Consider the following 67,175-nt stretch of genomic DNA (forward strand, 5'->3'; position numbering starts at 1 on the left):
TCACCGAGGGGCTGGGTTTTCCTGGGAGCAGGTCCTTTGAGACTGAGACATGGGGACCATGTGTCCTGGTGCCTGGGGCTGGTCGTGACATGATGAGGGGCCAAGGACCCTGTGCACATGGACAGACACACATGTAGCACTACCACGGGACAGAGAGGAGTGGTAGGGCTGGGTTTCCCAAGGGTTAAGGTCTGTTTGTCTGTCTCCTGTGAGTCTGACAGGAGATTTGCCAGTGTCTGTTACTGTACCAGCACGATGGGGGTTAGACCCATGCCAGATGGGGGTTAAACCCCTCGGGCCACCTTCAACCATCCTGTTCGTGGAGGAGACAGGTTTCCTTCTCAGCATGTAAGTGTTACATTTTCTGCAGCTTTTTTGCTCCAAGCCACAGAGCAGGGGGGATGGTCCTGCCATCACCCGCAGGCCTGGGTGCCAGTGCCAGGATGGGATGGATACGTGGCTGTTCAGCTTTTTGATTGACCTCCTTGGAGGGCTCTGGAGATGTTGGGGAGATAGCGGGTCTTGTCTTTGATGTTGGGAATCCAGGTCAGCTGCAATCCTGCTTCTCTCTAACTGTGCCAAATCGGAGAGCGCAGCTTATGTGCCTCTTGCTCTGGACTCAGACCCCGGGTCTTCCCTCCACTTCTTCATGCTCCTGCAAAAGTCCGTGGGGTGATTTGGTTTGGGGCTGGGAGAGGACAGGAAACCTCCTTTCAGTGGAAACCTGGTGGAAAATCACAGGAAGGTTTGAATCAGTTTTGGTTTGGGGCTGAAGGATTGAGATTTGACTGATTCGGATCTGGAGGCATCAGGCGCTGCAGAAAGAGCATCAGCTCCCACCAGCTTTTTGTTTTTGTGCCAGTCATTCTCTGCCAGGACCCAAGATGTGGAGGCCAGGGAAGCAATGGCATGGGAGCAGTAGTGGTTACAGGGTGTTTTAAACATGTGATTAAGGCTCTTTCCTGGTTATCTTGGAGCTCTCCATATCCTGTGTTTGGTTTGGGCGGGGCAGCTGCCTGGCTGTGGGGCAGCACAGGGACCAGCGTGTCCCCTCACAGTGTGGGCTCACAGTCAGCAGGTCCCGAAGTGATGCTCAGGTTTACGACAGGATCCTGGGAGGTTTTGAAGATGCTCAGCAGGTCCTGAAGGCAGGAGTTGTTCAGGGAATCTGGCTGCAGCATCCCTCACCTGCATGGCTTTGGTCCTGGATGTCAGGAGGTGTGATGGACGGCTCAGCACTGGGGCAGGGCTCATTCCAAAAAGCTCAGTAAACCTCAGGATTTTTCCTTGACAGTTTGATCAAGCTCTGAAGGGCTCAGGAGCTGAGATCGGCCAGAGCCAGGCTGGATGCAGCTGTGGCCAGAGACAGAGCAAAGCTCTTTGGTCACCAGCTGCCTGCTTTACACCCAGCTCATCCCTGACTTGTCTGAGCTGGATCTCCAGCAGAAAAGCCAACAGCATCACTTGTTTGTTGGTGATGGCATTCCTGGTGATGCTGCCCCTGATGCAGCTGCCTCCAGGGATTCCTCCTCCAGCCCTTTATCAGCACTGGGGATCTTGCTTTGCTTCAGTTCCCAGCATGATACCATCAGGTGCCTGCTCCCGTCTGTCCTGGCTGCTCCTAGGAGAGCACCCAGGGAGGGCAGCATGCCCTCCATCCACAGGGACACAGATGGTGGCTGCCCAATGCTGTATTTTTCCAAGACGGCCACCTGCTTCCTTCCCTGCTGCCAGGGGCAATGCCAAGCCATGGGGCAGAAACTCTGCCAGCATTCCCAGTCCATCAACCAGCACTGGGAGCCTCTGGAGGGCAGGTGGGATGGCACAGCTCTTCCACGGTCATGGTGTTACCCAGGGAAAAGCAAGAGGCATCAGGAAAAGGAGTTGAAACCCATCAGTGCTGGGTCTTAGAGGAAATCTCTGGCTCTGTTTGTACCCTGCCACGAGAGCGCCACTGACACCCCAATGTTGGATGCTTTGCCTATCCTGGGGTTGGGCTCCCAATCCAGGATGAGGACAGGGAACAGGAAAGAGCTGGAGGAAGAGGAGTAGCGACAGCAAAGGCTGCTGTGCTCAGCCTCTCCCAGCTTCAAAGGCAGCTCCTCCTCCTCCAGCCTCTCCAGCCTGCAGAACCTCAGACAGCTGATCAGAGAAGGTGATTTCTCTCCCTCTTTTCTTTCTTCTTCTGAAAGGCACAAAACCCCCTCTTTCACCCCCTGTATCTTGTACACGTGCTGGATCTTCCTCCCACCCTCTCCCACTCTTCCTGCCTAGCAGGAAGCCAGGGCAGACTCCAGCCACGTCATTGTTTCCTTCCTGAATGCCTCTGCTTTGGGAAGACATTTTCAGGGAAGATTTCCTCTCTGATTATCAGATTGAGGTAATTTTTTTTTCTTAAGACCCCTTTTAGAGCTGCAAACCTGCTGGGCTCAGCTGGGCTGTCCCCAAGGAGCACTTGGCCAGCCCGGCCTGTGGTTAAATGAAGACTAGTAATAAGGAAAAATTGAAAGTGGTGATTTAATGATTGGAACAGCTCTTCTTCCACAGCTATCTGTCTGCCTATTTAAATATAGATATATATTTTCTAAACACAAAGTGCCAACATCCCTGCTCCAAGATGGGTGAAGCAGCTGGGAGCCAAACACAAGGATTTAAAAGAGCAATATTAAATAACTGATGTCCAATGAAAGCCTTAGGCAGAAGGAAATGCTCTGCCAATAGATACTTGCTTATATGGAGAGGAAAACAGCTGGAAACAGATTTTTTCCTCTCTCTCAAGGTTTCAGCTTCAGCAGTTTGAGGGAGAGGATGTTTGATGTGTAAATCCCTTCCTGCTGTCAGGTTTGGCAGAGGCAGAGCCACGTCAGGAGCAGCCCTGGCTCCGGGAGGTGTTGGCTTAGATAAAATTTTGTTGATTTAAAGGATTTTTTTTTATTTTTTGGGTTTTTAACTTGCCCTTCTTGGCTTGCCCTCCCATGGCACAGTAGGGAGCAAAACTTGTTTGGGGGTGGCCACAGTTCCCAGGAGCTGCCCTCCTGTCCCCACTGAGAAGCAACACATCCATATGGATGTGGCAGGATGACTGGGAGCACTGGAGCAGCAATGTTGCCAGGGATGAAGGAAGGCAGTGCTTGCCTGTAACCACCTTCAAGGTGATGCTCCAACCTAATTCCCAATCCCAGAGTGGATTTTTCCCATCAGCCTGATGGAAAGACCCATCCTCCTCCCTTCTACTAATAATTGCACTCCATTAACAACTAGAGTGTTCTAGGCTAAGTGTTCCCATTTCTCTCATAAATGAGGCCCTTCTTGCCCACCCAACAGAACAACATCCCCTCTTTCCTGAGGCTGTGGGACCAGAGCTGGGGGTGGGTGCCAAAGGGACAATTTCTATTCCTTGCTGTAACCAAGACGTCTTCTGAGCGAAGCAATTTTTCCTCTTGCCTTGTGCTTCTACCTTCTCCGTATCCAAGCACAGCCCTCGGAGGGCCTGGATGACTCACCACGGCAGAGATGTCAGGGCATTAGCACGATTCCTCCCTGGGCTCTGCATCTCCCACCGCCAGGAGTTTTTACATTCCAAACATCTCTTCTGCCACGAGGAAATGTCACATTTACCTGCAAAATGGCTGGGCAGAGGGAGCACGTTGAGGGAACAGCAGGGATGGGTGCTGAACCAGGGAGGGTGGTGTAGGGATCAGAGGGATGCGAGGACACATGGAGTGTCACAGCCTCGCTGATGGCAGCATGACACGCATCTCCCCAGTGCAATTAGTGCCCTCATCCCGAGTTACAGCCAGGAGCTGCAGCAGGTGCCTCCTCCATGGCTGCTCTGTCGCCCCTTTCCCCACAGCCCCAGCACTGTGGCGGGCGCAGTTGGTTCACTAATTACATGCCATGCCCAGGCAGGCTGCTCTGCACAGTGCTATTAATTAGCATTTGCTTCCCTGATGGTTGCTGACCCTACCAGAGTCGGGAATAAATTGGCTGCTGTGGGTAATGGGCTTGCTGCGAGTGGCCGGCGGTGGCACAGCTCCTGGGTAATGGCATCGTTACAGGACGAGCTATTTATATCCCCATTTTGGAAAGACAAGGCGGTTTGTCGGAAGAATGTGGCCCTCGGCTTCCGGGGACCTTGGAGAAAAGGCAAAGAGCTGAGACAGTTGGGATTGTTCAGCCTGGAAAAGAGGCTTTGAGGTCACCTAACTGTGGCCTTCCAGTGCCTGAAGGAGCTGACAAGAAAGGTGGAGAGGGACTATTTACAAGGGTCTGGAGTGATAGGACAAGGGGGAATGGCTTTCCACAGCCAGAGGGCGGGGTTAGATGGGATATTGGGAAGAAATCCTTCCCTGTGAGGGGGGGGAGGCCCTGGCACAGGGTGCCCAGAGAAGCTGTGGCTGCCCCATCCCTGCAAGTGTCCAAGGCCAGCTTGGACAGGGCTTGGAGCAACCTGGTCTAGCAAAAGGTGTCCCTGCCATGGCAGGGGGTGGAACTGGATGAGCTTTTAAGGTCCCCTCACACTCTAACAACTCTGGGATTCTGTGACTGTGGAAGGGGGCACAGATATGGCTGGGGGAAGAGCTTGGGACCTGTCCAACCTGCCCTCCTGGGGCATTTTTCCCCAATAAATAATTGACATGGGGCTGGAAGACTCTGGGATGGTGCAAAGCAGGTGGAAAGATACCTTGGGGACATTACAAGCAAATCAGGGTTAGAAAATGTGCAAAGAACATTTTTCCTCTGCAACACAAGCCCTGCCCAGTCCACGCCTTTGGATGCAGAGGATCATGGAATGGGGATGAGCCTGAATATCCCATTGAGCCCCCCGGGCCCCTCCTCTTCCCATCACCTTGGGTGCTCTACCTGCACTAAACCTGTCCTAAACCATGTTAATCTGTAGAGCAAACCCTCCCTGCTCACCAGCTCTGTCCTCCAGCCACCCGGCACTTCATTAAATCACTCAAGATTAATCTGCGGCTCCTAATTGCCGAGCGCCCGAGAGCTCCTGGCAGGGAGGAAAAAAAGTGTCAGGCAAAAAAGCCAACGTGTTTTTTTTTCTCTGCAATATTTAGGTCAACCTACTGATGTGGGAAGCACAGGGGATGGGAATTTGTGCGGTTTGAGGGAGTTGGGGAGTTTTACAGCATTTATTGGAGTTTTTCCCTGGTGTCTCCTCCATCCTGTCTGTAAGAGGGAAGAGTGTGCATGATTCCAGCTGAAAGTGAGGAAAAACTGTATTTCGTGGAGACATTTTTGCTTTTAATGGGGGATCTTTGCTCAGTTCTCTGCCTATTCAGCTAAAGACAAGCACTGTGATCTTAGGAAGGCTGAGATCAAAGTGCTCTGCAGACTCAGCAAACCTCTCTGGCCAGGAAACAAAAGGGCACAGGGTTTTTCTTTAGGAAAAGTATACTCTGTAATTTTCCATGCAACACATTTCACTTTAGAAATAAAGGCTTGGGTCCAGTTTGGGCTCATTCGATGCTTTTAATCATCACAATGCCTGGGCTGCAGAATCACAGCCATACACCTTGACAAATCATTTCCTTCCAATGGACTGCAAACACTGCAGATGAAAACTGATTTTCCTTTTTTTTTTTTTCAGGAAAAACACACCAAAGCAAATACCCAGTCAGCTCAAATCCATGGCTTTGCTCAGAGCATTTTGGCTTGCTTGAAGATCCAGGCTGGATCATGTGGCTGTCCTGGGCAATCACTAATTTTTTCAGAGCTGCTCCAAAGCAGTTGAATCACTCACATCAAGGCAGAACAATGAAAGAGAAAGGAAATTCCATTTGTATCCCAGCCTGGGCCTGGAACCAGAACTGGGAGGCTCAGCAGTTTTTTCCTCCTATTTCAGTGTTGTTTGTGTGTCATTCAGAGCCTGGAGTGTCCTGCCAGATACCCCTGCCTGGTTCCTCCAGGTGTTTCGAGACCACCACTCCACTGCATCCTTTGACAACCGCCCCTAAGGAATCCAGACCCAAAGTCCTGCATCCCCCATCTTCCCCTGCTCCTGTAGCAGAGGCAGCACCTTGTGCTTAGGAAAACCAATGCTTAGGGGTTTATTAAAACAAAAAGCTGAATAAAAAGCTCAGAGTTTGGAAGGCTTTGGCTGAGCCACAGCTCAAAGTAAGTGCAGCAGCTGAGATTTCCCTAAAAAATTTAGGTTCTCTAAGCTCTTGCCTTCACTTAACATCAAGTCCCAGGCTGGTGCAGGATCTGCTTGGCTTTTGGGGTACTGACCAGCCTTCTGGGATTTGGGGAAGAGCTGTTGGAGTCCAAGTATTGGGAAGCACATCGGGCACCTTTCCCAGGTCACCAAGGGACAGGGAGTTTTCTGGACTACCCCTGACCCCTACAGCACCCTCTGCATCATTTCTGCCTTCCCTAAACCACCCAGTGCTGTGTTTTCCTGCTTTCTAAAGGAAGCAGGGCTGTCTCCTTGCCCTGTGCCCACCATGCTGAGCATCACCCCATGACATCACCCGTGAGAGCAGTCATGATGTGGAGGTGGGAGTGATGGGTAGTTTTCCCAGGAGATCTGAATCCTGTCTACTGACTACAGCAAAGTGAGTCATGTCGAGAGCCTGTGGCTTTCACCAGATAAATATTGCGTGTGGGTTTGAGATCTGGGGAGGCAGCGAGCGCCTGTGCCTAAGGGATCATTACCTGTTGATTGGAAGTAAGCATGGGAATGGGCAGGGGAATCTGCTCAGTTTGTCACAGAGGCTGCCAGTCATGGAATCATGGAATGGTTTGGGTTGGAAGGGACCTTAAAGCTCATCCAGTTCCACCCCTTGCCACGGGCAGGGACACCTTCCACTACCCCAGGTTGCTCCAAGCCCTGTCCAAGCTGGCCTTGGACACTTGCAGGGATGGGGCAGCCACAGCTGCTCAGGGCAACCTGTGCACAGCAGGAGCACTGGGACCCACACAGAGAGGTAAAGACCGGCTCCAAAACTGCTTTAATTCAGTTCAGAGACACGAACCACCACCAGCTACTTCCTTTCCAAGAAGCCCAAGTGCTTGGGAATCCCTGGCTGAGGGTCCCTCCAGGATCAGCCATCCTGGTGATGGACAGGATACGCCACCTTCCGCTCCATCCCTGTGCACAGAGTCCTGCCACTGTGCTTTGGGGGTTGGTGACCGGGGCCAGGGGAGTTATAGATGCATAAAGTGAGAGAATGGGGAAATGGGGTTGCCAAGGAAACCACAGAACAGCAAAGTGCTGATTTTTTTCTCAAGGCTGGAAAAATGCGGGGGAGAAGGGCAGCGGCAAAGCCCTGTGCTGTGGGCGAGCTGGGGGGGCTGGAGTATGGGGGGGGGTGACCCCTGGGCAAGCCAGGATTGCAAAGTAAAACTGGCCATGTGCCAGATTCTGTGGAACAGGGTGTCCCTGAGGTGGCTGAGGGCAGTCCCTGGGGAAGGGATATGGTCTGGTGGCATCTGTAGTGGCTGTCCTCTCACGGGGAAGCCTGGCTGGGGTTGGACACTCTGTGGGGTTATTTAAAGTGTTGCAGGTTGGAGGTTGAGTATAAAAACTCCATCAGATAGAAGACTGAGCATCTCATTGGAGTCACCATCCCTGGAGGGATTTAAAAGATGTGTCGATGTGGCACTGGGGACAGGGGGTTAGTGGCAGGCTTGGCAGTAGTGGGAGTGCAGTTGGACTCAATGATCTTGGGGGTCTTTTCCAACTGAAATGATTCTGTGATTCGTGCAGAGACAGGCAGGGAGAGGCAGGGAGTGGCACCAACCTCTGGTGAAGCTTTGGAGCATCCAAACCTGGAGCTTCAGGGTGGGTAAATCAACCCCTGGCAGGGACCGTAAGGGCCTCTCCATCGTTGCATGGTCACGACCAGCCCCAGGTGGGGCTGGAGCTGTGACAGAGGCCCTGAGGGCTCTTGTCTGAACCTCCTGCCTGCAGAAAGCAGGGGGGAACCAGTATTAGCATTTGCTGGTGCAGCCATGGTTCCACCTCTCCAGCACTGATGAGAAATGAGAACTGAAGTGCCCACTTCCCCAAAGTTCAAGAGAGAGCTGAGTGCTGGCAGGAGGGGCAGCTGCAAGGGATCTTCCCTGCTCCTCTTCCTCGCCAGGCTGGGGGATGTGGAGGGGAGGAGGGGACCATCATTTGGGGAGGAGAGAGGGGAAAGCTCCAGGGACCTCTGGAGCTGAGGGGTGGGGAGGGGATGGCAGGATATCCTGGGGGGCTCAGTCCCCAGTTTGGGACTGAAAGCTTGGGAAGTGGATTTTTTAAATACACACACACACACACACACACGTGTCTGTGCCCTTCCTGTGGAGCAGGTCAGAGGCTCAGCCTGGGGAATGGAGCCTGTAAAGAGCTGCATACCAGAGAGCCCCTCACTGTCCCCTGCCCCAGTGGCACCCACTGTGCTGCAGGGGGACACACACTGCACCCCTCCAGAGGCTGGAGCATTCCTCAGGACCATAAGTTCCTCCAGCCCAGGCAAGTGGAAAAGCTCTCCCTGGGTGTGGGGGGGGGCACCCTTTCATGGATGTCAGTGGAGCCTCTGCTCTCCCAGCTCCCCAGTTGGCCTCTCCCCTTCCTCCTCTGGGATTTCCCAGGGAACCTGGGGAGGGGGCAGAGGGTGACATTTTCTCTGGGGACATCCACAGGGGGACAGAAGGACACAGAGGGATGCTAGGAGATCCATCGTAACATGTTTGGAGTCCGGCTCCCTCTGGTATCACTTAAACACCTTTATTAGACTGAACTGCAAAAAAATATAGATCCAAATCCCCCCGTTTCAACCTTGTCCCAGGCAAATATGCCCTGAGGCACCCTGGGGGCAGCTGGGAGTCCCAGTCCTGCCCTTGCTGTGCTCCCCTCACAGCTCAAGGTCACACTGATGTTTTATTCATCCCCTACAATCCGCTATATTCCTTAATTGCAGCCACACGCACTGTCACAAGCATAAATAATTGCCTTGGAGGCTCATTAATCACTTCAGCATTCTAACGAGCACCACAGCCCAGAGAGCTCTCTCAGGGGGCTCAGGGGTGGTGAGGATCCCCAAACACAGAGGGTTTAGCACCCAAGTCTGGCTGCAAATGGCACTGCCTGTGAAAAAATTCACACCTCAGCCCAAGATTAAAACATTAATGATAGGTTAATTAACAGCTTCACCATCCTTCTCTGCTCTCACACTTTGGCTCACACAAGCATGAGAACAGCACCCTCATCCCCATCCATGGTCACCCATGGTCACCATGACCTTCCGGTGTCCCCATCAGACCTCACTGCCACTGGAAGAGGCTGGTGGTAACGAGGGATGGGCTTGGTGCCACAAGGCTCCATCCCAGAACTCCTGTAGCCAAAGGGATGTCTCCCAGCTGGTCCCTGATGCCTTGTACCTGGAAAATCCTTCCAGCCGTTGGTGGAAGTTCTGCCCTGCCATGGGGCAGCCTGCAGCATCCAGACCAAGCCAGGGAACTGTTCCAGCCTTAAGGTCTTTAATCACCAGTCAGGTGACAGATGAGCATCCAGCCATGATTATATCCCAGGCTGGGGCTGATGGATTTGAGATACGTGTCGGAATTTGGTGAAGGATCTTGGAGGACCTGGAGGCTCGAGCTGGGGAGGTATAAACTTGAGACAGAGGTCCCAGACCCACCTTAGGAAACAGTCTGTGCTGCAGAGATAGTTCACACCTTTATTACTCTGGCTGGAGGGGTTTTTCCTCACTCCTCTCCCTGCCATCCTTCCTATTTTTTCTGGGACACAGTGCCTTGAAGCCAGGATGATGGTCCATTTGTCACAGAGCAGAGGGACACGGCGGCATCCCAACAGCATCTGGAGCAACCATCCTGTCCCCTCCATGTCCTCCCTCTGTGTGCACTTAGGTGAGGAAGAAAGTGTTTGGGTTAAAACCTGGCCCTCTCCCACCCTCAGCTCCCAGGCATAGCCCCATGTCCATGGGGCAGTGTCTCTCCTGCTCCCAAATCATCCAAGTCCAGATTTCTCTCAGGGAAGGACATGCTGCCCAGGTCGTACCAGTCTCCCTTTCCAGGAATGAGTCTGATCCCAGTGGGATCCCAGCACACCCCAATCAAAGGGCAGGTATTTGCAGGGAAGAACCACTGAATTCGCATGGACCTTCTCGAGCCAACTTGACTTCGCAGGAGGCCGGCTCCCCAGGATGTTCGAGGGAGCCCAATGCAAGGGAACAAAGAGCTGGGGTTTAGGGACTGGTGCCACCCTGCCACCCTCCTCCCCACCCCAGCTGCCCAATATGGTGTCACAGCATCTTGTCTTGCACCACGTTCCCTCCAGCCCAATCGCCGGCAGCGTCAGCAGAACTGCAGGAGAAGCAGAGCCCAGGGCAGGTGGTGAGCCCTCACCCATTCCCCAAAGCCCGACTTCAGGGGGCTCTGCCACCTCTGAAGGCTAGGAAAGGGTCGGGTTGCCCAGAGCCTCTCCCCAGATGGTTACAGACCTTCCAGCGGTTCCCACACTCGTTGCACAGCACGAATGTTGTCATGGGCTCGTCGGCGCTGCGCGTCTGTACCTGGGGTGGAGCAGCAGCACACCAGCTCAGCAGAGACCCTTCTGGTGTGCCCCAAACCAGGGTCCCCTGGGGACCAGGCCTGACCTGGTTGTACGTGCAGTTCTTCTTCCTGCATTTGCCGCACTGGAAGAGGTCGGTGACGGTGCCGCCTGTCTTGGCCATCTGGTGCTCCCGGATGGCCTCCTGGGTCATGGCATTCCGCAGCTTCTTCAGCTCATCACTGGCCATCTCCTGCCACCGGCATTGGCCCGGATGGGTCAGTGTGGCCATGGCTCTGCTCACAGCCAAGTACCCCATCCTCTCCCAAACCAGGATTAATCCTGTTCTCTGTTTGCTGGAGGGCTCAGACCCACCCAGGCAAAAAAATCTAAACTAAAAAAAAAAAAGCAAACTAAAACTGCTACCTCCAGGGATCTGTCTCCCTGAAACTCGGCTTCTGAGGACCCTGATTTGTGGACCCTGGTTGAGGAGGACAAATGGGGACTCTCCAGCCTGATTCCTGCCAGTGTGACATCCCACAGCCAGATCTGTGATGCGCTGGGGGTCTGTAGGGCTCTGAGGGGACCCGGCAGTGCTGCCAGCTTTCTCCCAATGCTCTCTGTGCCTCATCCAGCACTGGGGTGGGACGGGGACGTGCTGGGACAACCCCACTGTGGACAGCACCAAGCCAAGACCCAGCACTTGGGCAGCACGGAGGCAGCATGGATGAGATCCATGGGCACCACCACCTCACTTCCCACCTCAGCAGTCATGCGGGCGATGAGGCCAGGCTCAATGGCCCCGCACAGCACGTTCCTCCGCAGACCAGGGTTCTTGGGGTCCTTCAGGTTGCTGATCCTGCTCCGCACCCGGTTGCGATACTTCATGTCTGTGCTCTTCAGCTCCTGGAAGATATGTGGGGTCTGTCAAGGAATCAAGGGGGAAAGGTGAGGAGGTGCCAGCTTGGGTGGTGCTGTCACCAGGGCCAATGGTCATGTGGAGGTGGCTGATCTCAGTGGGGCTTTTCCTCCCTGTGGGAAGCGTCCTCATCCTTGGCTTTAGGAGGATGAAGCACAGCTTGAGATGTGGAGAGGAAAATGACTTTGCATTGCCTTGGAATGTCTAACATCCAGGTGAGGCTGTCACCTCAGGGACTGTCACCAAGCCCTGTGCTGGGACAAAAGTTCACGGTGCAGAGGACTCGGTCTACTCCCTCCTCCCAAAGAACAGGGATATGGACAGGTTGATGTAGCAGCTTTAGGCACAGAGTCTGGGATGCACCAAAAAGTGCACCCAGGAGGGGAACCACCCTGGGGTTGGTTCCAGTCTCAGGGGGCTGCCAGGAGAACCTCAAGCCTTGAGCTGGGGGTAGGCAAAGGTGGCTCCATCCCGGCCAGCATGGCACAGCCTGGATGTTGTGACAGACTGGGTCTGGCAGGAGATACAGGCACCTACAGCAGGCTCAAGGAAAAAGCTTTGGCTGGGTTTGGATTTATTTCCCCGGGAATGAAGGCAGGTCCCCGACCAGAGGGGCCTGGGGGGAACACACAGACCCCCGCGGGTGCTCAGGGGATGCTTTGCTCAGCATCAGCTCCAGCCTCAGCCTCAGCATCCTCTAACTGTGGTCTGGGCTCCCTCTGCAGGCAACGAGCACAGCAGACCCCGTCACCGTCTGTCCTTGTCCCTGTCACCCTGTCCGGTCCCCAGTACCACTCTTGAGCCCACATACGACCACCCCCCGCAGATGGAGCCTGGGGACCCCTAGCCCCCCAAAGGATATGGTCTTCAATCTCCGATGCCATCTTCTCGCAGTTGACACTGAACTCCTTGTAGTCATCTAAAGGGTAGAGAGGTTAAGGGGTGACTTTCAGGTGTGAAACCAGCCAGGTCTCACTGTACCTCCTCCAAAAAATCTCACCTCTCCCACCGTACTCGCCCCAGACACTCCATCCCTAAAATACCTATTTTTATCCATCTGGAACCTTACAAAGATGCATTCTCATGTCCATCCCCCTTATCAGAGACCCTACCAACCTCCTTTTCTTTCCTTTTGGGGCTGAATGCTCCCGCTAGGACTGTCCCATAGGAGAGACAGCCCAGTCTGGGGTCCAGCACCCCCAGAACTGCTCACCATCCATGCGGAGTGCAGCCGTCAGCATCTCGATGCATTTGTCCCGCACCGAGTCCCCTGTGAGATAGCAGGGGGCCAGGAAGCAGGGGCTGGGAGAGAAGGAAGGGCTGGTGGGGGTTCGTGGCATCTCAGGTTTGGCCTTGCTGCTGTTGGCTCTGCAGGGGCACATGGAGAGGGATGGGCAGGTGGCAGGGTCCTGGCACAGCCACAGGGACCTGCCGGGGTCCCTTGGAAATGGAGTGGGTCTCTCCTACCTTTCCTCCTCTCTCCTACCTTTCCTCCTTGCTGTCACCGGAGTTTCTCTGGGAGCCAGTGGGAGCTGGAGAGAGGCTGGTGCCCACAGAGGCTCTCCTGGGAGTGGCACAGAACGGGACAGTGGGGATGACACCAGAGAGGGGGCAGGGAGTGGTGGCAGGACCTCAGGCACCAGCACATCGATGAGAGCGCTTGGGAGCCAACAGGAATCTCCCCAGGGGAGGATTTGCTTCTCCCAGGGAATATCCCAGTGCTGTGGCAGGATCAGGGCTCCCAGCCACTTCTTCTCACCCCCTCCACGGTCAGGGCATCCCCAAGGGGGCCCTAGAAGCATCCCCAGGCTGCCCAGGGACACCCCCTCCTTACCTCTCCCCTGACAGTCTCTTCTGTGGGGAGGAAGAGGAGGAGATGGTTGACGACCTGGAGTCAGCAGAGGCTCTCCTGGCAGGACAAACCCCACGTCACAGGGCAGTGATTGGGACCAGATGGTGGGTCCACACCCCCAACCACAGTCCAGTGAGGGGCTGGGGTCTGGCCTCTCCCATCTTCACCCAGCCCAGCACCCACCTCTCTTTCTTGCCATCCAGAGGTGATTTCTTGGAGGATGCAATGGGGCTCTGGCCATCACTGGACTCTCTTCACCACGGAGGCCCAAAGGAAGGGAGAGAAGCTCTCAGCAACCCCAGCATACTCTGGCAACTTGTGAGCTGGAGTCTGTCCATCTGCATTGCCCTTCCCTAAGCCCACCATCCCCAGGCTGCCAGCAAAGCCTCTCCTGGGCTGGCAGTGCCTGGCACAGCCTGGCGTGAGGGTCAGGGCAGCCTTTGGCAGGTACCTCTCCAGGTTGGAATCAGCAGAGTGGCCCTGGGTGGCAGTGGCATGAGAGTCAGGCTTGCTGGGCTTCCTAGGGACAGAGAGAGCAGGGGTCAGATGAGCACTGTCCAAACGGACCTCATCCAAGGAATAATTAGCTTTAGAGAAGAGAAAATAAAAAACTGCCACTTCTCCCTCCTCCAAAAACTGCCCTGGTGCTGTCCCAGAGGCAGTTTGGTCTCCAGAGGTGCTGCCAGCATCCATGGGTAGGCAGAGATGGATAAATTCTTAAGGACCAAGCAAAGGTTGGTCTCATTGATCTCGTGCCCCCCGACAGCAGGCAGGAGCCCTCACCTCTCCTTGTGCTTCTCCCTGTGCTTCTCAGCCGTATCCTTGCCGTGCTTCAGCCCTTCACTGGGGCAGCTGGAAACATCCAGCCCCTTCTTCTTCTCCCTGTCTCCATCTGTGTCCTTCTCCTTCTTCCCATCTGAGTCCTTCTCCTTCTTTGTGGTGGTAGACTCTGGGGGAAGGATTTGGGTGTCACAGTCACAGCCCAAACCAGGACAGGGTACCTGCAGAGCTGCATCCTGGGGTGGGGAATGATTGTGGAGATGCTCAGCCCTTGGTGGGGCACACACTGATTTACACCACTCTATCCCAGAGTGAAAACAAGCCCTTGGAAAATCCAAACCCATGCATCTGGGTTACAGGTTATGGGAGTCTGCACATCCCAGCTCTGGACTGATCCCACTCCATCCCCCCAGAAAGCATTGGGGCTTGAGGTGCGGGGATGGCCCAGGGAGGATTGAGGCTTTTGGGGGTTCTTGCCTTCCCCCGGCATCACTCACCCAGAAGCCGCTTCCAGTTTTTGATGAGGATTTTGGCTGAGGCCACCACCTCTTCATCTGAGCAGTGTTTCCGCACTGAGTTCACAGCCACTCCGATCCGTGTGGTCTGGGTACACACGTCCTTAGGGATGTGCTGGCTGGCACAGGACACAGGATGAACTACCCCATGGGGTGTCCCCCCACCCAAACCCCCTCACCTGGAGCAGCTGGATGGTCATGGTGTAGCCGGTGAGGGATTTGAGCAGATCCAGTGCCCCTTCCTGCAGCAGGGAGAAGCCACAGGAGCCCTTGAGGAGGCTCCAGGCAACACCAGGAAAGGCATGACAGGAGAACCCAAAGCAGCCCTGGGCTGCTCCCTGGGAATGCCTGACCCTCTGTGTCAACACACGGACAGAAAAGTCCCACACCCAAATCCTGCTGGACCATCCCAGCACCAGGTCACATCTCCAGCTGGGTAGCAGAAGCTTTTCTTAAAACTTGGGAAAACCCCATCCACAAGAAAAACCTGGGCTGGTGGGAGCTAGGGAGAGCTGGGGGACACCCCAGTGTCCTCCACCCAGGGGTGTGAAGGTCCATGGGACACAAGCCCCAGCATTGCATCCTGCGGCGGCAGCTGGGCTAAAGATAGTCCAGCATGGAGCCTTCCTCCTCCTCCCTCTCTTCCTCCTCCTCGTCCTTGGTATATTTAGAGCCCCAGCAGCAGACACCAGCTCCCAGGTATCCCCCGCCACTGGGACCCAGCTCCATGGAGTCCCACCTTGAGGGGCTGGATCAGACCCCCCTGGTTTGATGGGTGCAGGGACATTCCCCTGCTCTAGCTGGATCCTGGCTCTGTCCCATCCCAAAGTGCAGCAGGAAAGCTGTGGAGCACCCCTGTCCCTTGACCCCTGGGTAATTCCTGGCAGCAAGCAGAGCCACGGGATCTGGTTTGATACCAAGCACTGGCATCCCAAAATGCCACCAGATCCAGGGAGACAGCAGTGCTGCCCCCCAGCCAGGAGCCTGCACCTTGTCGGGGCAAAGGCCAGTGGAAACGGTCAAATATTAACTCTGAGGGCTGGGCTTGGCACATGTAACTGGCTCACCAGGATCCCTGGATGGATTCTCACTTGGCACAAGGGCGGCAGGGCTGGATCCCAGCTTCCCCCAGCACACAACTACCAAAACCACCCATGAAACAGCAACTGATGCCCTACCCTCCCTTTGCAACACTTGTGCAACAACAGGCACAGCTGTGCTGGGGGCGTTGGGGGTGTTATGTCCCCCACCCCAGAGCTTTTCCTTGCTTGTATACGAGCCTCTGGCCCTGGCACTGATGGGGTGTTGGTGGACAGGCCGGGGGCCAAACACCTGTTGCGCACAGTCCGGCACTGCCGAGCGGTGTCTAGAGCTGCCACCCATGGGACAAACCCGCCCCCCCACCCCCAAATCCCAATGTCTGGGAGCAACGGGGTGCAGGAGAGCCCCAAATTAGAGGCAAAATTAAATCCCCTGGGTGCTGACTATGATGTCCTGAGGCTGGGCTTGGGGGACATAGGCAGCACCCCTTAAACCCACTCAGCCCCTCCAGGGACAACATGAGGGGTGTGAAGAGCAAACCCCCTCCTTTTCCCAAGCCGCACAACAACACTCAAACATGCATGTAAATAAGCATGTGTGTAAATATGCACATGTGAAAATACATATGTGTGTAAATATGCACACATGCCCCGAGGAGCTCGGCCACCTTACCGTGCTCTTCCTGGCCACCATCTTATCCAATTTCTTGGCAATCCGGACCAGCTCCTCAGCGGGCCCCATGCCGGGGGATCCAGCGGAGCAGGATGGTGGCTGCGGGCACAGCTGGGCACTGCTGGCATGGGGGGCCCTGGGCAGCCGGGTGGGAGGGAGCAGAGAGGAGGGGAGAAGGGGGAAAGGGAAGGGAAGGGAGAGAAAGCAGAAAGGAGGTGGGGCTGTCCCGGCCAGTTATAAACTCCTGCCAGGAAAGCGAAATAGCACGGGGGAGGGCTAAATATAGCCGAGAGCCACGATTGCAGGAGCGGGGGAGGTGCGCGTCGGGGCGCTCCGGGACACGCGGCTGTGGCGGCCACGGGGAGCCCGGCGTGCCGAGGGACGGGGCCCGGGATGGGGCTGTGCCATCGGGATGGCTTAGACAGGGAATCCTGGGGGGCACGGGTCCAGTGCAGTGTGTCGCAAGCTCTGTTCTTCCCAAAGTTGGTGTCCTGCAGCAGCAAGACCCCTGGGGGAATAATTTTTATCCTCCATGTATTGGAATATTCCAATATACGTGGGATTCCAGTATATAGGAATAGCTCTTATACTGGAGTACTCCATACATTGAATACCCCATCCCTGGAAACGTCCAAGGTCAGGTTGGACAGGCTTGGAGCAACCTGGTCTAGTGGAAGGTGTTCCCACTACGGCAGGGGATGGAAGGAATGATCTTTAAGGCCCCTTCCAACATTCCATGATTGTGCGATGACAAATGACATGCCAACATGTCCTGCAGTCTTTGAAGCACAGCAGAGCCTTGCTGGCTGATGGTGTGCCTGCCTGAGGTGGGAGCCAGGAGCCCCTCAGGCCTGGCTGGATGGGCAGCAATGGGGCACAGGCCAGTGGGATGTGTAGGTGACAACAACCTTGCCATTCTTGCTTGTCCCTGCTCCAGCACCCAAAAGGGGTGGCTGTAGGACAAGGATCCTGCTCTGGATCCATCCCAGCACACTGGGAAGATGCCCATGTAGCAGCCCAGCCCCACATGGCTGCCCCAAGGGTGATCACAGATGCCAGTGACTGGGAGCCTCAGGGACACAAAGCAGCGGCATCACCACGCTGCAGACTGCCAGGGGCTGTGGGCTGTGTCCCAGGGCAGGGGCTGTGCCCCCCACACACTCCCAGGTGCTTAAAAAAATGATGGTTTATTATAAATTGGAGACAGAAAACATTAAAAAAAGGACTTTTTTGAGATGAAACATTTGACACAGAAATGAGAGGGGTAAATTGAGGGGGTATAGAGGCACGCGAGTCACAAAGGACACTGGTACAGGCATATGCTGGTCCTAGAAAAAGCTGCAAAAGCCCATCTGAGAGCCCCGCCCAGTGCCGGGGCGGCGATCCAGCACCCATCCCAGATGAAGGACGTGGCAGGGGCCCTGTGGTACCACCTGAAACATCCATCCCCCTCCAAATCAGGGAATGGCATTTTGATACCAGTTTTGGAGAAGCTTTGGAGCATCCCCAAGCCCCACCAGTCCAGGCCGCTCCTGGAAGCCAGGGTGGGGGATGGACACAAACACACCCCACTCCCCCCCCGCCCCCCCCATTTCTTGCCCATCCCAAAGGCTTCACAGTTGGGGTACAGAAGGAGGCTGGGGGTCCATGGCTGCCCCCAGGATGAGGAGGACGCTTCATGACTACCTGGCAGAGGGTAGGGGACACCGAATACAGCTCCCCCATCCCAAATTCCTTGCAGAGAAGGAAGAAGAAAACCCAACGGATGGGCAGAGTCCACAGGAAGGACAGAAGAGCAGTGGGAGCAGGGGCTGGCACAGAAACCTCAGCCCACCAGTGCAGCGAGCATGTCTGTTCTCTGCCCCTCAGCTCCCCACCGCCACCATCCATGGATGGTTTTCCCAATGCAGGGGGTCTCTGGGCCCCCTTGGAGAGCAGTGGTCCCATGCCAGGATCCTGGGCACATGTCCCTTGTGGCCTGGCTCTAGCAAGCCCCCAGCAGGGAGCTGCCTCTAGTCCCAGCCAATGGGACAGTGACAAATGGGCCACCCCCACCCGGTCAGTCTTGCAAGAGGTGGACGAAGCTGGCAGGGAAGACGCCGGTGCGGGAGCCATCGCCCTCGATGAAGCCGACCTGGGGGTGCAGAAAGAGGGTTCAGGAGGGTGGGAGTCTTATCTCGAGATATCAGCCCCAAAACTTCTCCCCTGCCCAATTCCAACAGGGACTTAGAGAGGCAAAGCTGTGGTGACACATCAGTGGAGCCCTCCCAGCCGTCCTCCATGCACACATGGGGCAGGAGTCCCCCATCCATGCCCCCCCAGAAGAACTCAGCCTCCTTCAGAAGAGAACCGGAGTGGGAAAAGGACCAGGATTTGGATCCCAGCACCTGTCCGTGCCATGGTGACTCACCCAGATCTGCTCGTCCTCCTCTCGTGTCACCACGATGACCTCCCCCTTGGAGAAGGTCAGATCTCGCGCCTTGTCCCCCTTGCAGTCAGCCACTGCTTTCACCCGCTTCTGCCTCCCCTTGGCCTGAAATGGGATGAAAAGGGGGTGACAGAACCCCCCGAGGCCACCCAAAGGGCAGCAACAGGGATACAACCCCCGATCATTCCGTCTGCCACTCCATGATAAGAGGAGCTGGGATGCTTGGGGATGCAGAGAGGAGGATTTGCACCTACCGGAGCAAATCTCCTGGGCATGGGCACAGGGGGCACCTTGCTGAGAGAAGGGTCCTCGGGGCCACCAGGGCTCTGGGGGGACCCGGCCAACCCCACTTTGCCCACCATGCCGCTGATGCGCCGGTACGAGCGGGTGCTCTCTGAGCTGTGGGTGACATGGGGAACAGTGTCACCCCCTCTCTGCAGGTGCCTTCCTCCGCCCTGTCCTCCTTCCTGCGAGGTCTCAGGGGGGTCAGGGCTTCCTCCATGGGACCTGGATCCTACCCACAGCCCCCAGATGCTGACGAAAAAGGTCCCCAGCACCCAAACTCCCTCAAATGAGCCCATCCCACCACAGTTTCCCCAAGAAAGAAAAAATATATATGGTAACTTGCAGAGGATCTTGGTGTCCTCCCAAATAATCTGCATCATTATCTCCAAGGACAACCCAGCATCCCCTCAGCTGCCCTTGTCTCCTCCTGCATCCCAGGGTCACCACCAACTTCTCTGGAGACCCCAGAGGGTGGGGACCCCTTTGCTCCACAGGGATTCCCCATGCCCGTGGGGGTGGCAGGGGTTGAAGCCAACCCACCAGCACCATGCAATGGCCCCCCAACACCAAGTGCAACCCCTGTCTGGAGCAGGGTCCCTACCTGAACTTGACAGGGGGGATGTCGGGGGCCATGTTGCCTGGCAGGAGCTGCCCGGGTGGGGGACTCAGCTCTGGCCCCCGCCGACTGCTGCTAGTGTCCGTCTCGGAGCGGGTCTCCCAGTACGCTGCCCGCTGGCTCTCAGTGGGGCTGCAGGTGCTGGGGGTGCCATCCAGGGCACCCGTGCTGCTGGCACAAGGCAGGCTGCGTGGTGCCAGTGCCTCTGTTGCCCCAGAGAAGTGGGGCTCTGACGCCTGCCGGGGCAGTTCAGGGCGCTCTGGGGGAACACATGCAATGGGGACAATAAACTTGGTCTTCAGGGGAAGGCACAGCCCCACCATGATGACCCCCCACTCCGGCTTACCGGTGGGGCTGTGGCTGGGTTTGGGGCGAGAGCTACCCCGCGTAGGGTTTTTGAGGGGCAACGGCGGGGGGATCTCCTCGCTGTGGGCCCGGCGGGGTGCAGGGCGTGAGGGCACCAGGATGCTCTCGTAGGTCTTGTTGGTGATGTCCATCCCCATGCAGCTCCAGCGGGTCTGGGAGCAGGCGGGCAGTGGGTTGGCGGGCAGTGGTGACGTGCCCTTGAAGGAGCGCTGGAGGGGGCTCACCTGGGGGTACACACACAGCTCCAGGGATGTCCCGCTGCCACCAGCCCCCCAAAAGGGTCTGCACTCTCCCAGCCCCCTCACTGGGGATGTGGAGGGCCCCCACCACCATCCCACAGGTACCTTCTCCTCCAGCTCATCCTCGCTGTCATAGGGGAACTCTGGTGGGGGCTCCCAGTCATAATCCACATGGATTTGCAGGGAGAGCTTCCCTGCTTGCACCTGCTCCAGCTGCCAGAGGGATGGGGCAGGTCAGCGGAATCTCAGGATGGGGCAGCCCATAGGGCACTGGAGGGACACATCCCAGAAGCCCCCCACCTTCATGCCAGCCCTCCTCAGGTGCTTTGGTCCCCTCTCCCCATGCTGAGCTTCTCTCCCATTCCTCCATCCCACTTACCAGCTCCTCACACTCACTGTGCTTCAGCCTCCTCGCCACGTCCAGAGCCGTCTCGCCTGCCGTGTTCACTGCCCAAGGGACAAAAGGGGGAAAAATCCAGGTTTCAGCCCTACCATCCCACCGAAGAACACCAAACCCCCCCATCCCAACCTCACACCTATGGTGAAGGCAGCTTTGCCCTTCAGGAGCAGCTTGAGGCAGTTGGGCTGGTTGTAGAGCGCACCATAGTGCAAGGCCGTGTTCCCGTCCTGTGTCACCCGGTCCAGTGTTCCCCTGTGCAAGGCCAACAGCAGGAAAGTCAAGGCTCGAGAACACACAAGCATCTTGTACATTCCTCCCGTGAGGGAGAGGGGCAGGGAACACCGGGAGCACTTGGGGACACACCCATTCTGGATGATGAAGTCCACCAAGGGAAGGGATGATCTGTCGGCATGGCGCACGGCCACGTGCAGTGCCAGCTCGCCTGCATCCTGCCAAGAGATGGGAGGGAGAGATGACCCTGAGAATGCTCATCTTCCTCAGGAAGAAGTGAAAAGAAGTACCAGATCCAAGAATGCTCATCTTCCTCTCTGAATGGAGAGAAAAGGAGTGCTGGACACATGTATGCTCATCTCCCCTGAGATGGAAGGGAAAGGAGAGCTGAACCCAAGGATGCTTCATCTCCCAAGATATGGAAGGGAGAGGAGAGCTGGCCTCAACAATGCTTCATCTTCTACAAGTAGGAGAGAAGAAAGCTGGACCTGAGGATGCTCATCTTCCCACCAGCACACCCCTGCCCAAACCCCAGGAAAACCCTGAGCACAGGCACCCAGAGAGGGAAAATCCATTCCCTGCAGGGCTCACCTGACCCTCAGGGCTGGCCAGGGGCTTGGTCAGGTCATGCCCCTCGGCAAAGGCCTGGAGAAGGGCCAAGAGGTCACGGGCTCGAATGGCTTCCCAGAGGCTGTGGGGGTTGTCCCGGCCGCTTTTCTGCACGTAGCGTCGCTCCATGTACTTGGCCATGATATATTCCTTGCGTGCAGCCCTGCCAGAAGGGGGGCTTGGATGGGCATGGAGCTGAGGGGTGGAGCCCTGTGCTCCTGCCTCCTCCTCAAGCCTCAGGATCAAGGGTAAACCTCCAAAGAGGTGCAGATCCCCACCACAATCCGGCAGTGACACCAGGATGCCTCATCCCAGGGCCATCTTAGAGCCTATGGGCAGTGGCAGCATGGGGACAAGGACAGGGCACACACCATGCACTCCAATTCCGCCTCCTCCTCTTCTTCCCAGCACACCCAAGTCCCCGACTCACATATTACTGCTGGCCAAGGGCTTGGGACAGTCCTGTGTGGGTAGCGTGGCCTCCATGATCTCATTGAAGCGAGTGTTCCCGATGCTAACAGCCAGCTAGGGAGAGAGAACAGAGAGACACGAGCCCTCCACACTCACCCTGCTCCAGCCAGATCCCATCCCAGAAGGAAGGAATCCATTGGATCCACCCAGGACTTTCCCAGAGCAGCATCTCTGCCAGGATGATGCTCTCTTGTGGCAAGGGAAATCTGTTTTAGGAGGGAGAAAATCCTGCGGAGCTGCCAGCAGCCCCCTGCTCAGCAAATGGCTTTGCAGAGCCTCCCTTGCCCAGATCACTGTGCTGGGGAAACTGAGGCAAGTTTGCGAGCCCTGGAGCAAACTGGAGACAGATGGGATGGAGGAGAAGGAATGAACCCTGTGTCCCAGGAGGTTTGGGAGACGCAGAGGGTGATTCCCGGGGCCAGGAGACCTCCAGACTCAGGGAGCAGCTTACCAGCAGCTCAGAGGTGCTGAGAACATCCAGAGTGAGGGACTGGATACGGGAATAATGCACACCCAGCTCCCGATGGATACCCGAGCACTCGATGCACGTCAGGATGCCAAGGTTGGTAGAGAGCCATGTGGGATCTGCAGTGGGAGCGGCGAGGGCCTCAGCACCACACCCAGCCTCCCAAGATGCTGTGACCTCCATGACAGCTGACCCACACCCAGGGCAGGGGGACACCCCAGGCCGTAACATACCTGGGGCGCCACAGTCACAACACTGCTTGTTTCCTGGCATGTTCTTCACCTCACTGATGACCAACCTGGTGAGCTCCTGCACGCCGCCGTCCACCCCGGTGCCTGCCGCCGCCCCGCCACTGCCCCCATCCCCCTTGAAGGCATTGCTCAGGGCTTCGTCCTTGCTGTTCTGCAGCACTGAGACCCACCTGGGCAGGACGGAGGAGGAAGAGGAGGATGGGGAAGGCAGAGCAGGATCTGGCACGTCAAGGAGGAGGGATGGGCTGTGGCACTTACACAACACACTCCTGCTCATCCTCCGCTTGGAAGTGATACGTCCTGTTGTCTGCAGGGATGGGGAGAGGGGAGAGAAGGTGAAAGGGGAGAAGCTGTGTCTGCAACATCCCTTGAATTGTTCAAGCCAGCTTGGACAGAGCTTGGAGCAATCTGGTCTAGTGGAAGGTGTCCCTGCCCATGGTGGGGGGGTGGAACAAGACAATCTTTAAGGTTGCTTCCAACCCAAACCATTCTAGTATTCTATGATCTAGGGATGCCCAGGACAGCAGGAATCAGCTGAAATCTCTTCAAAGGAGCTGCTTAATTCCAAGTTAAATCACTGTGCATCACTCTTCCATCACCTGAGCCTTGTCACACCCTCTTTTTGTCTCAGCTTTCTAGATCTCCTTGGAGAGATCAGTCCTTCATCTGCAAAGACAGCCAGGAAGACACCCAGAACCAGATTAAAAGCATTTCAAGAGGGTGCCAAAGTGTTTCAGAGGGAAAACCCACTCCAAAAAGGGAGAGGTCCCACCACAGCCTCCACCTCCAGGTCAAACACCTCACCCCAGCCACAGCACCTCGCCGCAGGCACTCACGTGTCACCAGGTCAAAGCATTTCTTCTCCTCGGCATGGGGCCGCACCTGGCAGGTGAGAAGGTTCAGCTTCACAGGGGGACGGTTTATCTGCAGGGTGAGAGGACCAACGTGGGTTAAAGGATCAGGAAGGGATGGGATGGGCATCACCCTCTCCAATGGAAACTGTGGTGGTACAACCACCACCACAGATGGTTTCTCTTGGGATAACCATGCAAATCAGACCCTGTAACGATTGAGACATCCCATCTCTTCCCACAGGACCCTGTCTGACCGATTTTAGAAGAACAGGAACACTTTGCAGGAGAACATGGATCCAAGATGTCCCTCTGTTCCTGCTGCAGTTTCCAGCCTCCAACACCAGGGGGCATCCCTCTCCTCCCAACCAGCCCCATCCCCTTTGGGCTTGTCTGGACCCTCATCATCCATCTCACTGCCCCAACCAAGCCCACCCTCCTCTCCCATGGACCCCTATCAGACATGGGGGACCTCCTTTGGACCCCTGTCAGACATGGGGGGCCTTCTTTAGACCATCCAGTCCCATCCTGTATTGAATTTTAAGCCAGGCAGATTTGTGACCACTTTGGGCAAAACTAAACCTGAAATCCAATGGACACCAAGTCCCAAAGGGTGCACAAAGAAAGGTCAGGGCTGCAGCCCCCACGGTCCCCACCGTGCTGTGGGAGATGGTCAGGCAGCCATACTTCACACCACACTTCCTCTTCTGCCACACTTTGCGGATCCTGAGAAGGAGGAAGAGGAGGAGTGAGGATTGCACAGCTGCCATCACCCACATCCACATCCCAAACCAGCCATGGCAGCCCTCAGCAGAGGCCTCATGGTGTTCCGGACATGGGGTTTTGCTTTCTCTAACTGACAGAACACTAAATGTCCTGTGAGCTGGATTCCAGCTCTGGGGCCTCCCGTGAGCATTAACAACATTGGGTTGAAGCCGGGAGCTCTCCAGGATAACTCTCATCCTCACCCATCGCTCTTCTTGTACAGGAATCCTGACTTCTCCGTCCCATACTGCTTGTTGCCTTGGTGCTGGTGGATACTGTAGCCACTACCAGAGTTCTTCCTGCTCAAGTTTTCCTGAAAAAAGACAATTAAAAAGCAAAGTGAGAGGCACAGAGGCGGTTGCTGCCCCAAGCGACCTTGTCCTTACGTGGGTGCCAGACACCCCCATGCCCTCACAGCATCCAAACGTCACCAGGTCCCTGGAGAGGTTAACACAGCTATCCTCTCCCTTCTGCTCCCCATCCCCGAACTAACCCTAGGGGACCCTCCCCATGCTCCTTCTCAGCTCTACCCTGCCCATCCTGGGGGTCTCACCTCCTTGTTCTCCAGCTGCAGGAGGTTGCGGAGGGAGTCGCGGGTCTGCGTGAGCTGCTTCACCTCCTCCTCCTGTGCTTGGTGGAGCTGGAAAGGGAGCAGCTGCCCTCACTGCTGCGCTGAGCGCAGGTGTTCTCAGGGGCTGGCACGGGGACAGGGGGGTGGCACCCTGGGAGACATGTCTGAGGGGCATTGGATGGCAGTGTGAAGGCCTTACCGCGTGGAGGGACACAGCGAGCTTCTCAATGAAGGGGTAGAGGTTCTGGGCAGCCTTCCAGCCGTCTTGGAAGAAACTGGGTGTTTGTTGAGGGTGATTAAGATGCAGATGGGGAGGATGGAGGAAAAAAGAGGGGTTTTAGAGAAAACGTGGCAGGAGATCATGGCGATCCCCTCCCTGGAAAGCTGCGCTTGCTTTGTGGCTCCTTGGCTACGGGGATCTGGAGAGAGTGCAGCAAAGGCCAAGCCCAGCCCATGGGGTCTGGATACCCCAAGTATTTGGGGAGTTTGGGATGCAGGATTGGCCTCTTGTTCAATCCCAGCTCAACTCACTGGGGAGCAGTGCTGCCAAAAGCTGCAATCTGGGGGGTCCCTGGGTCACAGGCCCAGTCAAAGACATGCTTTTAACCAGAGTGACTGTCTCAGCCTGCCTCCGTTTCCCCACTTGAGAGCTGGAGGAGATGATGACTCCCACACACTGCTATTCCAGCCTCACGGAGCAACGGGAAAGACAAGGGGATGGTGATCCTCACTCCAAACACCCTTGTTACGAGCCCCATGGCTAATGCCAGAGCTGCTCAGCTGAGCTCATCCCTGGAAATCCATCCAGAAACCAAATCATCAGATATATCTCAAGCCAGTGTCCCTCCCCTAGCCCCATGGACACATTTACAGCTCCTCTAGCCAACAAAGCACATTTCAACTCCCCAGAGAAAACTGGAAAGTGATGGGCTCTGCCCAGTATCTCCATCAACAGCTTCATGGATCTGGGATGAGAGTAGAAGACCCCAGACCCTCGTGTCACCCACGGGTGACAACCAGCCCCAGGAATGAACCATCTTGACCAAGGTGGCACCTACTTGTGCTGAGCGTGGAAAAACTTGATGAGGCTCTGCAGGACATCTGGTCCCTGCTTCATCTGAGACTCGCTGGCTTTTAGCAGGTACTGGAGGGGGAGAAGACACCTGGTTAGGTGACAAGAGACAAGGACCAATTGAAAATATCCCAGAGGAAAGAGCAAAAGCCTGCCCAGCGCTTGCTTCCTTTCCCAGCACGGGGAGGAAAGTTAAAACACTGGCTGGGTTTCAAGAAGTCGAGTCATGATGTTGGATCTGAAGGCAGCTCGCTGGGGACCACCCTCAAAAAACCTGGCTCTGGAAGTCCTCCAAGACCTGGAAAGTTCAAGGACTGAGGCAGGCCTCCAGGATTTCCAGCCAAGCATGCTCCTCCTGCTGCTCATTACTTCTGGAGTTAATAAATAACCGAAAGTCCAAGGCAGCTTGTGAAGGAAAAAAAAAAGCACAACAAAAAAGGCCAAATGTTTTTTAAGAGATGGCCCTTTTATTCCCAAAAAACCAGATTCTAAGAAGTGAGCACCTGCAGCACACCAGCACCGGAGGTCTGCTGAGATGCCCCGTGGGATGGGGAATTTCAGCTTTATGCATCAAACCCATCCATCAGCTGCAGGCAGGGAAGGATAGACACAGAGCCTCGCTCACCCTAAGCAAAATAAGGAGGGGAAGAGTTTTCCCCCTGCAAGCTCCTCTCCAGCTGCTGGAATGGTATTGAGTGGGGAGTGAGGGAAGGGGGGAAGCAGCCCTGAGCTCTGGGGGCTTTCCAGGGTGGGACACAGCTCCTGGAATGGAGTCTTCCCATGCCCCAGGCACTCTGGACACCCTGAGGGGTCAGTGGGCTGGGGAGGGTTGTTAAACTGCTCCGTGCAAGCTGGAGATGCCAAGTCAATGTCAGGGAGCATGACTGTACCCCTGAACCATGTCCCATCTAGAAAAGGCCACCTGTGCCCGGCTCGCATGGGATGTCCCTGCCCTGCCACCCACATCCCACAGTGACAGTGGCAGCAGAGTGTCCCAGCCAGTGCTGGCTGGGACCCATGAACAAAGGGATGCTCCCAGCACCCCATGGCCCACGTCCGACTGCTCCCATAGCCCTGAGGGTGTGAGATGGCCCACGACGGGGAGACCCAACCACCCAATGGGGTCAAACAGGACCCTGCTCCCAGCCCAGGAAGCAGCAAAACCCACTTTCCTAGAAACTCATGTGCATCACATGGCCCCCAGCTCCCCAGAAGGACTGTCCCCCCCGTTTCCAGGGTCAGCAGCAGCTCTCATGCATGCAGAAACACGGGTGCACATGCCCTGCTCCAGCTCCCACCTCTCCATGTGCTGTGGAGCTATTCAAGGGAGTGACTCATCTGGCTGGCTCCCAGCTCTGAGGCAGGCGCAGCCTCCTCCCCAGAACCCCTGTTCTTTGCTGGGCGGGCATGGGGCAGCACCGGGATCTGGCCGTAGGGAACATGGGAGACCTCTGCAACAACCCACTATGGACTTGTTCCCTGCTCTGTCACCCTTGAGGTGTATGAGGCTGCTGAGTGTCTGGAGCCAGGACAGCTGGGCTCCTCCTTGCTGTAGGGCTCTGAAATTGAGTCTCCGTCCTTTGCTTATTCCCACGTCACCTCCTGAGCATGGACTGCAAGGACCCAGAACTGCCAAGGATCTGGGGTGACTCGTGACCCCCTCACCAAAGCCAGGAGCAGTTTTGAGGATGGGGGAAAACCACAAAGCCAGCCTCAGGGATGTTAGCCAAAAAGCTCACTTTTTACCCAAACGCCACCCAAGGAAGGGGTAGGAGCGGGGCTGGGGGCACATGGAAGGAACCCCCAGGCCACCATCGTGGGGCACCATGGGTGTCATTTGGAGCCGCATCCCACAGGGCCCGCAATATGGGGATGGGATGGGGATCCCTGAGCTGGGACCATGCAGGGACACAATGGGATGGGGACAGGCAAGGGTCCTCCACAGCACACAGGTGGGGCTGCTTTGGTGTTGAATATGGGGACAGGCTCCGATGCCCCTACACAACTTTCAGCAGAGCGGTCCCCCACGTCCCCCTGGGACTCAGTTCCGGGGGGGAACAGTCCCCGATCCCCCTGGCACAGCCCTCACCTCGCACATGTGGAGCTGGAAGAGCCGCCGCTCCTTCTGCATGTCCTCGGCCACCTCCGTGGCTGCTGGCTCGGCCTGGACGACCCCAGCCAAGCGGGCTCGCTCCTTCTCCTTCTCCATCTTCCCCCTGTGGAATGGGATGGCGGCGGGTTGGGACCTTGCTCTGAGGGGTGTCCCATGTGGGAGGCTACGGTGGGGATGGGATCAGGAACAACATCTGCAGGCCCTCTCCAGCCCCTCTCCCTTTCCCCTTTGGGAAAAGCTGGACCAGAACCCGCCCCATGACAAACTGGCACCATCAATGCCCGGCTCCACCCTGGGGACAAAACACCTTTGTGCAGAGTGGAATTAAGTAGATTTTGCCAGAGGCAGCATGTTCCTTACACTTTGGTCTCATAATCCTTCCAGGCCTTTTCAATCTGCTTCTTTGAATCCTGTGGCAAAGGAAAGAGGGGGTGGCAGCTGTCAGGGAAAGCGAAAGAGCCAGTGGCACTGAAGGGGCCGAGAGTCTTGCTCTGCATTGCTGCACCCCTTGGGGGTGAGGGGTGTCCCTATCAGGTCTTCACCCCTTATTTCTGTCACTCCCAACCCTCACTGCTTCCTTCCAGCCCCTGGTACTGGCTCCTTCCTTCTCCTGGCCACAGGCATGAGCTGAGTACATACCAGGGGTCTCGCTGCAGAACGTTGCCAAATGAGTGACCCTGGGAACAGGACTCACCAGGCGGCCATCCTTCAGCTGCCCCTTCAACAGGCTGTCCAGGGGGAAGGACACGATGTTATTCAGGTTCTGCACCTGTAGAAGGTAGAGATAGGGTCACCCCATGGTGGGGGAAGTCAGGAAGCTGGAGCTCCAGGTCCTTCTCAGTGCCAGGGACCTCCCCCCAACTCTATCACTGCCCCAGGAAGGGTTAAAGAGGCTGGAAGTAGGGCTGAATCCAGGCTCCTGGCAGAGGGCAGGCTGCGGCTTGTTGGAGCTGGCTGCAAGATGTCTGACAAATGTGGCCCTTCCCACAAACCACATCAGCGCTACAGCTGCCAAAACCAAAGCTATCTCCCTCCATTGGCACTTCGTCCCTATCCCCACCCCTGTCCCCAGCACCCAGCAACACGACCAGCCCCTCCACGGTCCTGTGATACAAAGAGCTCACCCATGTCAAAGGGGCTTCCCAAAAGGGGCTTCCCAAAATGTCTCCCTTTGCTGAGGTTTGGGGACAGCAACGCAGCCACCACCATCCCTACCAGTGCTGGGCAGGGGTCCATGAGGTGGGGACATGGGAGGCCACTGCTGTCCTGGCATCCCTCCATGCACCCCATGGAGCAGCACCCCATTTTAGAGCTGTGAGAACAGCTCCAGCACCCCCATGGGACCTCCCCAGTGCACCCAGATTTCTTTTAAAGGGTTTTAGTCCTCCGCAGCACCCGGAAAGAAACCCAGCCCCAGGACACAGGACCACCCCCAAACCAGGGATAACGGGAGAGCACCAGGGAGACTCTAGGAGGGGAAAAACAGCTTTTTGGATCTGGTTGAGGGTCTTGGCACAGAACCTCACTCAGCAGCATGGGGGGCAGGAGGTGGGGACCCTCAGAGCTGTCCAACTCCTCCATCAGGACAGTTCTGCAGAGCCCTACTGGAGCACGGGAGTCCAGCAGGCTATGACAGCCAGGATGGGGAAGGGGAGGAGCAGGGAGGCCCAGATTGGGGTAACTGGAAGAGGAAGACGCCAAAAATCTGAAATTCTTGCTCGGGGAAGGGCAGCAGAAATCAATTTCCTCCTTAAGCAGAGACAGGGGCCAAAAACACCCTTTGGAGAGGGGGATTTGAAAGTGAACAAAGAGGGGGCCACATGGGACCGCCCAGGGACTTGCTGCTGGGCATGCATGGACCCAGCTCCATTCATGAGCTGAGTTTTCCATCTGAGCCATTCGTGGCTCGGCTCACAGCTGCCTCTGCCTGCTCCCCATGGCCCCACTGTGCAGCCCAGCGTGGCTTTGATTTACTCTTGGCAAGCGAGATCAGAGATGCAATTGATGTGAGAAAAAAACAGAAAGCGAGAAAAAAGGGAAAAAATGAAAATAGCAGCCCCAGCTTCCCATCAGATCCCAGTGTCAATGGCCTCAGGGAGCTGGGAGCAAGCTATAAATCTAGTAACGGGGGTATCAGATGGTCTGAGAGCACTGGGAATGTGTCTCTGAGCCCAGGGTGGGAGGTAGGAATTGCTGCATGTGATGGAGGGCAGCTAAACTGGAAGGAGGAGAGCTGCACTGGTTGGTGGGGGATTCCAAATCCAAGTAGATTTGGGACAGCATACCAGGTTCTTGAAGAGTGCAGTGACCTCGCGGGTGAAGACGGCCAGGTTTAGGAAGCCGGTGGAGAGCTCATGGTTGTTCTGGGAGAGGTGGTTGTTGCCAAAGTTCTCCAGGGCCTCGCTATACTGCTCCTCGTTCTCCACGTGGCCTGTATGGGGACACACCGGAGAGGGACACGGGGTCATGGCCATGACACATCATGGTCACACCGTGAGCTCCCACCATCTCTCCATCCCTTTGTAACAGAGCTGGGCTGATCCTGATGCAGGACAGCAGCAGTGTCCCAAAACAACCTCCCTAAGGTTCTCGATTTTCTTTTTTATATATATTTCAGACAGTTTTTGGCATCTAAGTACATTGCTAGGTCACATCATGAGGTCCCATCAGCAGCCAGCGCCCACCTCCCCATCCCTCTGTAGCAAAGCTGGGCTGATCCTGCGGCAGGACAGCACTGGAATGTCCAAAACAACCTTCCTAAGGCTCTCCATTTCCCTTTTTATATCATTTTAAGACAATTTTTGGCACCTTAGCATGTTGCCCAGCTGGCTGGCTGGTAGCACCCAAGTAGCAAGCAGCCCCAGGCTCACCAGCACCCATGGCCACCCTGCTACCCGTGTGACCATTGTTGGTGGAAGATGGGACCATCACAACCCCCCCAGCTCCATGCTCTGCGAATGCCCATCACCTCCCAGAGCCCAACTCACTGAGCCCAGAGATGTGAATAGCTTTCACATATTTCCTGATCCTCTGGAGCACAGCTTGGTCCCCATCCAGGCTCTGCAAAAGCAAAGAGAGAAAACAAATGGAGCTCATTAGCCAAGCACGGCTGCCACTCCCCCAGCCCAGCTGGCCCTTGGAAAGGCTGCAGCTCTGCTGTGCAGATGTGTGGGGCAGCATCCAAGCTCCCAGGCCTGGGAAAGGAGCTGCAGGCATCCTGGGGATGCTGGAGCCACAGCGTCCAGCCGGTCCCCTGCCAGGACTGTGGTCCCCGTGGCTTTGCTGCCAGGCAGGACTTTGGCTGGCCCCAGGGAGGAGGGTTTGAGCAAGACAGTAGCAGGAGGTGAGAGGCTCTTTGGATCCCAGCAGCTTCTATTAACCACAGAAAATGCCTTGCTGGCTCTTGCAGGGACTTTCAACAAGGGAGGGGTTGAAGCATCACGTAGCACATCAGCCCATCCCCATGGCTCAGAACCAGGCGTGATGTGTGAGGGTGCCCAGCTCCCCACAGAGCCAAAGATAGGACCCACCTCCTGCTGATGGGGACCTAAATCCCATAAACCCTTGTGCCGGTTGTGTGCTAAACCACAACAATCCCACAAGGAGGAATGTGGCTTTCAAAGCCCCCCCAGCTCATGCAGGGTCTTACCCATGGTCCCCAACACCATGAGCCTCCCTGCAGCCCCATGGGCCACATCCTGCTCTGGTTTAGAGCTCTTCCCATCCCCCCATCTCTTCCTACCTGTACAGCCCTGATTTGCCCACTGAGCACCACGACAAATTCTACCCCACCCAAGCACTACGACAAACTCAGCCCCACTCAACCCAAGGGCAGGGGGCTGGGGTGCTCCCAGCCCGAGGATCTGAGCACACACCAGCCCCAGCATCAGGAAAGGGTTAAGGGTGGCTTGGCTGCAGGTACCAGAGCCATGATAACAGGCTGGAAATATTTAGAGGGCGTGAACAGCAAAAAAGGGCAGGGATGAAACCTCGGAGGAATTACAATAAAGAGACTCTCTCTCTGCTTGAGCTCTGTCGAAGGTTTTCAGGCTTATGTCAAGGCTGATTTCCTGACAGCAGGGTCAGCCTGGCTTCAGCACTGCTCTCCTCGTGGGATGGGATGCTGCCAGGATGAGCTGGCTGGGAGGGGACTGGGGCTGAGGTGGGAGCCAAACCCCCTGCTCAGGGGAGTCTTGCAATGCATCTACGGTGGGGAGAACGTAGGGGTACACCAAAGCCCCCCACGGCCCTTCTCTGTGTCAAATCCAGGTGCACCAAACTCTCCAGAGCAGAAATATTCCCTGCCTCTGGAGGAAGCCAGGGCTGGATGTCTGGATGCTCCAGGCTTGCAACCCTGGCAGAATCTTGGGAAGGGGAAACTGAGGCAGCACGAGATGCTTTGAAAGCATCACTGGTCAAGTGTGGGAAGAAACTCCTTCAAGTGCCCAGGACAGAGCAGCTCATCCTGGTGCCAGCTCACAGCTGCAGGATGCAGAATGCAGGGCTGGTACAGAGCAGGGATGATCCAGGGAAGGACACAGGGGCTTTCAGGAAGGGGTCCACGAGTCGACCAGTGGGCACAGGGCAAGCAGAGACAAGTATGTGGGTGGTAAATGCAGAGAGAATCACTGTCCGGTGCTGCCTGCAGCTGCGTCCCCGATGTACCAGGCCGGCTGCCGGGAACAGGAGCCTTGGCTGCTCAGCAGCAGAAGGGCAGAGATGTCTGGAGCCCCCGGTGGCACCCATCATCCCCCGGGCCCAGCTCAAGGGCTTCTGGTCAGGGGGCAGCTGAGCACAACAGAGACAGGAGCAGGAGGAATTCCCCATGGGACGGAGGAAGGGATGAATGCACACCTGCACCACAGCTAGCCAGACTCGCAGCCTGGGGACCCCAGGCAGGATGCTCAATGGAGGCCATTCTTCTACCTTCCCCGCCGCTGCCAGCTTGTGCTATCCAGCAAAGGAGCCACCATGGGTGCCAGAGCCGGGGTGCCAAGCTGCCAGGCCAGGAGCAAGATGTGGCACTGCCCTGGTGACAGGGTGACCTGGGAGCTCATCTGCCGGCAGCCTCTGCCACGTCACCCTTCCCCAGCCCAGAGGTGCCCAGTCCCCTCTGACATGCGAGGATCATGCACTCCCCCTCTCCTCCCACAGCACCCAGCACCAACCACCAAGGGCTGGATTTGACCTTCCAAGCCCACTCCAGAGACCTCAGGTTCTGTCTCCACAGCAGCCCCAAGGATTCTGAAGTCACACAAACCCCGTGGGAGGGGAGAGCCCTCTTTAATCTCAGGAGGTAAACTGAGGCACACAGCAGCTCCGGCCAACATCAGGATGTCTCCTCAATGTTGAGCAGCAATCTCCAGTCCTCTTCCTGCTCGCTCCTGCCCCCAATTTGGGACCTGCTCCCACCTTGGGTGCGTGTGGCCATGCTCTGTCCCAGGGTCCTGATGAGATACAGTCATCCCTTCCCACCCAGCAGTCACTGACTGCTGCTAGTACGACTGGCATCCTTCGCTCCCTCCTGCTCGCCAAGCCACCACCCAGGACGTGGGGTGGTAACAGGAAAGACCATGGCTCGGTTTGGTCACAGAGTGTCTCTCCCATGCCCCAGTGATCCCCAAATCTGCCACTGATTATCCCCCTTGCCTCATGCTATCAACCCGTTGGGGCTCCAAGGATAGCGTGGAGCTGGTTTGGTTGGATTTCCCTCCTACCCTTGTGCTGGGACATAAGGATGCCAAAGGTCTGGCAGTGGTTTGGCCCCCTCCCCAGAGCCTCCAGTGGGATAGGGGGTTCAGCCCTGTGCCCTCCATGGCACATACAACAGCAGTCATGATTCCCAGCTCCGTCTCGTGCTTGCTGCAGCTTTACTAAGCCAATCCCAGAGACCCCCCTGTCATTCCCAAGGGATGCGTCTCCCCCCCATCCCTGCGTCCCTTAACCACAGCCTCTCCAAGCAGCCAAACAAAATTCCTGCTACTCCCTCCTGGCTGGAGCTGCCTCCCCCTTTCTGACTGGGAGGAAGATCCATGGCAGTGACCAGCATGTGCTGATGGGGACCAGGATGCTCCATGGTGTGTTCCCAGATTTCCAGGCCCAGGACACCCATCCCACTGCCCCCAGGTATCCCAGCAGCTCTGGCACCTGGGGCCCCCCACTCCCTGCTAGCCCTGGCTCTCCTTCAAAGCCATTCCTGAGCTAAGAGGAGTTGGCAAAGGCCACAGGACCAGCTGGAAACTGCCTTTATTCCAGGCGTGAGAAGGGGGACGAAGGCACCCCACCACCTCCGCCCTTCCCACGAAAGCTGCCGAGGATTTTGGGGGGAGGCTAAAAATACTCCCCTGGCTTTAATCAAGGAGGAGACCCCCCAGGGACACCACATTCCATCGGGGCTGGCTCCAGCACAGGAGCTCGACAGTGGATGGAAACGTGGGGCTGATTCTCTGGGGACATGTCCTGGGCCCTGGGACAGGGGTGGTGTGCTGGTCCCGGTGGGAAAGAAGGATGCCCTGGCCCCGGGGAGGGATGCCTTGACCTCCAGAAGGGGCAGGTGGCGATGTCCTGGCCCTAGAAATAGGGAAATAGGCCGCCCTGGCTTCGGGGTCCTGAGGGGTATGTCCTGGCCCCGGGGGACACCAGGCTTTAAAGAAGCCTTTGCCCATTTCCACAGGCTTAGCCCCCCATAAAACCACGCTAGGGCTGCTCAAAAGATGCAAACGCCCCCCCCTCCCCCCACCCGAGGGGCCCAAACCACCCACTTAGGATGACCAGCGTAGTCTCGGGGTGAAAGGGTGGGCCTCAAAAAACAGAAGCCGGAGGGAGGCACAAGCACCAAGGGACTAGCACCTATTGGCGCAGAGGCGCTCCCAGGCGGGATGCGTGGGATGTTCCCAGCTTGGATGCGCAGCCTGACCCCCCGACCCCCCCCCGGCCCCGCTCACCTCCTCCAGAGCCCCCACGGCCGCCCGGCACTTCTGCATCTTGGAAGCGAAGGCGGCGGCCGGGGAACTGAGATCCTCGCCGGTCACGGCCAAGAACTCGGCCACGCTGAGCTGCTCGGGCATGGTGCGAGGGGCAGGGGGGGCACCGGGAGGGGGCACCGGGAGGGGGCAGGGGGAGCGCGGGGGCCTCCCTTGCGGAGCGCCCCGGGGTGCCGGCTCGGCCCGGCTCGGCCCGGCTCGGCCCGGCTCAGCGCCCCGCGCCGCACCGGGAGCCGCTCCCGCCCCTCCGCCCCTCCGCCGTCACGCGGCGGCCCCGCCCGTCCCCGCGTTAAAGGCGAAGAGCCGCGGTACTCCCCAAGAGTAAGGGGACGTGGGGGGTGCGGGGGTTCCCCCGTGCTGTGGTAGGACGAAGGGAAAACCCTAGGGTCTGGTTGGATCTGCACCCCCAGCCTTGCCTCGGTACCTGGCACCCACCTTTTCCAGGCACCCAGCGTCTCCCTAACCCCACTACCCATATTCTCCAGGCACCAGCACGCCCCTAACGCCAACACCCACCTTTCCCAAGCACTCAGGGACCCCAGCACCCACCTCAGCCCGGAACCCACCTCAGCCCAGCATTCCAGTACCCACCTCTTCCAGGGACCCCCAGCAACCACCCCTCCCCATCTTGGTAGGAGATGGAGACACCCACAATGATGCCCAGTCCGCCCCAAACACCGGTTGAACTGGAGGTCACCCCCAGCCTGCCCTTCCTAGGACCCCGAGGGGACAATCCTTGGACAGGGGATAATTACTGGAGCCCTTGGCTTTTTGTCCCGCTGGAGGCGACCTCTTTGCTCCCTCTGCTGTCCCCTCATTCGTCCCACCTTTAAACGGAATTTGGTGCGCCATTCCTGCTTATTTGCTCTTCCCGGAGGATGGGGGAGCTTGGACACCCCAGGACCAAGCAATGAGGTTGAACAGACACTGAGTACGTCCCACTACAGGGCTGGGGCTGGTGACAAACTGGAACAGAAAGGGGCAAACAGCCTCATTGGGGCTGGTTTGCCATGAGAGAGGCCAACATGGTGCAAGGGGACTTTGCAGACCCCCCTCCATGCCCCTTGCATCCCTTACCCACGGTGGATCAGGGGGTGGCAGACCCTTGACCCTTTTACTGAGCCAGGAGTGGGGCTCACTAAAACTCAGGTCTGCGCCTAACCAGGGCCAGCCCAAGCCCTCCTCTAACCCACTGTTACTGGGATGCTGAGGGGGACCGGGGTACAGGAAGAGCCATCACAAGCCTTGGGTGAACGACTACGCTTGAAAGGTTCCACCCCTCAGGCACCGGCAGGCAGGGAAGCCCTCGGTTTGGGGTGACCTCCCCCAGTTTGGGGGGACTCAACATCTGCCGAGCTCCCGGGACATCTCGTCGGCAGGGCTCTGGCAGACAGAGGGTTAAAAAGGCTGCAGCCCAGGTAGGACTGGAGCAGGAGGGATTTGGGATAAGAGCCCCTCAGCAGACAGGCATCCCCCGATACTCCCGCTTCTCTCAGCTGCCCCGAGGGGGTCCCTCCGGTCCCTTGGCTGGTGTGGCCCTGCCACCTCCTGGCTGGCCTGGGGACTGCGGGGGCAAACGGCCCGGGGACACAGCCCCGTTGCTGCCGGACACTCATCCCCACGGGGGAGGGGGACTCTGTGCCCCTCGCCCGGCTCTCCTGGCCCGGGGCTCTCCTCCTCCTCCTCTTCCTCCACACCACCAGACGAACTACGCCACGCCAACATGTGCCATGATCCCAGGTACGAGACATCACCAGGTACCGCCAGGCACCACCAGGTACGATCAGACGTCACTGAGTACCACCGGGTATCACTCGGTCCCAATGAACATCAGGTACCACCAGCCATCACTGGGTACCACCCCCCACCACCACATGGCACAGGACATCAGCTGGTACCACCGACCACCTGCGTGTCCAGCAGTGGTGGCATCCCCAGGTCACAGCATGACAGGTAACACATGGGGAAGGACCTTATATGGACACAGCTCCTCCAGGATCTTTCTCTGCAGCCCCCAAATCGGGGTGCACAAGCCTGTCCAGCCCCAAGATCCATAGGGAGCTGACCCCCAGCCCTGGGGCTTTTCCCACACTTCTGGTTGAAGGGGCTCTAGCTCAGGCAAAGGCTCATCCCAGCCAGATTTGGGCTGGAAATCACCAATCAGAGACCAAACAGGTCAGACCTGTTCTCCTCACTCCAGCCAAAGCATCATCTCAAACCCCTTCTCCACAAGTGCCTACAGAGCACGCTGGCCCGTTAAAAAGCCGCAAAACAGGCTATTTTACCCTGAAAACAGGAGCAAAACCAGCCCAGCTCCTCCCTCCTCCCAAACCATTCCAGCATTTTGCTGCTTAGAGGAAAACAGCCCTTTACAACTCCAAAATTTTATTTTATTTCAACCCCTCCTGGGCAGAAAACACCAAGCGCCGCAAGTTTTTCCGGGCCAAAACACACTCTCACCCACACCATCTCTGAGCCAACCTACAGAAGCACCAACAACCCAAGGAAGGACAACTTAAATACACCCACTGACAAATCCAACCCCTCCCGGCCCTGCCAGGCCCACACCAAAGGGGGGGGGGGTGGCACGCAGATAAATACAGTGCAATAATTACAGATATTTCACAAAGAATGGCACAATTAAAAGCCCTATCCCACCCTGTGTCCCAGGGCTTGTCCCAAGCTGTTTTCCAAGCCCCTCTCTGCAATACATTGCCTCCTCCAGACATACCTCTTCCCAGTACATTCCAGTTTTGATACTCCCAGTACCAGTAGCTCCAAGAGGCTGGAGGGAGCTGGTGTGGACTGGGACGGAGGGGCTGCAGCCCCTCAGGGAATGCGGCTCCATGTCCTGGCCAGGGATTTGCCAGAGCCACATGAGCTTCATCCTTCTCTCACCCAAAGGTGACTTCAGCTTTGCTGCCTGCATGTTTTTTCAAGGATATTCCAGCCATGGTGGGGAAAATGCCACTGGAAATGACCTGTCATGACCATGAAGAACCAGTTTAACTGGGGAGCAACTGGAGTGACCCTGAAACATGACACAGCCCATTCTAGGCAGAGGTTTCTCTGCCACCCAGGGGTGCCCCTAACCCATCTGGGGCACCTAAAGGCACTCCCAGTCCACCAGCATCCCCAGGGTGGTGGGGGGTTATGGTGGGAAGCATCAGTGCCCCATGGATTTATGGGGGGATGCTGGGATGGGTCCCGGATGGATCCCAGGGCACTCCCAGAGCCCAGTGAGGTGACAACCAACCCAGGAGAGTGCAGAGAAGCCACACTGGGTGAGCAACACAAGTCCCCCCCTCCCCTCATCCTCAGAAAACCCAGCACTCCCCAACACACCCCACTCTCTCCAGTCACCCCACACAGACCCCATGTGCTCAGGACACAAGTGGCCAGAGGGGACAAAGGCAATGGGGACTGGGGGGACACTCAGTGCTTCAGCAGGTCCCCCAGGTCATATGTCTCAAAGAGGTCTGTGACACCCTCATCCTCAAGCCCCCAGAGATAGTCATCCGGTTCCAGGGGGGGCGAGAAGGTGACGAAGGGTCCCAAGTCCAGGTGGGAGGGGGTGCAGGGCAGCTGGTCCTCTGTTTGCTGTAGAAGGTGGGCGGGAGAGCCCAGGAGCCCAGGCTCCACCTCCAGCAGTGAGCTGGGTCCCCCCGGGATGGGGAGAGGTAGAGATGGGGCTGAGAGAGGAGTTCCTGTGCCTCCCCAGCTCTGGGAGACGGTGTGGGGTGGCTGTGAGGCTGAAGGGGAGCTGTTTGGCGGGGAAAGGGGTATGGGGCGGTCCTGCAGGGAGGTGGCAGCAGAGGGGACAGGGTGGTCCTTGGTGGGGCTTTCGTCCGTGATCTCCTCCGGGCAGAGGTACACCTCGATGGGGCCACTGGTGCTCTTCAGGTGGAGCTGGAAGTTCTCCTGGGAGGGCAGAGTAAGGCTCAGGGGGGCACCCAGAAGGTCACCCATATCCCACTCCACTACCCCCAACCCATGAGGGATCCGGTTGGGGCATTGCAACTCTTGAAGGACCAGCTCAGGGTCAAAAAGCCCCGTGGAGACACCCTGAAACCACCCAGGGTCATGCTGGGCTGTGTCCTTGGGATGCCCCAGAGGGACCCATCAAGTGTGGCATGGGTCCAGCAGCAGCGACACACACCTGGCTGAAGTCTGGCACCTCCAGCTGCGTCTCAGGGGGAGCCTTCACGGCAATCACCGTCTGCTCCTGGAAGCTGCTGATGGCACGGAGGTCCTGGTAAGTGACGTATGCCAGCGTGGACAGGAACGAGGCATAGGAAAAGGAGGAGCTGCAAGCAGGACATCAACCCCTGCATCCCTCCAAACACCCCCCAAGCCCAAGGGAATCCAACGGGAGGAGAAGGGGTCCCCAGGACCCTGCCCTCCCTCCCATCTCCCTCAGCAAGGATATCTCTGGTTGGTCTCGTTGTCAGCCATCTGCCGGATCTGCACGGCGCAGTCCTGCATGAGCTGGTCCAGTGTCCTCTCTGTCCTAGCCAGTTCGGCGAGTTCCCCCCGCAGCATTTGTTGCTTCACCATCATCGCTGTGTCCTCAAAGATCCCTGTCCCCCTGCCAATGGAGATGGCATCTGAGCGATGGCACAGCACACCCTACGTGTCCCCAAGCCACCTGTCCCCCACCCTGCTCTGTGTCCCATTTTCAGCTGCCCAGCACCACCTACATCCACTGGATGTGGTTCTTGGATTTCTTGCGGATGAGCTGGATGCCCTCTAGCACGTTGGTGATGTCGTAGATGCGACGTTTCTGGACCTCCAGCACCTCAGCAGCCCGGTTCAGATCCACAACACCGTCGGGAGACTCGTTCAGCAAACGGATGAATTTTTTGGTGAGCAGCCCCAGTGAGGTGTCGTAGCGAGTCCTCTCCCCAGGAGACTTGGGGGCTGTGGGGAAACAAGAGACCCCCCCCCCCCCCATCCTCTTCTTAGTTTGGGATGTGGGATGGAGGTGACATGGGGCTAGACATGAAAGACCACATTTTCCTTTCTTTAGTGTGGGATGTGGGACAGAGGTTACACAGGGTTGGAGACAACAGACCTCCCCATCCTCTCCTTAGCCAGGGCCATGGGACGGAGGTATCACTGGGCTGGACATGAGAGACTCCCCCCATCCTCTCCTTAGTGTAGGATGTGGGATGAAGGTGACATGAGGTAGTGCTAGAGGGGACATGGTTCTAAGAGGGAAGAGAAGTGGGGTCTGCTCCCCCCAGCTTCCCCTGCCCCATCTCACCCCCCATCACTTACTCCTGGGGCTGGGGACCTGTGCCAGTGTCCAGCCCTTCCCCTTGGGCGTGCGAAATTCGGGGCCCTCCAGGTCCAGCTTCCTCTTGGCCTGGAGCACGAGAGAAAACCCTGCATTGTGGCCAAGCCAGACACCCCTCTGAGGTCCCCAGAGCCCCCAGGGTCATCAGCCGAGCCCTGGGTGCCACATCCTGGGGTGGGGGAATCCTGCAAGAGGCTCATCCAGTTGCAATACCCCTTTTGGGAAGGGGCACAGCAGCACCAAGCAGTGTGAGAAGCCACTGGGAGAACCGGACGGAGAGGAGACGCGGGGTCCCGTCATGCCCCATGGCTTCCTGCCCACCCCGGCAGTCACAGAGAACCAACCCACCGGGATTTCCCCTCACCCCCAGCTCCTGGCAGGGCTCAATGGGGCTGACCCCTGGGAACACGGTGGCTCCGAAGCCAGATCCTCACCCTCCCATCCTGCCAGCTGGCTCACGGGGGTGCAGGATTTCACTTCCCCCCCTTCCGCCCGGGTCATGGTTGAGGCAGCCGAGGGCACCCAGCTGCCACCAGCACACCTGGGACCAGCCGGGTTCAGCCCCCCCGGGGCCCCTGGGTGCCCTGGACACATGCACCCAGCTGGAGGGAAACTGGGGTGAGGGGAGGGGAGACAAACATCCCTGCACCTGCTGTCCTCTCACCAAGGCAAGCAGCTCCTTGAAATCCCGCCCAAGGAGCCCCGAGCAGCACTTGGGCAGAAGGGACTCAGCAGAGTAAATTCAGAGGAGAACTGGAGGGTGTCACCAACCCCCCCACCAATGCAAACAAATCCCCCAGGACCCTTCCACACCCACAAACACGCACAGGGTGTTTCGGTTCGGCAGTAGAAAGCAGCCCCCCAGCCCCATCCCGACCTCCCCCAGTACCTGCTCCCAGGCCGGGCTGTCCCACAGGGTCCCCCCCAGCGCATCCCGCATGATGCCCAGGTCCCTGTGCCGGCTCCGATGGCGGCTCCCTCGGGAGCACAATGCACTTTGCGGGGAAGGGCTGGGCACCTCGGCGTAGCTCCCACACGAGCGGGCTGGCGGGAGAGGCGCCAGGGGCTGTTTTCCGCCCCCCCAGGGAGCCAGGTTGGTCCCGAGCTCCTGTGGGAATCTGTTCCCTCCCGCCCTTCCCCGAGCAGGTTTTTCCCAGTGAACATGCCTCCAATCCCAGCCTCGTGCCCCCAGATCTGCCCCGGAGCTGCCGGCATGATAATGGTTAATTCCGAGCACATGGGAAACACCTGCCTCAGATAAGACCCCATCCATCTGCCAGCACGGGAGGGGGGCCAACACCCTGCCCCCCCGCACTGGTATCCCTTGCTTCTCCGGCATGGATGGCCATGGCCAATGTATGTTCCCGTCACTGTTGGGGAGGTCAGCTGCACCCCACCTGCCCCAAGCAACGGGGAAACTGAGGCACAGAGCAACCCACAGCAGGTCCTGGTGTTTCCAGACACCTCCAAACCCCCCGAATCTCCCCTCCCCATGTGCAGGAGGAGATAAAGAGGGACCCCTGCTCGCCCAGGTGCAGTTTTGGGGGGTAGGGGCTTGGTGGGCTCAGACAGGGGCAGGACCCTGAGTTCTGGGACCCACCAGGAAGGGACAATGGACAAGGGGCTCCCTCCTGTGACCCAGCTGCCATCCCCCCAGCCGGGCAGGATTAGGCACACAACAGCTGAGTGGGGCACAGCGAGGGGCTCCCAGCACCCTGCCAGCACTGAGGGGGGGTGGGATGAACCAGAGCAGGTAGGGGAGCAGGGAACGAACCCAAAGACCCCCCCCCAAGACATGGCAGAACCACCCCATGCCACTTGCCAGCCCCCAGCCATGGCTCCCCAGGATGTGGGAACACACCATCTACACCCCGATATGATGGCGGGGGTGGGAAATGAGGCTTGACCCCAAAATTTCGGGGGGGTGTAAGGCAGTGAGGGGGCAGCCTGGGCCCCCTGCCAGCTCTGCCTGCCAAGCAGCCCTGAGCCCAACCCTGGCGCCAGGGGCTACACCCTGCGCCCAGCCCAAGCATCAGAGCATCCCTCAGCCCCCCCGCGGGGGGCTTCTCCTGCCAACCTTGCCTTTCAACAGCATTCGCTGCCTTCTCCGGGCTTGCCCGGGCTCTGCCCGGCCCTTTATGAGGCTCCCCCCAGCTCCCCCTTTTGCCAGCCCCACCGCCCCCACGGGGGCGTGGGAACGCAGCGCCTGGAGTTGGGCACTCGGAACTCGCAGGGAGCCAAGGGGCACTCCAGGATCCTGCTGCTTGCTTGTGCCAAGGGGCTGCTGCACCCCCTAGGTGCAGCCCCCACTGCCTTGGAGTGGCTGAGGGCTAGTAGGGCACGAGATGGGGACAGGGGAATGGAGGCTGATCCCAGATTTGGGGGACAGGGAGACTACCCTGTGCTGAGGAGGAAGGCAGCACCCTCACCCCAGGTACTGCTCCCTACTCTGAGGTGCAGCCGACATCTGCATCCCCTCCAAGAGCCCCATCCCAGGAGATGTTCCCCAGTAGAGAGGAGTTGGTGGCTTTAAAAGCCATAGCCAAAAAAGCCCCTCCAAGGGCAGCAGCACAATCACCACTTCCCCACCTATCCCTCCCGCAAAAATCCCCCCTTCTGCTCATGCAGAAAACCCTTTGATGGGATCAGGGTGGGATGGGATTACGTCACCCCTGTAGAATCTGGGGTACTGCCGAGCAGGTTCTCCCGCCAACCCAGCACCCACAGGGGCTGCCACTCTTGGGTGCTCTTTGCACGGCCATCTCAGCCCTGCCAGCTCGTACAGAACCACAGCGGACTCTGGACGCCCTTGTTCAGGGTGGGGAGCTGGGGTCCCACAGCAGAAACACCTCTCTCTTCAGTGCTCTTGCATAGCCCTAATCCCCTATAGAGACTCCACAGACCCTACAGATGGGCGAACACTGACGATGGGATTGGCATGGGCTAAAACCACTCCAAAATACACATTTTCCATGGAGGAAAACTCATTTAACTACTCCAGAACTCTCAAATTGGAGAGTATGGTAAATGTAAGGCTTTTTTGGACCATGAGAGACAACCCATCCTTCTTTCCCGCGGAGGGATAGGCTCCTCCGTGTGATCCCAGATCACTCACGTGGCAAAAAGCCGGTGGGAGCGGCCGCAATTGCCCTGCTTGGGAATTGGGAGGAAACGCTCATTATCTGATTCCCTCGGCTCTGCACACAAAGGTTGTGCCATGAACAGGGTGTGTGCAGCAGGAACCCCAGCTGTCAGGACTGCAAGGGCAACACCGGGGCTGGAAATAGTATCTTCAGCACCGCGAATGGGATAGTGGCATCAGGGAATGAGATGGGGATGGGGGGGGGGGGGGGACACGCCTCTCGCAAGCCACCAAGGGGAATGGAGGAGCACGTCATGTCCCCAGTTGTCACATGAGCCCCCCAGACCCTGTTCAAGGGACAACTGTGGGCAGGAGCACCCGGAATATCTCCTTGTGTGGGTGATGATGATGATGATGGTGGTGATGACAAAGAGGCCATTAGGCCAAAACCTCTTGATCCCAGGTGTCACTGAAGGACAAGGACTTTGTGTCCCCAAGTGTCACACAAGTGGCAGGAAGGAGTACCCTGAGCACCTCCTGGAGCGGGTGATGATGATGATGATGATGACGACAAAGGGGCCATTAGCCCAAAACCAGCTCTGCAGATCCACGGAAATGGTACTGGGAGTCTTGTGGGGTGTTTTTAAGGGAGGGGGCAGCAACGATGATGTCTCCTTAAACAACAGCCCCCAGCAGTGCAGGATGTGGCATCTCACGCAGTTCAGAGACAAAGAGGCTGGAGAGGAGACAGGTGGTCCCAAAGTCCCCCGGGATGGGACTCGAAACGGCCCCCCAGACACAGCATAAAGGGGGAAGCAAAGACACTCCCTCTCCCCCCGCTGCGGCAATGTCCCCAGCGGGCACCAAGCACCAGAGATTGGGGAAAGAGGGGGCGGGGGCTGGAATAAATAAATAAATCAAGCTTTGGGAAAACTAAATCGGTGTTAGCGGGGTCTGGGATCCCTCCCAGGACCCGGGAGAACAGAGGCTCACAGTGAGGGCTGGATGTGTGCCCAGGCTGGAGCAGGCAGGAATTAAATGCCAGCTGCCAGCGCGGCCGACGGGCCGGGGACTCGGAGGGGGCCCTCCGGGAGCAGGGACAGGCTGGGCAGAGTCTCCTGTGTGCCCTGGCACTGGGCGCGGGACCAGCACTCGACTTGCTCCTCAGTTTCTCTGTTTAGAGGTAGCTTTGTAGCTTAGTGCTGGGCTTTGTAAACACAGCCGTGACCCCGCGGCTTGGCGGCAGAGATACGGGACAACAAGCCCCTACACAACTCCCAGCATCAGGGTCCGAGCTACAAAACCTTGGAGTGGTCCACGGAGGATGAGACCCTCCCCGCAAAAAACAGCCATTGCGAGTCCCACTGTAACCACGGGCAGAAACCAAGCTTGGAAAGCGACGCTGTAGCACCCCTGTCCCTTGTCCCCCCACCTCCCGAGTGACGGGTCACCCCAGGGGTCACAGCTTTAAAGTGGGGAGAGCCAGGGGACAGGGCTGCTGCCCCCCACCCAGAGGAGGCAGGAGCTCTGCCTGTACCCATTCTTCATTTCCCCATCACAAAAAGGGCTTCTCAAAGGGCCTGGGATTGCTGACCGGGTTTTGAGGCGCAACCGGGACTTTTTGCAAGCTGAAGAGAGGAAAAAAGGCCGAAAAAGGCCGAGAAGCGGAAGCCGGAGCCGCGGGCACGCAGGGGCGAGGGGAAGTTGAGAAACATCTGAGCCATTTCACTGCGACTTCTGATTTCACCCTCCCCCACCCCCAGAAAGACGCATTAGAGGGTGCAAACTCCAATATAAACTGCAAAATTTGGAAGGGAGGGGGCTGTACCTGCTGGGGTCACCCACTCCTTGCTCCCCACCCAGCACGATCCCCAGCCTCCCGTGCCCCCGAAGCGATGCCCGAGGAAGAGATGGGATGCAGACGTCTTACCGGCAGCCGTCCCGCCGAGGCTGAGCAGAGGGTCCTGAGCTCGGAGCCTTGGGGGGTGTCACAGAAAGACCCGCCCCGGGAACCGGGAACGCTGACAGCCGCTGGCGTGTAGACCTGGGAGAAACAGCCGGTGGACAACGGGGGGCTGCCCAAGCTGGAAGCCCCCGGATCACAGGAGCCCATCACCGACATGGCCTTCTTCGGGTGGTGGTGGGGAGGGGGGTGCGGGAGGGCGGTGCCCCCCCTCCCCGGGGCGGGGGACACTCCCCTGGGGAGCCGCAGCATTGCAAAGTCCTTTCCGAGAAGCCCGGCCCGGGGGAGGGGGCAGGAGCACCCCGCGATTCCGTAGCCGGGAGGGGGTCACAATCTCAGCCGTGGCATTTTGGGGGAGCGGGGAGGCGTTCCGGCGGGCGATGCCACCGGCCGGTCCCCAAATTCCCCCTGAAAAACCTGCAGAGAAGAACGCGACGGCGATGCCGCCAAAACCGTAGGAAAAATCGCTTTTGGCCCCAAAAATCGGCCGCACTGGGGCCGTATGGGGCCGGGGCGGCCGGAGCGCCGCCCCGCCTGGGCCGGGACCCCCGCGCCCGGCTCCGCTCCCGCCCGATCGCGCCCGGCCCCGAGCGCTCCTTTTTTTTTTTTTTTTTTTTTTCCGGGTTTTTTTTTTTTAAGCGCCAAAACCCGTGCCGCGAAATTCGGATTTCCCGCGGAAAATGCCGCGCGCTGATTGGCTGCCGCTGCCGTGGTCCCGCCCCCTCTCTGCGGCCGGTGGCGCCGCGCCGGGAGGGGCCTTAAAGCGGCCGCGGCGGGCGGGGTCATTTATGCAAATACGGGGAGGGGCCTTCCTGAGACCACTTGCTGGGGGGAGGGGTGCTCGTTTTGGGGGAGGAGGGCATTCGGGTTGGGGATCGGGACTAGCACACATTTTCCGCTATTTATTTATTTTTTAGACAATACCCCCCCCCAATCAATCTGGTGGGCTCCAGCCTGGGGGCTTCGACCGTCCAACCCCCTCATCCCGCATTCCTGATCGTCATCTCCATCGACGCCCAATCCTCATCTTCCCATCCTCATCCCACCCTTCCCATCGTTCCCCCATCCCCAGTTACAGCAACCCAGGGCAGGGGAGAGGGGGCTGCATGTATTTAAAACCAAAATTTTGGGGTCCAGCAGTCAGAGGCTGTCTGGCACCTCCCCACCCTGCAGACAGGGGACAGTGCTGTCGGGGGAGGGCAGTGATCTCAGAGGGGCTCAGCATGAGGAGTTTTGGCCCCTGGTTCACTCATAGTTCATTCAACCTGCTGTCCATTGTTCCCCATGCGTCCCACCCGCATCTCCTTGGAGTGCATCAGGTCTTTCTGGCAAAGTGGAGGGAGAAGATGGGGATGAAGGGCACCCAAGCTGGCCTACGGGATATTTCAGAGTGCAGCAATAGCAGGAATCACAGAGGCAATTGCAAACACCCGAGGGAGGGCAATTCTGACCATCACTGGCACCAGTAAAAGGCCACCACAGCCACTGAGACAAGCCAGGGTTTAATCCTGCCGAGGCCACCAAGTCACAGCGGTTGGTTCCTCTCCATCCCCTGGTTCTTCTCCATCCCCTGGTTCCTCTCCATTCCCTGATTCCTCTCCATCACCTGGTTGCCTCCATCCATTCATTCCTCTTCATTGCTCTTCTCTCCATCATTCTCCTCTCCAGGAAGAGCCAACTCCATGCCCAGGTCTGGGATAAGGATAATCATGCGCAGAGATGGACTTTTGTGCAAAGAAGCCTCCTGGAATACAGACAGATGGACACACATGCTGGGCATGGCCTCTGCTGCGGATGAGGAAGGACACCAGACCTCCAGACTCCGACTCAGCTGGGAGGGACGCCCAGAAATGTGCCAGGAGCCTCGGATCCAGGATAGACATTTGCCTCCCACCGTGCAAGAGCTTTGAGGCAGAACAAAAGACCTGGCAGCAGTGATGCCACCCCAGCTGGGTGGTGCAGCCCTTGTGCCAGGAGTGTGGCTGAGCTTGGCAAATCAACCCGCCTAGGCCTTCTTCTTCCCCTCTGTGGGAGGAAGACAACTGCTGTCTCCATCTCAGTGCACAAAGAGAAGGCCGTGCCTGGCAGGGTGGATAAATCTGTGTCGACTGGCTGCCTCGGGCTCGCTCCAGCGGGTGACCCTTGGGATAAGGACATAAGGGTATGGCAAGGGCCTGGCAGGTTGTGTCCTCAACTCCTGCGGTTTGGACAAAGCAGAGGTGATGTCCCCACATGTCATCAGTGTGACCTCACTGGGGTAAGGGTTGACCCAGAAGGTGGGAAAACTTATTGGCTCTCACCCCCTCAGCTGTGCTGAGGAACAGCTGAGGGAGGAGTCAAGGGCATCTTTCTGCTACCTAATATTTGCTCAATAAGCCTTTTACAGGCTTTCCAGCCACGGCTTTCCACCAGCAAAGTCCTCTACCATATCAGAAGACACAGACTTGTATCTTCCTATGACACCAAGGTGTCCAGAAGGGTGGGCCATGCACCAGCTTCCATCCTACAAGCCAGAGGGGTTTGGATTGGAAAGGACCTTAGAGATCATCTCGTTCTGTGATGTTGCAGAGGTCTGGGATGACCTTGTGGATGGCCTGAAGCATCCCAACCAGCCCCTTGACCAGCCCCCTCACCCTGGGGCAAGATGAGAGATCCCATCACTGTGCTGGCCATGGTGGGGGGGAGGAGCCAGGAGACCCCTCCTAGCTTCCCCCCCGAGGGTCTTGGGAGGGTCTGAACTGCACTCCCAAACCAGGGTGAAGAGGTGATGGTGAAGAACAAGCAATGATGTTGCTTTTCCCAGTGCAGATTCAGCACATGAGATAGTGGCACCACACCTGGGCCACTGCATTTCTGCTCAGACCAAGATGGCACCACCAGAGGCTTTGGGGTACAGCACCCCCACCCTCGCTTACCTCAGGATCTGGAAAATCTTTTGGATATTCAGCTTGGAGATGAGGGACCTCATCATGATGCGGAGCACAAGGAGGAGGTTGACTATATCCCAGAAGCAGGGGGCTGAAGCTGGGCTGTGGGCCCCAAATGAGACCACATCCCCTAATGTTCCTCCCCCAGGAACATTCCCAGGAGAGAGGGGGTACAAGGGGTGCTGGTGGCCTATGGCTCTGCCCAGAGTGGGGGGAACAACTGTCCCGGGAGCATGCGATGGGCCACTAGGCAAGCACAGGTGGCCACCAGCCCCCACGGCCCAATGCCACACATCCCTGTGCCTGGAATGGGGGCAACAGAGGAGGTCCCAGTCCTTTCTGGAAAGGCACCAGAGAAGGTCCTGGTCCTTTCCAAGGGGAACATCAGAGGAGATCCCAATTCTTCCCGGGGTAGGCATCGGAGGAAGCCTTGGTCGTTTCCAAGGCTGCAGCAGAGGAAATCTGAAATCCCAGCTCTTCCCGAGGGGAGAGCCTTCCCGGTGAGCCGGGCTCTTCTTCCTCTGCCCTGGAGACGGCAGCAGCGAGCCGCGGCTGCGGAGCCCTCACCGCTCCGGCTCCACCCCACATCGTCCCCGGCGGATTTTGGGACGTGTGTGAAGCCTCTGTCCCACCATGGGACAAAGCCCCGATGTCACCTGTGGGAGAGGGAAGGCAAGGGCTGACAGGAACATGCGAGGTGGCTTCCACGACAGAGGGTAGTCTCCATGGGGGTGGGGAGGGGGCAGGAATAGCCTCCTCCAATTCCATAGCATCTCTGGGAGTTCCAGCCAAGGGGGTGCTGAGCCCCTACACAGGTTGGTTTGTAGGATGAGCCCTCCTGTGCATACATGCGCGCGTGTGTGTGCACAGACACATGTCAGTGTAGGCACGTGTGTAAGTACACATAGGTGTCTAAGTGCACACAGGCATGCATGCATATATGCACACATACGTAAGTGTGCATGCATTTTAAGTGTGACACAGACGTGTGTCAGTGCCTGGAGGCATGTTGTAAATACACATGGGCACAGGTGTAAATGCATGCACACGTGTGAGTGTGCCCGGACACGTGTGTCAGCGTCTGTATACACGTGTGTGAGTGCACATAGGTGTTTGCAACTGAACACAGTCGTGCATGCGTATCTGCACGTGTGAGCATGCACAGACGTGTGTCAGTTTGTAAACACGCGTGTAAGTGCACACAGGTGTGTGCAAACGCACACAGCCGTGTGTGCATACATGCACACACATGTGAATATGCACATACCACACGTGTCGGTGTAGCCATGTGTGTAAGTACACATGTGCGTGTATGCACCCACGGTCAGCGGCCAGAACCCCCTTCTTCCACGCGTGAGCGCGCCTGGCCAAGGTCACGCGTGTGCGCGCAGCATCTGTGTCAGCGGCGGCTGGCGGAGAGCCGGGCGGGGGGGCCGAGGGGGGCCAGGCCTTGGCCAGGGCAGCAGCGGGAGGAGGAGGAGGAGGTGGAGGAGGAGGAGGAGGAGGTGGAGGGAAGTGCGGCTCAGACAGCGCGGCGCCAGCAAACACCTGCAAACAGCTCCGGGCACACAATGGCAAATACAGGTGGGAACCGCCGCCTCCGTCAGCGCAGCGATTGCATCAGACTCCGGCGCTTGCCAAGAGGCGAACGAGCCAGCCCAGGGGCCACCGGCACCGCGGCGGGGCCGCGCTCGACCTTCACCATTCCCCCCCGTGTTCGTTTTTGCCCTCCTCACCCTCTTTTCTGCACCCCTGCAGTGTAGCTGGGGTGGTAAAAGTAAAGCCGGGCTTGCTCGGCCAGGAGCATTTTTCTCGTTCCAGCTGTTCCCCCCGAGGTAAATCTCGGCCCCGGCGGCTATTTTTAGCTGTGTGTTTTCCCCGTTTTCTTTATTTTTAATTTTTTTTAAATCAGGGTTTTCCTGGAAAGCATCGGCATCCCACAACAGCCAGGGTAAATCTGCTGCATGGGGTAAATCTTCCCCCCGGGGTAAATCCCATCAATCCCCCGAGGTAAATCCAAGCCCCAGCAGTTACTTTTAGTTGTGAGGGTTTCCCTATTTTTTTCTTTTAAAAACAAATTTATTTTTAAATCAGGGGTTTCAAAGAAAGCACTGGCAACAAGCCACAGCCCAGTCCAGGGAGCCGGTGGGGTCTGAACAAGGCTTGTGCCAGAGTCCGGGAATGTCGGGGTGGCTGTTCCGGGCAAGGTGCTGGGATCCATCCGCCACGAGGGAGGAGGTAACGGCCCTGGAAGGCTTCCTGGGAGCTAGAGCCAAACCTACGCCCTGCCAAATGGCGCAGCCCCCGGCGTCGGGAATCCCCTGCCCTCATCCCTGAGGCGGGACAGGGGTCACCTCCACTCCCCGGGGGCTGGAGTCCCCCTCCACCTCCCCAGTGCTGTTTCCGTCCAAAAAGCCTCAGGAGGACTGGTTTCTCCCACCCCACCAGTGCCTAGCCCCACTTCTCCCAGTAACCCCAGCCCCAAAGTAGGCTCATTAATGCTCCCACGAGTCCAGGATTTCCACCACCATCATCCCTGATGGGGGACCCATTAGGACCTGGAGTGCTCACACTGCAAGAAGCCCCACCTTCCAGCTACCGAGACACATTCCTGTCCCCTGGCTCATTCCCAGGGTGCTTTTCCCACCCGTCCCACTCAAATCCCTTTGGCACATCAGCACTGGCACAGCTGGAGGACCATGACACCGGGGTGAACGTGGGGACACTCACCCCTAACCCACCCTTTGCCTTTTCCTCCAGAGCCAAAAGCCATTGGAAATGGCAAAAGCCTACTTTTAGCTTGTCAGCATGACAGCAGCTCCGTTCCCAGATGCAGTGGTTTCCGGAGGGACACCATCACCTGCCTCCCACCGTGCCTGGACAGCCCCTGTTGCTGCATCCCACTCCACCCGGGAGTGCCTGAGGGTACCCTGCCCTGGGGAGCCCAGGGACGCCGAGCTGGGAGGAGGGAGGAAAGTTCCCAGGGGCTGGTGATCCAGTTGGACCAGGTGATGCTTTTTGGAAGCCCCGTATGCTGCTTTTCCCTGTGGAAATGCCCATGGACAGGGGGCATTTGGCAGGTGCCAGCTGCACCCCAAGCTCCTGTTGGCTGTCCTGGGGATAGAGGCTGAAGCAGGTGTGCGTGGGGGAAGGTTTGTATCACTCTGTGCTCCAAGACCCCCGTGTCTTCTCCCTCCTCCTCTTCCTTTTCCCACTTTGCAGTCCCTAACCCAGCTCCCCTAGATGCTGGAGCACCCTGGGAACACCCCAACGCCACAGGGCAGGACCCACATCATGCCTGGCCAAGCCCACGGCAGCAAAACCAGAGCCCAGCTACAGGGGATAAAGAGGATGCTGCTACAGGTGGGGGTGAAGTTAATTTAACTTCATCCCAGGCAGGCCAGCACCTTCCCCAGGGAGCATGATCTGGCTCCACAGCTGAGCCAGCCGCGGGTCACATCTGCTCCCGGGCCAAAGGGAAACCGCAGCATTACCCAAGGGGAGGGAAAAGCATTTCTGCTCCAAACACCCCTTTCCTGGGGTGTTGACCCCAGGGAGAACAGGCCAGGCAGGGACTGCTCTCTGGATATCACCTGGGGCAGCAGAAGCAGCCCAGAAACGCCTCTACTCCTATGGGGTGTATCCTGGGGGAGCAGCATCACCCCTTCCAGCCCGGTAGAAGCTCAAGTCCAACCTCAGGGCACCCAGTAGCCCATTTTCACAAGGCTAAAAGTGGAAAAAGCATGTTTTCCCGTCCTTTTCAGGGCTCCAGCTACACCTCCATATGGTCCCTGGGGCTCAGCACCGTCTTCACTCCTTCCACATCAGATAAGCACAGCAGCACCCAAAATAGCTGGCAGCCACCTCGGCCAGGAGCCGGCAGCCCAGGGTTAATTTCTCCCATACCTGAGCTGACATTTCAACGCTATTACACAATTACGGAGATTCCTACAGTAACCCTAGAAGTTCCCATCAGAGTTTGGGAGGCTCCCATCCCCCAGGGGTTTGTTTTCCCACCCAGGGGTGCACCCCAACTCCCTCCACCCCACTGATGAGGGAAAAAAAATCAAAATGATCTGATTTTTATTATGTAAAAATGGTAACTTTTATAAAAAGTTTATAAAGCAAGTACAAGGCACATTCGCAGAAATTCACCTTCCTGCACAAAAGGTACAAAAAGATACTCTAGTATAGAGCTCCACAATACACGAGGCCGCGGCCCCAGAGAGTTTGGTTCATACTCGAGGATGTCTGTCCCCCCCTCCCCAAAACCCCCTAATCCCCACCCCACCATTCCATTAAACACCTTTAAAAAAAAAGGACTCGCTGCTATAATCCAAAAATATACAGACAACCTTCTCTTCATCGTCAGTCTATCATTAAAAATATCTCATGTGAGTTCGGGTCCAAAGCTGGGATGCTGAACTCCGTGGGTGGGATGCTGGCGGTGGAAGGCTGGGGGGGTCGGAACCAGCCGCTCCCCGCTCGCGGTGCCCGGGCCCGGGGGAGGCGATGCCGGGGCCGGTAGGTCACAGACAGCCCGGCGCCACGGAGGAAGCTGCTATTTACCTCCGGCTGATAACGAACCAGGAACCGACACTCGCTGCCTGTTTGCTAATTGGCACCGGGAGAGGAGAGAAGAGAGGGGGAGGGAGGAAAAAGAATAATAGTGGTAATTAGTGTGGTGATAAGTGGGGTTGGGGATGGACATTTGGGAAGAGGGGGTGGGAGCCGGGAAACAAAGTTGCTCGGGGCCGGTATGTGGCCCCCGGTTGGGGATACTGGGGGTGGGTTGGTGCTGGTGGGGGACTGGAGTGCAGGTGGGAGACTTGGGGGGGGGGGATTGCAGAAAGAGGAAGCACGCGTTTGCGTTATTGGGATCGGTATCGGTGGTGGGTTGGGGGAGGTGGACTGGGGTGCGGGTGGTGGGAAATTGGGGTGCGAGGGGGAATTGGGGAGAGGGGAGCATGGGTTGCTGGGGATCGGTCCCTGGGGATTTTGATGCTGAGGGGCGGGAGGGGGGCCCGGGAGGCCACCTGGGGTACGGACATATGGGGAGGAGCGGGCTGTGGATGGTGGTGATTGGGGGCGACACTCACCTGATGGCGGCGGCGTTAGTGACACAAACTTCTCTCGTCTTCGGTGGGGAGCTCTGAGGCGAGTTCAGCCGCCTGCGGAGAGAGTGGACAGGGCTTAAGATCACCCCGGCGGCTGCTGGTCCCCGTTCCTCCCCATTCCGCACCAACACACTCGGGGACCGTGCAGCAACCCCATCTCGACGTATTATCACCTCCAACCTAACACACCCTCCCCAAATCGACGTACCTTCCCCCCCCCCCCCCCAGCCCGAAGCAACTCTTACCTTGAGGGAGAGTAGGGTGGCCTCGGAGGAGGGGTCGCGGCCCTTGGACCCCTCCTCCAGCACGATCTGGAGGTCGAAAATGTAGTCTATGACGTGCTGCAGGATCTCCACCTGGCTCACCTTGGTGCCTTGAGGGATGCCCGGCACCAGCTCCCGCAATTTGGAATAGCAGTCGTTCATATCGTAGAGCAAGTTCATGGGCTCTTCCAAGGCCGGGCTCTTGTTGTGGCTGCCCCGGGCGATGGCCAAACTCTGCTCCGAGAGGCAGCAAACGGCCTCGTAGCAGCTCCGGACGGAGCGCACCGGGCTGATAGCTTTCATGGTGGGCTCAGAACAGATCCGGAGATACAGAACGGGGGGTGTCTAGGAGGCTCAGAGGCTATCGCGGCACCGGGGGCCTTGCTGGGACCTCCGAGCACCAGCACCGCCAAAGCGGGCAGCTCTTGAGAGCCTTGACTGCCACACCTCACACGCCAAACCTTCGGACCTCGCTGGCAGACTGGGGAGGCGACGGGGCCCCGCGCCGGCTTTATATAGGCAGCGCGACTTGACCGCGCCCACTGCATGCAAATTATGAACTACATAACCCACTTTTGTGTAAAATAACCATTAATCTCGTCCCTTTTATGTAAACGAATCCCTAAACCCCGCCCCCGAACGTGAATGAACATCAAACCCCGCCCCTACACCTAAATGAAGCCTTAAACGCCCTCTACCTCAGCCCCCCCCGCTCCCCCCAGCCCCCCAAACTGACCCTTGATGGCCAGAGCGGCCCGACGGGGGATGACACGACCGCGCAGGTCCCCCTCCCCATGGCCGGACCCCCAAACCTCTTGGGGACTATCCTCTCCTAAACCCCTTCGACACCCCAACCCCAGCACCCCCAAACTGTCTTCCCCCCCCCCCTCCCTTTTGCAGTGAATTCCCCCTATTTTTGGACGGGACGATGGGGTTTCCCCCCTCCCCACCTCCCTGTTTTAAGGAAATTAGTGCCGCCCTGTTCCTCAATCCGCTTCTCATCTGACCTCCAGACTTTCTGGCGTCAGGAATTATCTTGTGACCAGCAGAAAAAAATTAATTGCGGTAAAACTGAGGTTACGATGGAGAAACCAGATTTAGGTCAGCGCCTGCAAGAGGCCTGGAGGGTTTTTTATTCTGGAGGGGGGAGAGGAGATTTATAGGCAAAGGGGTTACCCCAGTAGAAGTGATGGGGGGGCGGGGGAGGGGGGGGGCGAGGATGAAGAAAACTGCCCTCCCGACCCATCGCTGCCTCAAAACTTACGGAATCAGAGAACGTCCATAGAAAAAGCCCAAAGCTGGAGCAATCTGGGGTCCCCAAGTGGGTGTCACTGTAGCGGGTGCCACACGGAGGGGTCCCGCAGAAGTGACAGCCCCACAACACCCAGATTGTGAATCTGTATGAGCCCAAGGGGAAAAATCTCTCTGCCCCAAATATTGACTTCTATGGGATTTAGTTATGGGGGGTGTTATTGGGGCTTAGTTATGGAAGTGCAGGAAGGGAATGTTACAGCTGAGAGGGGGAGGGCACCCTGGGACCGTGCTCGGCCCGGGGGTCCCAGCTAATGAGGGGTGCAGGGGGGTGGGGGTACCGGCACCTGGACCAAATTACTCCTGCCCACGGCAGCGATTTATTCTAGATCTGCCCAAATCCCGGTTCGGTAGTGCTGGGGTTTATTTCCACGCCCTCAAAGGGGTCTGGGGACTGCAGGCTGGAGGACACCCCTCCTCCCCACATCTCCCCCAAGCCACGAGCTGCTCAACAGCCCCCCCCAAGAAACCTTGAAAGCAGCGTCCAACACTTTCTGAGGTTGGATTATTTTTGTACCTTTTATTTCTCCCCCCCCCCCCCCTTAGGAATTTCCTGGGAAACTACCTCCGTGTAAAGGATGGCAGCTAGGGAAGAGGCATAATTGCTCTCATTAACCTGTTTTGGGGCAAGAGCCAACAACCAAACCCCCCTCCCCAAAAAATAAGAACAAAATAAAGTTAAAAAATAATTAAACATCTTTTAAAAAGAAATAATAAATGTAAAACTTAATGAAATTAACGCACATTTTAAAAATGCTTACAAAACATTTAAAAACTCTTTTCAGACCACCACCTGAATCCTTCTTACGACTTCCCCTCAACACAAAACAGCAGCGTACAGCCTCTGCTTATTCCCATACACCCCCTCTCATTTCCCAAGGGATGGGGGGGGGCTGGGGGCGCCTGAAAGGCTTCAGAGGGACTCGGGGGGGAGCTTTTGTTTGCAGGGGGGTTTTGTTGGCGGCGGTTCCCACAGGCTCTGCCTGGGCGGCGGGACCCGCTGCCTTTGCCCAGCTGTGGCCCGGGCCCTCCAGCTGTGTTGATCTAACTCCCGGCCCCAGACAGCCTGGCGCCAGCCCTGCGCACGTCATGCATTCACAGAGGGATGCGTGGCCAAGGCAACCTCCTCCCCCCGCGCCCCCCCGCACCACCACGGCCACGCTGCCGCCATATTCCGGAGGGATTCATTCCAATCCTGGGTACTCCGAGTGTGTGAGAGGGCTGGGAGCACAGGGATGTTTTTATGCGATCACCCCAAGTTTGTGTCACGACCCCCCACCCCCCCGGATGGGTCACTTTTGACCTGGGGGGTCGCTTTTAGGGTGCTGTCACACTGGCAGCTCTGGGTTTGGGGTGTCTTCACGCAGCGGCTGTGGGGGGAGCAGATTTCTCGGCGTGGAGGAGAGAAAATGGGGGAGGAAGGGAGTGGGAATGCTCTGGAGCATGATGATTTCATGGTGAAAGGGCCCACACTGGGTGTTTTATTAAAACGAAAACTAAAACAAGTAGGAGAAAAAGCAAGACCTGAGATTATCCACCTCGGCAAGCACCCCAAAATGATACAAAGCTTCCCCAAGTCCCCTGGGGGAGGGGTGACCATGTACCCCCCTACAGCTCAGCCATTGCTCCCCACCACCTTTCCCCCTTTCCTGGGAACAGGCTGTAAATCCCAGGGGATTTGCCCACACAGCAAATACCTGCAGAGGTCCTCGCAACTTGCGGGGGTGGCTCACAAGCAGCTCCTTCCCCCCACCCCAAAATAATCTACCGCTTGGGCTTGGGTTGATTTTTTTTTTCCCTGAAATAAGTCGGTACAGGTGGCAGGATGTGCAGGATGTAACGTGGAGCGGAAAGGGCCAGATTCGGCCTGGCTGCTGCGGGGCAGGGAGGGCAAGCGTGAGGGTCCCTGTGTCCCAGGGAAACACCACCAGCGTTTTGGGGGGAATTTCGTGAGTTTTGGAAGCTGGAGGCTGCCTGGAAGCGCTGGCTGTGGGGAAGGGAATTGGATGGGAGAGGGGAGGAACAGAGATGTGGCAGGGTGCCCAAGGCAGCTACAAAGGGAAGGGTTCTTCCCCAGGAGTCATCTGGATTCACTTTCAGATGGGGCTGAGGTATAAATCCCACTTACCAGGGATCTTTGGAGACCCTCAGGATCCTTCAAGAGCAAGGGAAGCTGGGGGACCTGGCTGGCTGTGCCCCGGCTCAGCACAACATGCGAACAAGAGCTCAGAGATTAATTCATTGATTTTTGGAGATGCTTCAAGCCAGCCCTGCAGACTGGGCACCCACATGGCATGGCACAGCAGTGATCCGAGGGAGTTTTGGTGCTGGAGAAGAAATCTAGATGGATGTTCAATGGGAAAAAAGGGATTCTAGCTTCTTAAAAGGGCTCTGAGATCTCTTTCCCACCTTATTCCCAAGGCCATGTTTGGCATGGGGAGGCAGTCCCAGTGGCATTTGGTGATCCTGCTGAACACTGGGTGGCAGCTCTCTCAACACCCCAATTCGTGCTGGGGCATTGGTCACACAGAGAATGTGCTGAAAGGTCCCCGTGAGGTTTGGCAAACCCTCCCTGTAGCCACAGTAACACCCGTATCTTGAGCTGTGATGTCCCAGATTTGGGGTGTTTCAGGATCAATGGGGATTATAAATTGGAGCTGGCAGACTTGGATGGACGGACGGAAGCGTCCGCAGCCCACGCAGAAAGGAGCCCGGCCCCAGCCACCCATCTGCTCTGTGACTCAGTTTACCCCCCTCACCCACCACAGGCTAGAGCCAGACAATGCCGGAGGTTCCATAATGGGCCACGAACGGGGCTGGATGAGCAGACAAATCGCAGAGAATTAGGGGGGGAAACGGAGTGGCACCGCTGGAAATGTGCACCCAAAAAGCAGGAGTGAGGTGCCCCCCCACCCCTGTCACCAGGAGACTTGATCCGGCCCTGGGGAATGTGCGGCTGTTTGTGCAGGGGATTAGCCCCAGGGACCCCACCTCGGCCTGAGTGTCCCATCCCAACCCAGCCTGGAGGCGGCACCCAGGACACTCCCTGCTGGTGATCGTTAGGGACCAGAGTGAACCCCATGAGGCATTACCTTGTTCCAGAGTACTCAGGGGAGGGAGAGGAACGCTCTCATCCCTCTGGAGGGGAACCAGGAACCATGGCATTGGCTGCGGCCAAGCTGCTCGGTCACTGCCTATATCTCAGTTTCCCCGCATTTCCTCCCATACAAAGCCCAGTCAGGAGCAGAGCCACGTCTCCATCACCTTCAGAGCCAGAAGGAACCACGTATTCCCATGATGGGTCAGAGCTGCTTCTTCAAGGCAAACCCTGGACACCTCCATTCCCTGCAGAGGAGAGGCTGGGACACTTGGAACATCTCCGGGTAGTTACCCCGAGCGGGGGGACACAGCAGGGCTGGGGGTCACGCAGGCCCAGGCGGTGTTGGGCAGGCAGTAGCAGCTGTTCCCAGCACTGGGATTCCCCACAGCTGCTTCCTGCTGCCCTATCTCACGGGAGCATCTGGGGGAGGCAGGAGCAGCGGCCACCCCCGGTGCTTCCTGCGCTGACCCCCCTGCCCCGGCCACCGTTCTCACCACCTCCCCCCAAGGCTGGACAGAGCCCCCCACTTCCCCTCCCCACTTCTGACACAGCAGCAGCCCCCCCGAGTCCCATCTGCACCCTGAGCGGTCTCTTCCCTCCCGTGACCCTTTTGGGGCACCCCCAGTATTTTGGAGGAACTGGAGCATCACATCCTCATGTTACCCCAAGGCGCCCAAGACTGATCTGCTCATGCCACGTGTTCCCCATAACCCAGGCCCCAGTGAGGGGGGGGGGGAGTCCACATGGGTGCCCCCAGCAGGGTGGGTGCTGAGGTGCTGTGCCACTACTGTAGGTACACTCACAATTTGGTGCTCAGCCCCACCCCTTGTTCTGCTCCATTTTCCCTCCACCTTTTTGATTCCTCCCTCTCCAAATTGCATCCATCCAAGTTGCATCCCTGCAAAAGGAGGAGGAAGATGGGGCTGGGGGTGCAAAGGCTGCAGGTGTGAACAACCCTGCTTGCCCCCCTGGCTGCTGCAGGTGCAGAGACACTGGGCTGTCTCAGAGGAGCCAGGGCCCCGCTGCCACTGCCAGCGTGACACCAAAGCAACTCCCACCTCCCACAATATCCTCCCAGGGCTGGGGTGCGGCAGCAGGGGGGCAGTGCGCACCCAAACCTGGCACCGCCTTTGCCACAGCCTCCCCCCAAACGTGGGGTACTGCAGCCCCGGCACGGTCCCAAGAGGGGAAACAGACATGGAGAAGAGGAGCCTAGCCTATGTTATGCAGGGGTCCCAGGAAGAATTTTGCTGCTCCCTGCAGCGCCCCCCCACCCCCTCCCTTTCGCAGCACCCCAAATTCCTCCCTGCAGGTCCTGCTGTGCTGCAGGATGTGGCTTTGCCAGGCTGCCTTATTACACTCAGAGACCGTTACAACTCATCACAGCCCCCACCCTGCGTTCCCCAGCCCTAAATCACACCAATAACCCTTCTCCAGAAAACCTGACACGCACCCTCAAAACCTTTAAACACCCCAGATCCTCTCCAAAACCCAGTATAAGCCCCTGGCCAAGCCATCCATCCCCCCTACCCTCAGAAAGCCACATTGCACAGCATCACATGGAACAACTCCTCCATGGAAAAACATGGCGGGGTTGGGGGGAGAGATGTTTTATCTCGGCCCCCATCTGCCCCTAATAAGGCAGGTTTATTTTTAGTGGAGGTGAAAGCCGGAGCGACCAGCTCAAGAGCTTTTTCCACTCACATCTGCATTTGTACAATTTGGGTTTCCTGTCGTGGTTTCGGCGCTTTTCAAACCTGCCCAAATTGTTATTTTCTTTGCTCAGCAAAGAGCCCCACAGATCCCTCCCTCTGTACCCTCAGTATAAATATCTTGCCAGCATTCCCTCCCCAACCTCCCCTCTCTAACCTCCCCACTCATCTGGCTCCTGCCACCCCAATATCTCAGAATGGGATCCAAGCCTCCCCAGGGGGTTGGGATGCTGGTGAAAGTTCAGACTGAACCAAATAATTCCAGTCCTAGATTGTGCTTTTCCAGTCCCAGTGTGGGATGAGAAGCCACTCTTCAGACCCTGAGTAAGGAAACTGAGGCAGGGACGGTGTCAGTGCTGTAGTTTGTGGATGGGGCTCCCCAGCTTGTTTCCCCCCAGCGGCCTTTGGGCTGTGTGGCCGTGCCGGGTTTAAGCAGGAGTGGGGAGCAAAGGTGAGGGGGTGAGGCTTGTGCCCTCCCTCTGCTGGGAACCCACTCCATGGGGATGGGCCCAACTCATCCCAGGTGTGCCAGGGAACAGGGTAGGTAGGGCTTGGCACAGGCACTGGGAGAAGACACCTGGGTGTCTCCCCCAACTTCCTCTGACACACAGTTTCCATCCGCCCGGAGCAGGTGCCACATGAGGGGCAGTGGCAGGGTGAGGAAGGGCTCTTTCATCTCCTCTCCTCAAGCCACATCTCTGCAGGCCTCTGCAGGAAAGGGGGGACATGGGGCTTATCCCCTCAGTGTTCCTCCAAATCCACTGGAGCTGTGGCCATGCAATCCAAGGAGCCCTGAGGAGTCACCAAACTGGGGATCCCCGTTCCCAAATCCCAGTGCTGAGACTGTCCCTGCCTCAGTTTCCCCACTCAGGGTCTTAAAAGCAGCTTCTACCCTCTGGCTGGGAATGAAAGCCAAAATCCAGGCCTGGAACGATGTGGTCCAGCCCCAGTCTCCACCGGTTTTCTCCATCCTTTGGCTCCTCTCCTTATCCCATCCCCTGACTCCAGCAGCCGGGGAGAGGGGTGCAGGGGTTCTGGGGGAACAACTCACAAAGCCTTACATTTGGGCACCCCCATCCCAGTCATCCCCTGCCATGAAACCCCACGACAGATGCCCTGTCCAGCACTATTCTTTGGTATGACGAGGATGCTGGAGTGCAAGGCTGAAGGCAAGGCTCCCTTGTCCCCTGTTCCTCTCCCCAGCTCCCTCTACAGAGCCGGCTGCCGCAGCAGCTGTAGTTCCAGGTGCCAGAAGCTGACCTGTGCTCTCTTTCTCACTGCTTTTAGTTCATTTTTTCACTCTCTGTTGACCCAGGGAACTTCACTTTCTACAAAAATGTCCCAGTGTGTGTCCCCGCTGCGGGACTGGGGACAAGTCCCATGCCGGGCTCGGCGCCTGTGATATGGAGATGTGATGGCACCCTCTGTGCTCCCATCCACGGAGCTGGGGGAACATCCAGCACCCAGCAAGGGTGTGGGAGCCGGAGGTCACAGCATGTAGCACCTGTGGATACACGTACGGGTATATATGGAAGCCGTACGGCCCCGTCCATGTATGTAGGTGACCTGTATTTCCCTGAACACGCCCACACTCATCCCTTCTGTCCCCGTGTGCCACCCCCACCTGGACGGGTACGTGCTATGTTTTGTGTGCGCACGCACGTACCGTATGTACAGCTCGTACCGTAAGTGCCGTGTAGGCACGCACTCGCTGCGCCGCTGCTGCCCGGCACTGCCACCTGGTGGGACAGCGCGGCACTGCAGCCGCCGCCCGACGGCGCCCACGGACACACGGACGCGGACCCGCAGACAAACGGACACATAGACACGGCATACATGGACACACAAACGCGTAGACACGGACACATGGACACGGCCTCCACAGACACAGCTCCCCCGCCTCCGGACTGCAGCCACATGCCTCTGCCCCAACAATAATCAGCAACCCCAGGGGCCTCGTGGACCACCCAGCTCCACCCAGTCCACCCCCTATCACCAAGCGAGCCTCAGCCCCCAATATCCTCCCCTGTGGCAGACCACAGGCTCACCTCCCCCAAACAGCACCCATGGGTGTGTCCCCCCCAACCTACCGACCCCCCAGAACCCCCACCAGCCACAACCACAGGGTTAGGGTTAGGCATTTGGGCCGGAGAGTTGCAGCTGAGAAAAAAGGATGGAGTAAGCCTGCTTCCTGGATGTACAGGGAAAGACTGAGTAGCAGGCAAAGGGAGTATTTATAAACTATATCAATATTTCACTGAAGTTCAGGGTGGACCAGCGACAGGGGCACTCGGGTTCGGTCTAAGCCTGTCACGATTAGCCATAAAAAAACCCAGTCAAACCCCTGGCCCCCGAAGGGAAGCATCAAACACTTCAACAGAAACGCAATTCAATAATGATCGTGGAGGAAAAATTATCAGTGATTGCTTACAATCTGTGGGCAATTTCCTCGGTAGTTATAAACCTAGGACATAGGGAATTTTGGAGGCAGGATCCCAGTTTTGGCCACAGGCACCCGGATGAGAAGACCAGTTCTTTTCCACGGAAAGGAAAGCCCGGCCACCCTGGTGGTTCAGGAGCAGACAGCGGGCCGTGTAGGGGAGGGAACGACCGGCAGGACCTTTCTCCACCTCACCCCTCGCTCCGAGGTGCGGCAGCTCCAGACGCGACCAGCCGCTTTCAGAGGGTTACCCGGGCACACCTGCGTACGGAGCTGCTGGTCCAGAGGGGCCACCGGGGGCATCCCGAGCGTCCCCTCAGGAACAATGGTTGGAGCATCCAGCAGGGGCCACGGAGCATCGCTTCAAGAAAACGCCCAGGGAAAAGCCCTTGTTGCCAAGGGGCAGCACCTGAGCAGGCGGGGCAGCGTGTGGGGTCCCAGGGAGAAACTTTCAACTCCCCCCTTTCATCTTGTCGGTCCCTCCCCACAGTCCCCAGAAAAGAAAGGGGTGATGAGGAGAAAAGGGGCTTAAATTGAGGAAAAAAAATTCCTTTTCCATAACTGTCTGTGTTGAAATTGAGGGGGAATTGCCTTCCCTTGCAATTCTAATGGCAACAATTAAAGGAAGCCCTGCCTTTTCTATGCTTTTAATGGTATCAACTGACAGCGAATCCCCATTTTCCACTATTTTTCAGTTTAAATGGAAAGGGAAAACCTTGATGATGCTATATTATGGGTTTGAATTACACCCCCCATTTTCATTGACCTAAGGCTTAAATTGAGGGCAAAGTCCAGTTGTTCCTCCTTTTTAAGCATTTGAATTGAGGGGAAAATCCCCCTTTCTCCATCATTTGAGAGATTTAAAGTGAGGAAAACCCCATCTTTTTCCAATATTTTAGGGAGTTAAATTAAAGAGGAGAAGCCATTTATTTGCCATTGTATCACTTTAAGTAGAGGTAAAGACCCTCTGTTCCCTCATTTTAAAGGGTTCAGTTGAAGGAAGCTCTCCCTTTTTGAGCATTTTAGGGGTTTAAATCTGCATTTCAGGGCACGCCTACCCACACCCCAGTAGCAAATGTCACACGGGAGCGAGCCCGGCACATACATAACCTAACGCCACCCAGGAGTCTGTTAATAATTTTTCTTATTTTTATTTATAATGCATATAGCCCTAATTAGATGTCCCAAAGAGAGTTACACCATTCGTATCATTACTATTCTTCTCCACCCTAATTAGCCACGTGTGGGATACTACTTAGTAATCACTAAAGAATAGCTATGCCAGTTAACAACCAATTATCCAACAGCTATACTATCAAAACACAAAGTCTTATTTCTTACCAGTTATCTGCCATTTAGCTTGAGGTAAAGGCAAAAAAAAAAAAAAAAGCATCATCATTTCTCTGAAGAGTTTTCTTCTCTATTAAGCCCTTTACTTGCCTTGAATTTCAGCCAGAGGAGCCAAACAGCAGCAGCTCCTCTGAGGGCTTTTATACCTTGTGGTATTTGCCTCCTCCCTTTTCCTGGGCATCGTGGGAAATAGAGGCGGGCCCGGCCAGGGGTACATTAACCCCAGCCTTTGCTGCAGCCATTTATTCACTCTCTGGGGTTGACTGGGATGAGAGGTCTCCTCTCACTTCAGTGAAGGGGGTCTTTTAGCTTATCTCAGCTTTTTTTTTTTTTGCCTTTTTTCCCCCCCCCCCCCCCTCCTCCTTCCTCTAGTAGATGCTTTTGACCTTTAAAGCACTAGAGGCTTTGAAGACACCATGAAGAGGATAGCATGCAACACAGGGAGTATTTAAGCTCATGATTTTGGGTTGAGTGTTCAAGGGTGGTAAGGTGCTTTTATAATTTTGGTGTAGTTTTTGGTTTTGGTTTTTTTTTTTTTGGAGTATCATAACTTCCAGGTTGCATTGAGTACAAAGCTTCAAATTTATTCAGCACATTCATCATGTTATCAAAGGGACTTGCCCTGTGTCGAAGATGACATCCAAAACTGAGCTTTCCGGTAGTTAAGCTGTGGGTCGCATCCAGGAGAGGGAGCGTGAGCAGGGTGACCGGTTTAGGAAGTGCCAGGAGGGGTTTTGAAAGCTGCACGGTGGGGAAAAAGGTGTCCATTTGGGGCCCCCCAAGGCTTTCCCTCAGGTACACCAGATCCATTTACATGTCTTAAAGCACACAAATGCATGTACCACGCTCATAGAAACACCATGTAAATTTGTCCCTTGCTAACCCAGGCGTGTGCTGAAATAACAGCCATAGCATTTGACTCGGGACAAAGCTAGAGACTCGAGGACCTGGGTGCACTTAAGAGAGGGTGAGTAGCTGAATTGCTGGGACTTAGCCCCTATGCTGCTCAACTTGGGCATTGATTTTAGTTTTCTTAATCTTAGCTGACTGAGAGGCTAACCCGGCTATCACAGGACCTGCCAAGGAGAACTCATTTTGCATCCAAAGAGGATTCATGTTGCCATCCGAAAGATAAGTTGGGGGCTTTGACTCAGAGACGGGATCATAGTAGGGTAGCGGAGTGGAAATTCCTGGGAGAGATTTAATAATTAGTGCCATCCGGGTAGCCTTCAGTAACAGCTGAGGAGTTGTGGCAAATCGGGGAGGGAGGGGGGAGGAGGAGCGAGGGTCCACTCAAGTTTCAGCAATGCCACATCACCGCATCTCCTCTTTACCCAGGTATACCCTGCATTGATGGCGTCGGCCTCGGAGCATGGCCAAAGCATGCGGCCCGAGGACCCGGGCCCTCTTAGGAGATAGTGAGTAGCAGAATTGTTGGGGTTTGGCCAATGTGCCACTGAATTCATGTACTGATATTTGGTTTTCTTTATTGTGGCCGACTAAGAGAAAACAGCCTGGCAGGAACTTCCCAGACGGTAAGAGGTGGTCGTCTTTTGCGCCTGAGGCAGATTCACATCCCCAGACATCCAAGAGATAAGTCCAGGGCTATGACCCATGAAGGGAATGAAAGCGGGGTGTCAGGTTAGGACTTGCCAGGAGGGATTTTTGAGTCAGCTTTGGAGATGGGGATATCCAAGAAGGGCCCCATAAAGGGAAAGTCTCGCATTTGATCACAATGCCGAGGTGCGCAGGGCAGAGCAGTCCTAGTGGATGTTGTGTCACTTGTCTATCGTGCGTTCCGTATCTTTGGGGCATCTCGTGTTGCGGGTCTTTTGCCTTAGCCCTTCGATGTGCTTGTGGTTATTCTTCTCGCCGAGAATTTTGTCTCTTCGTTTGTCATCTCCTGTGTCACGGGTGCCTGCGTGGGTTTGGCCTGGAGCTGCTCTGCCCTGCTGCATAGTCCAGCATATAGGTGTAATAGAACAAGGCCCAGGGGCTTGAAATTTGTAATGTAGGGTGTAATTTGGGCTCTAGGTAATATTCCTAGATTAACAACTCCAGCCATCTTGTGTCATCATGCAGCTCTTTGACTTTTGTCATAACTTTCTTTCAACTGCAGACGGGTTAAATCCGTGGCAGAGCGCCCTGGACTGGGTGAGGGGGTTCCCACAGGAAGGTCAGTCACCATTTGTGTTTGTGGGGCAACTGTAAATGGTGGCTATGTTACAGCATTGTTCTTTGTCCTTATTTTTAGGAGGTAAAGCTGGATCTCAGCTGTCAAGGTGAAGTGAGCAAGGTAAGCAGTGATGGGTGGACTGAAATGGTTGTTACTCCTTGGGTGCCAAGTTCTGGTACTCTAAGCTTAAAGCATTCACTGTCATTTGTGTGTTGTAGGCGGTCCACTTGTATTACGCCGAACCCCCTCACCGACAGGATGATGGACCTGGTTTGCTGCCCTTGTGAGCCCTCCAGAAGTATTACAGGACTCTGCCATGAAGCCTTTACCTTTTCCACTTGCAGGTGCTGTCTGGGTAACCTTTGGCAATGGCTGAGAAGTTGCAGCGAGTCGGGGAGGGAGGAAAAGCAGGGGTCCACTCAAGTTTCAGCAATGCCACATCACCTCGTCTCACCTTAACCCAGGTATATCCTGCGATGATGGCATCGGCCTCGGAGCGCGGCCAAAGCGTGCAGCCTGAGGACCGGGGCCTTCTTAGGAGATGGTGAGTAGCGGAATTGTCGGGTTTTGGCCGATGTGCCACTAAGTTTGTGTACTGATGTTTGGTTTTCATTATTGTAGCTGACCAAGACAGGAGGAACTTCCCAAACAGCGAGGTGGCCTTCTGTTGCACCCGAGGCAGATTCACATCCCCAGATGTCTGAGAGATAAGTCGAGGGTTATGACCCACAGAGGGGATGAAAGCAGGGTGCTGGGTCAGGACTTGCCGAGAGGGATCTTTGAGTCAGCTTTGGAGACAGGGATGTCCAAGAAGGGGCCCCTTAGCCCACAAAAAGGGAAAGTCTCACTTTTGATCACAATGCCGAGGCGGACAGAGCAGTCCCGGTGCGTGTCATGTCACTTGTGTATTGTATGTTTTTTGTCTTTTGGGCATCTTGTGTCTTATATCTTAGCCCTTTGAGGGGCCAGCTTATCGGGAATGCCGGGTGTCATCCTTAGCATCTCCGCATTCCCCAGCCGGGTGCTGGTACCATCAATCCTTTGACTGACAAGCTTGGATGTGCCTCGGAATTGTGTCTCTCTTTGGAAGCGTTGAGTCAGAGGTCTTTTACAGTATTGTTCTGAGCTGTATTCACAGCTGTGCACCGCAATGATCCATTAGAGCGGATTAGGACTTGTCAGAATGTGAAGAGCGGTAGAGGATTCTGACTGTACGATTCTCAGGCATCCATCTTTGTGGTTCTTGGAATAAGCACTTCTTCTGCCAGGGTTCTTCGAGCCTCATCGGCTCACCGTCGGCCTTGCCTAGGTCATCTCACTCAGCATTCTCTCGGTCCTTGCGATCATTCTTCTTGCCAAGAGTTTTCTCTCTTCATTGCATCTCCTTGTTTGTCATTTCCGTGTCATGTGTATTTGGCCCGGA

At 56.9% G+C, this 67,175-nt stretch overlaps 4 protein-coding genes and 1 long non-coding RNA gene across 9 annotated transcripts in view; 1 reads left to right on the top strand and 4 right to left on the bottom strand.

Annotated features, from left to right (window-relative positions):
* Window positions 1-9,663: 9,663 nt before the first annotated feature.
* TCEA3 (transcription elongation factor A3) lies at window positions 9,664-16,501 on the bottom strand. Of its 2 annotated transcripts, XM_032132373.1 has the most exons (14): window positions 16,296-16,500; window positions 14,762-14,824; window positions 14,565-14,685; window positions 14,071-14,236; window positions 13,739-13,807; window positions 13,471-13,539; window positions 13,270-13,344; window positions 12,922-12,999; window positions 12,649-12,803; window positions 12,298-12,354; window positions 11,279-11,433; window positions 10,623-10,769; window positions 10,467-10,538; window positions 9,664-10,329 (listed from the first exon to the last, which is right to left on the bottom strand). In XM_032132373.1, the coding sequence occupies exons 1-14, from the start codon at window positions 16,362-16,364 to the stop codon at window positions 10,321-10,323; spliced, it is 1,305 nt and encodes a 434-aa protein (XP_031988264.1). In that variant the 5' UTR covers window positions 16,365-16,500; the 3' UTR covers window positions 9,664-10,320. The 2 variants fall into 2 exon arrangements, with proteins under 2 accessions (XP_031988264.1, XP_031988263.1); XM_032132372.1 differs by lacking the exon at window positions 9,664-10,329 and having other exon boundaries at window positions 10,377-10,538; window positions 14,565-14,670; window positions 16,296-16,501.
* Window positions 16,502-17,463: 962 nt separating this feature from the next.
* ASAP3 (ArfGAP with SH3 domain, ankyrin repeat and PH domain 3) lies at window positions 17,464-35,181 on the bottom strand. Of its 3 annotated transcripts, none has more exons than XM_032132370.1 (26): window positions 34,974-35,181; window positions 31,017-31,089; window positions 30,315-30,460; window positions 28,724-28,798; window positions 28,390-28,439; window positions 28,006-28,132; window positions 25,903-25,988; window positions 25,044-25,119; window positions 24,827-24,913; window positions 24,477-24,586; window positions 24,165-24,234; window positions 23,494-23,581; window positions 22,916-22,964; window positions 22,640-22,827; window positions 22,392-22,525; window positions 21,900-21,994; window positions 21,452-21,632; window positions 20,993-21,078; window positions 20,766-20,881; window positions 20,609-20,676; window positions 20,335-20,442; window positions 19,971-20,142; window positions 19,610-19,883; window positions 18,978-19,122; window positions 18,706-18,828; window positions 17,464-18,429 (listed from the first exon to the last, which is right to left on the bottom strand). In XM_032132370.1, exons 1-26 carry the CDS (start codon window positions 35,094-35,096, stop codon window positions 18,355-18,357), a joined length of 2,925 nt encoding a protein of 974 aa, XP_031988261.1. In that variant the 5' UTR covers window positions 35,097-35,181; the 3' UTR covers window positions 17,464-18,354. The 3 variants fall into 3 exon arrangements, with proteins under 3 accessions (XP_031988261.1, XP_031988260.1, XP_031988262.1); XM_032132369.1 differs by having other exon boundaries at window positions 19,971-20,214; window positions 34,974-35,180; XM_032132371.1 differs by lacking the exons at window positions 31,017-31,089; window positions 34,974-35,181 and having other exon boundaries at window positions 19,971-20,214; window positions 25,903-26,007; window positions 30,315-30,338.
* Window positions 35,182-37,388: 2,207 nt separating this feature from the next.
* On the bottom strand, window positions 37,389-45,942 carry LOC116455141 (transcription factor E2F2-like). Of its 2 annotated transcripts, none has more exons than XM_032132624.1 (6): window positions 45,324-45,942; window positions 40,293-40,380; window positions 39,713-39,932; window positions 39,442-39,600; window positions 39,172-39,286; window positions 37,389-38,933 (listed from the first exon to the last, which is right to left on the bottom strand). In XM_032132624.1, the coding sequence occupies exons 1-6, from the start codon at window positions 45,606-45,608 to the stop codon at window positions 38,448-38,450; spliced, it is 1,353 nt and encodes a 450-aa protein (XP_031988515.1). In that variant the 5' UTR covers window positions 45,609-45,942; the 3' UTR covers window positions 37,389-38,447. The 2 variants fall into 2 exon arrangements, with proteins under 2 accessions (XP_031988515.1, XP_031988514.1); XM_032132623.1 differs by lacking the exon at window positions 45,324-45,942 and adding an exon at window positions 41,201-41,415.
* Window positions 45,943-52,349: 6,407 nt separating this feature from the next.
* On the bottom strand, window positions 52,350-54,179 carry ID3 (inhibitor of DNA binding 3, HLH protein). The gene is made up of 3 exons (XM_032132596.1): window positions 53,646-54,179; window positions 53,383-53,454; window positions 52,350-52,897 (listed from the first exon to the last, which is right to left on the bottom strand). Exons 1-2 carry the CDS (start codon window positions 53,964-53,966, stop codon window positions 53,398-53,400), a joined length of 378 nt encoding a protein of 125 aa, XP_031988487.1. The 5' UTR covers window positions 53,967-54,179; the 3' UTR covers window positions 52,350-52,897; window positions 53,383-53,397.
* A 10,283-nt stretch (window positions 54,180-64,462) lies between these two features.
* Window positions 64,463-67,175, top strand: part of LOC116455170 — a 5,364-nt gene continuing 2,651 nt past the window's right edge. The window contains exons 1-6 of the long non-coding RNA XR_004244317.1: window positions 64,463-64,543; window positions 64,620-64,994; window positions 65,081-65,872; window positions 65,971-66,096; window positions 66,217-66,296; window positions 66,374-67,175. The exon at window positions 66,374-67,175 is cut by the window's right edge and continues 214 nt beyond it. This is a non-coding gene — a long non-coding RNA (uncharacterized LOC116455170). The remainder of the gene's footprint in view (window positions 64,544-64,619; window positions 64,995-65,080; window positions 65,873-65,970; window positions 66,097-66,216; window positions 66,297-66,373) is intronic.

The sequence above is a fragment of the Corvus moneduloides genome, chromosome 23 (assembly GCF_009650955.1).
Source record: "Corvus moneduloides isolate bCorMon1 chromosome 23, bCorMon1.pri, whole genome shotgun sequence".
Taxonomy (NCBI): Eukaryota; Metazoa; Chordata; class Aves; order Passeriformes; family Corvidae; genus Corvus; species Corvus moneduloides.

Excerpts from the sequence above, each read along its gene's own strand:
- ASAP3 (XM_032132369.1), bottom strand. The coding sequence starts at position 35,096 with ATGCCCGAGCAGCTCAGCGTGGCCGAGTTCTTGGCCGTGACCGGCGAG. Across the intron at positions 22,526-22,639 it reads TTGTGACTGTGGCGCCCCAG|ATCCCACATGGCTCTCTACC; the intron begins GTATGTTACGGC and ends CTCCCACTGCAG. Across the intron at positions 19,123-19,609 it reads ATCCCCCCTGTCAAGTTCAG|CTCAGAGAGCACCCGCTCGT; the intron begins GTAGGGACCCTG and ends TGTCACCCACAG.
- ID3 (XM_032132596.1), bottom strand. The coding sequence starts at position 53,966 with ATGAAAGCTATCAGCCCGGTGCGCTCCGTCCGGAGCTGCTACGAGGCC. Across the intron at positions 53,455-53,645 it reads CCACCCTACTCTCCCTCAAG|GCGGCTGAACTCGCCTCAGA; the intron begins GTAAGAGTTGCT and ends CTCTCTCCGCAG.
- LOC116455141 (XM_032132624.1), bottom strand. The coding sequence starts at position 45,608 with ATGCTGCGGCTCCCCAGGGGAGTGTCCCCCGCCCCGGGGAGGGGGGGC. Across the intron at positions 40,381-45,323 it reads CCTCGGCGGGACGGCTGCCG|GCCAAGAGGAAGCTGGACCT; the intron begins GTAAGACGTCTG and ends CTCGTGCTCCAG. Across the intron at positions 39,601-39,712 it reads AAGAACCACATCCAGTGGAT|GGGGACAGGGATCTTTGAGG; the intron begins GTAGGTGGTGCT and ends CTCCATTGGCAG.
- TCEA3 (XM_032132372.1), bottom strand. The coding sequence starts at position 16,364 with ATGGGGCCCGCTGAGGAGCTGGTCCGGATTGCCAAGAAATTGGATAAG. Across the intron at positions 13,808-14,070 it reads AGGGAGAAGCACAAGGAGAG|GAAGCCCAGCAAGCCTGACT; the intron begins GTGAGGGCTCCT and ends CTCTGTCCCTAG. Across the intron at positions 10,539-10,622 it reads AGAACTGCACGTACAACCAG|GTACAGACGCGCAGCGCCGA; the intron begins GTCAGGCCTGGT and ends GCTCCACCCCAG.